Source organism: Balaenoptera ricei, chromosome 19 (assembly GCF_028023285.1).
Source record: "Balaenoptera ricei isolate mBalRic1 chromosome 19, mBalRic1.hap2, whole genome shotgun sequence".
NCBI lineage: Eukaryota > Metazoa > Chordata > Mammalia > Artiodactyla > Balaenopteridae > Balaenoptera > Balaenoptera ricei.
Window position 1 is genome coordinate 47,075,470 of NC_082657.1, and position 72,089 is coordinate 47,147,558.

At 37.4% G+C, this 72,089-nt stretch overlaps 1 pseudogene; it reads right to left on the reverse strand.

The window, feature by feature from the left end:
* Window positions 1–30,371: 30,371 nt before the first annotated feature.
* LOC132352967 (large ribosomal subunit protein eL20-like) lies at window positions 30,372–30,914 on the reverse strand (annotated as a pseudogene).
* Between the last annotated feature and the right edge of the window lie 41,175 nt (window positions 30,915–72,089).

Here is a 72,089-nt window from a genome sequence, read left to right on the forward strand (position 1 = left end):
TCTACAAGAGACCCACTTCAGACCTAGGGAGACCTACAGACTGAAAGTGAGGGGATGGAAAAAGATATTCCATGCAAATGGAAATCAAAACAAAGCTGGAGTAGCAATTCTCATATCAGATAAAATAGACTTTAAAATAAAGACTGTTACAAGAGAGAAAGAAGGACACTACATAATGATCAAGGGATCAATCCAAGAAGAAGATATAACAATTGTAAATATTTATGCACCCAACATAGGAGCACCTCAATACATAAGGCAAATGCTAACAGCCATAAAAGGGAAAATCGGTAGTAACACAGTCATAGTAGGGGACTTTAACACACCACTTTCACCAGTGGACAGATCATCCAAAATGAAAATAAATAAGGAAACACAAGCTTTAAGTGACACATTAGACAAGATGGACTTAACTGATATTTATAGGACATTCCATCCAAAAACAACAGAATACACTTTCTTCTCCAGTGCTCATGGAACATTCTCCAGGATAGATCATATCTTGGGTCACAAATCAAGCCTTGGTAAGTTTAAGAAGATTGAAATCATATCAAGTATCTTTTCTGACCACAACGCTATGAGACTAGATATCAATTACAGGAAAAAAACTGTAAAAAATATAAGCACATGGAAACTAAACAGTACACTACTAAATAACCAAGAGATCACTGAAGAAACCAAAGAGGAAACCAAAAAATACCTAGAAACAAATGACAATGAAAACACGACGACCCAAAACCTATGGGATACAGCAAAAGCAGTTTTGAGAGGGAAGTTTACAGCAATACAATCCTACTTCAAGAAACAAGAAAAATATCAAACAACCTAATCTTACACCTAAAGCAATTAGAGGAAGTAGAATGAAAAAAACCCAAAGTTAGCAGAAGGAAAGGAATCATAAAGATCAGATCAGAAATAAATGAAAATGAAATGAAGGAAACAATAGCAAAGATCAGTGAAACTAAAAGCTGGTTCTTTGAGAAGATAAACAGAATTGATAAACCATTAGCCAGACTCATCAAGAAAAAGAGGGAGAAAACTCAAATCAACAGAATTAGAAATGAAAAAGTAGAAATAACAATAGGCACTGAAGAAATACAAAGAATCATGAGACATTACTAGAAGAAACTATATGCCAATAAAATGGACAACCTGGAAGAAATGGACAAATTCTTAAAAAAGCACAACCTTCCAAGACTGAACCAGGAAGAAATAGAAAATATAAACAGACCAATCACAAGCACTGAAATTGAAACTGTGATTAAAAATCTTCCAACAAACAAAAGCCCAGGAGAAGATGGCTTCAGAGGCGAATTCTATCAAACATTTAGAGAAGAGCTAACACCTATCCTTCACAAACTCTTCCAAAATATAACAGAGGGAAGAACACTCTCAAACTCATTCTACGAGGCCACCATCACCCTGGTATGAAAACCAGACAAAGATGTCACAAAGAAAGAAAACTACAGGCCAATATCACTGATGAACATAGATGCAAAAATCCTCAACAAGATACTAGCAAACAGAATCTGACAACACATTAAAAGGATCATACACCACGATCAAGTGGGGTTTATCCCAGGAATGCAAGGATTCTTCAGTATATGCAAATCAATCAATGTGATACACCATATTAACAAATTGAAGGAAAAAACCCATATGATCATCTCAATAGATGCAGAAAAAGCTTTTGACAAAATTCAACACCCATTTATGATAAAAACTCTCCAGAAAGTGGGCATAGAGGGAACCTACCTCAACATAATAAAGGCCATAGACGACAAACCCACAGCAAACATCATTCTCAATGGTGAAAAACTGAAAGCATTTCCTCTAAGATCAGGAACAAGACAAGGATGCCCACTCTCACCACTATTATTCAACATAGTTTTGGAAGTTTTAGGCACAGCAATCAGAGAAGAAAAAGAAATAAAAGGAATCCAAATCGGAAAAGAAGAAGTAAAACTGTCACTGTTTGCAGATGACATGATACTATACATAGAGAATCCCAAAGATGCTACCAGAAAACTACTAGAGCTAATCAATGAATTTGGTAAAGTAGCAGGATACAAAATTAATGCACAGAAATCTCTTGCATTCCTATACACTAATGATGAAAAATCTGAAAGAGAAATTAAGGAAACACTCCCATTTACCACTGCAACAAAAAGAATAAAATACCTAGGAATAAACCTACCTAGGGAGACAAAAGACCTGTATGCAGAAAACTATAAGACACTGATGAAAGAAATTAAAGACGATACAAACAGATGGAGAAATATACCTTGTTCTTACATTGGAAGAATCAATGTTGTGTAAATGACTATACTACCCAAAGCAATCTACAGATTCAATGCAATCCCTATCAAACTATCAATGGCATTTTCCACAAAACTAGAACAAAAAATTTCACAATTTGTATGGAAACACAAGACACCCTGAATAGCCAAAGCAATCTTTTATTTATTTATTTATTTATTTATTTATTTTTTGAATTTTTGAATTTTATTTATTTTCTTATACAGCAGGTTCGTATTAGTTATCCATTTTATACATATTAGTGTACATATGTCAATCCCAATCTCCCAGTTCATCACACTACCCCCCCCACCACTTTCCCCCTTGGTGTCCATACGTTTGTTCTCTACATCTGTGTCTCAATTTCTGCCCTTCAGAGTGGTTCATCTGTACCATTTTTCTAGGTTCCGCATATATGCGTTAATATACGGTATTTGTTTTACTCTTTTTGACTTACTTCACTCTGTATGACAGTCTCTAGATCCGTCCACGTCTCTACAAATGACCTAATTTCATTCCTTTTTATGGCCGAGTAATATTCCATTGTATATTTGTACCACATCTTCTTTATCCATTCGTCCGTCAGTGGGCATTTAGGTTGATTCCATGACCTGGCTATTGTAAATAGTGCTGCAGTGAACATTGGGGTGCATGTGTCTTTTTGAATTATGGTTTTCTCTGGGTATATGCCCAGTAGTGAGATTGCTGGGTCATATGGTAATTCTATTTTTAGTTTTTTAAGGAATCTCCATACTGTTCTCCATACTGGCTGTATCAGTTTACATTCCCACCAACAGTGCAAGAGGATTCTCTTTTCTCCACACCCTCTCCAGCATTTGTTGTTTGTAGATTTTCTGATGATGCCCATTCTAACTGGTGTGAGGTGATACCTCATTGTAGTTTTGATTTGCATTTCTCTAATAATTAGTGATGTTGAGCAGCTTTTCATGTGCTTCTTGGCCATCTGTATGTCTTCTTTGGAGAAATGTCTGTTTAGGTCTTCTGCCCATTTTTGGATTGGGTTGTTTGTTTTTTTAATATTGAGCTGCATGAGCTGTTTATATATTTTGGAGATTAATCCTTTGTCTGTTGCTTCATTTGCAAATATTTTCTCCCATTCTGAGGGTTGTCTTTTCGTCTTGTTTATGGTTTCCTTTGCTGTGCAAAAGCTTTGAAGTTTCATTAGGTCCCATTTGTTTATTTTTGTTTTTATGTCCATTACTCTAGGAGGTGGATCAAAAAAGATCTTGCTGCGATTAATGTCAAAGAGTGTTCTTCCTATGTTTTCCTCTAAGAGTTTTATAGTGTCCCGTCTCACATTTAGGTCTCTAATCCATTTTGAGTTTATTTTTGTGTGTGGTGTTAGGGAGTGTTCTAATTTCATTCTTTTACATGTAGCTGTCCAGTTTTCCGAGCACCAGTTATTGAAGAGGCTGTCTTTTCTCCATTGTATATCCTTGCCTCCTTTGTCATAGATTAGTTGACCATAGGTGCATGGGTTTATCTCTGGGCTTTCTATCCTGTTCCATTGATCTATGTTTCTGTTTTTGTGCCAGTACCATATTGTCTTGATTACTGTAGCTTTGTAGTATAGTCTGAAGTCAGGGAGTCTGATTCCTCCAGCTCCGTTTTTTTTTCCCTCAAGACTGCTTTGGCTATTCGGGGTCTTTTGTGTCTCCATACAAATTGTGAAATTTTTTGTTCTAGTTTTGTGGAAAATGCCATTGATAGTTTGATAGGGATTGCATTGAATCTGTAGATTGCTTTGGGTAGTATAGTCATTTACACAACATTGATTCTTCCAATGTAAGAACAAGGTATATTTCTCCATCTGTTTGTATCGTCTTTAATTTCTTTCATCAGTGTCTTATAGTTTTCTGCATACAGGTCTTTTGTCTCCCTAGGTAGGTTTATTCCTAGGTATTTTATTCTTTTTGTTGCAGTGGTAAATGGGAGTGTTTCCTTAATTTCTCTTTCAGATTTTTCATCATTAGTGTATAGGAATGCAAGAGATTTCTGTGCATTAATTTTGTATCCTGCTACTTTACCAAATTCATTGATTAGCTCTAGTAGTTTTCTGGTAGCATCTTTAGGATTCTCTATGTATAGTATCATGTCATCTGCAAACAGTGACAGTTTTACTTCTTCTTTTCCGATTTGGATTCCTTTTATTTCTTTTTCTTCTCTGATTGCTGTGCCTAAAACTTCCAAAACTATGTTGAATAATAGTGGTGAGAGTGGGCATCCTTGTCTTGTTCCTGATCTTAGAGGAAATGCTTTCAGTTTTTCACCATTGAGAATGATGTTTGCTGTGGGTTTGTCGTCTATGGCTTTTATTATGTTGAGGTAGGTTCCCTCTATGCCCACTTTCTGGAGAGTTTTTATCATAAATGGGTGTTGAATTTTGTCAAAAGCTTTTTCTGCATCTATTGAGATGATCATATGGGTTTTTTCCTTCAATTTGTTAATATGGTGTATCACATTGATTGATTTGCATATACTGAAGAATCCTCGCATTCCTGGGATAAACCCCACTTGATCGTGGTGTATGGTCCTTTTAATGTGTTGTCAGATTCTGTTTGCTAGTATTTTGTTGAAGATTTTTGCATCTATATTCATCAGTGATACTGGTCTGTAATTTTCTTTTTTTGTAGTATCTTTGTCTGGTTTTCATACCAGGGTGATGGTGGCCTCATAGAATGAGTTTGGGAGTGTTCCTTCCTCTGCAGTGTTTTGGAAGAGTTTGAGAAGGATGGGTGTTAGCTCTTCTCTAAATGTTTGATAGAATTCACCTGTGAAGCCATCTGGTCCTAGACTTTTGTTTGTTGGAAGATTTTTAATCACACTTTCAATTTCATTACTTGTGATTGGTCTGTTCATATTTTCTGTTTCTCCCTGGTTCAGTCTTGGAAGGTTATACCTTTCTAAGAATTTGTCCATTTCTAACAGGTTGTCCATTTTATTGGCATAGAGTTGCTTGTAGTAGTCTCTTAGGATGTTTTGTATTTCTGTGGTGTCTGTTGTAACTTCTCCTTTTTCATTTCTAATTTTATTGATTTGAGTTCTCTCCCTCTTTTTCTTGATGAGTTTGGCTAATGGTTTATCAATTTTGTTTATCTTCTCAAAGAACCAGCCTTTAGTTTTATTGATGTTTGCTATTGTTTTCTTTGTTTCTATTTCATTTATTTCTGCTCTTATCTTTATGATTTCTTTCCTTCTGCTAACTTTGGGTTTTGTTTGTTCTTCTTTCTCTAGTTCCTTTAGGTGTAAGGTTAGATTGTTTATTTGAGATTTTTCTTGTTTCTTGAGGTAGGCTTGTATTGCTATAAACTTCCCTCTTAGAACTGCTTTTGTTGCATCATCATGTTTTCATTGTCTCTAGGTATTTTTTGATTTCCTTTTTGATTTCTTCAGTGATCTCTTGGTTATTTATTAACATATTGTTTAGCCTCCATGTGTTTGTGTTTTTTATGTTTTTTTCCCTGTAATTTATTTCTAATCTCATAGCATTGTGGTCAGAAAAGATGCTTGATATGATTTCAATTTTCGAAAATTTACTGAGGCTTGATTTCTGACCCAAGATGTGATGTATCCTGGAGACTGTTCCATGTGCACTTGAGAAGAAAGTGTCATCTGCTGTTTTTGGATGGAATGTCCTATAAATATCAATTAATCTATCTGGCCTATTGTGTCATTTAAAGCTTGTGTTTCCTTATTAATTTTCTGTTTGGATGATCTGTCCATTGGTGTAAGTGAGGTGTTAAAGTCCCCCACTATTATTGTGTTACTGTCGATTTCCTCTTTAATAGCTGTTAGCTTAAAAACAGCTTAGTTGCCTTATATATTGAGGTGCTCCTATGTTGGGTGCATATATATTTTTAATTGTTATATCTTCTTCTTGGATTGATCCCTTGATCATTATGTAGTGTCCTTCTTTGTCTCTTATAACAGTCTTTATTGTAAAGTCTATTTTATCTGATATGAGTATTGCTATTCCAGCTTTCTTTTCATTTCTATTTGCATGGAATATCTTTTTCCATCCCTTCACTTTCAGTCTGTGTGTCTCCCTAGGTCTGAAGTGGGTCTCTTGTAGACAACATATATATGGGTGTTGTTCTTGTATCCAATCAGCCAGTCTACGTCTTTTGTTTGTAGCATTTAATCCATTCACATTCAAGGTAATTATTGATATGTATGTTCCTATGACCATTTTCTGAATTGTTTTGGGTTTGTTTTTATAGGTCCTTTTCTTCTCTTATGTTTCCCACTTAGAGAAGTTCCTTTAGCATTTGTTGTAGAGCTGGTTTGGTGGTGCTGAATTCTCTTAGCTTTTGCTTGTCTGTAAAGCTTTTGATTTCTCCATAGAATCTGAATGATATCCTTGCCGGGTAGAGTAATCTTGGTTATAGGTCCTTCCCTTTCATCGGTTTAAATATCTCATGCCACTCCCTTCTGGCTTGTAGAGTTTCTGCTGAGAAATCAGCTGTTAACCTTATCGGAGTTCCCTTGTATATTGTTTGTCGTTTTTCCCTTGCTGCTTTCCATAATTTTTCATGGTCTTTAATTTTTGCCAATTTGATTACTATGTGTCTCAGCATGTTTCTCCTTGGGTTTATCCTTTATGCGCCTCTCTGCGCTTCCTGGACTTGGGTGGCTATTTCCTTTCCCATGTTAGAGAAGTTTTCGACTATAATCTCTTCACATATTTTCTCTGGTCCTTTCTCTCTCTCTTCTCCTTCTGTGACCCCTGTAAATCAAATGTTGTTGCATTTAATGTTGTCCCAGAGGTCTCTTAGGCTGTCTTCATTTCTTTTCATTCTTCTTTTCTTTATTCTGTTCCACAGCAGTGAATTCCACCGTTCTTTCTTCCTGGTCATTTATCCATTGTTCTGCCTCAGTTATTCTGCTGTTGATTCCTTCTAGTATAGTTTTCATTTCAGTTATTGTGTTTTTCACCTCTGTTTGTTTTTTCTTTAATTCTTCTAGGTCTTTGTTAATCATTTCTTGCATCTTCTCGATCTTTGCCTCCATTGTTTTTCCGAGGTCCTGAATCATCTTCACTATCATTATTCTGAATTCTTTTTCTGGAAGGTTGCCTATCTCCACTTCATTTAGTTGTTTTTCTGGGGTTTTATCTTGTTCCTTCATCTGGTACATAGCCCTCTGCCTTTCATCTTGTCTGTCTTTCTGTGAATGTGGTTTTTGTTCCACAGACTGCAGGATTGTAGTTCTTCTTGCTTCTGCTGTCTGCCCTCTGGTGGATTAGGCTATCTAAGAGGCCTTTGCAAGTTTCCTGATGGGGAGGGACTGGTGGTGGGTAGAGCTGGGTGTTGCTCTGGTGGGCAGAGCTCAGTAAAACTTTAATCTGCTTGTCTGCTGATGGATGGGGCTGGGTTCCCTCCCTGTTGGTTGTTTGGCCTGAGGCGACCCAACCCTGGAGCGTACTGGGGTCTTTGGTGGGGCTAATGGCGGACTCTGGAAGGGCTCACGCCAAAGAGTGCTTCTCAGAACTTCTGCTGCCAGTGTCCTTGTCCTCACAGTGAGAAACAGCCACCCACGCCTCTGTAGGAGACCCTCCAACACTAGCAGCTAGGTCTGGTTCAGTCTCCTGTGGGTTCACTGCTCCTTACCCCAGGTCCTGATGTGCACACTACTTTGTGTGTGCCCTCCAAGAGTGGAGTCTCTGTTTCCCCCAGTCCTGTTGAAGTCCTGTAATAAAATCCCACTAGCCTTCAAAATCTGATTCTCTAGCAGTTCCTCCTCCCATTGCCAGACTCCCAGGTTGGGAAGCCTGACGTGGGGCTCAGAACCTTCACTCCTGTGGGTTGACCTCTGTGGTGTAAGTGTTCTCCAGTTTGTGAGTCACCCACGCAGCAGTTATGGGATTTGATTTTATTGTGATTGCGCTCCTCCTGCTGTCTCAATGGGGCTTCTCCTTTGTCTTTGGATGTGGGGTATCTTTTTTGGTGAGTTCCAGTGTCTTCCTGTCGATGACTGTTCAGCAGTTAGTTGTGATTCCAGTGCTCTCTCAAGAGGGAGTGAGAGTATGTCCTTCTACTCCGCCATCTTGAACCAATCTCCCCCAAAGCAATCTTGAGGAAGAAAAATAGAGCTGGAGGAATCAGGCTCCCTCACTTAAGACTATACTACAAAGCTACAGTAATCAGGACAGTATGGTACTGGCACAAAAACAGAAATATAGATCAATGGAAAGGGATAGAAAGTCCAGAGATAAAGCCATGCACATATGGTCACCTTATCTTTGATAAAGGAGGCAAGAACATACAATGGAGAAAAGACAGCCTCTTCAATAAGTGGTGCTGGGAAAGCTGGACAGCTACATGTAAAAGTATGAAATTAGAACACTTCCTAACACCATACTCAAAAAAAAACCTCAAAATAGATTAAAGACATAAGGCCAGACACTGTAAAACTCTTAGAGGAAAACATAGGCAGAACTCTCTGTGACATAAATCACAGCAAGATCCTTTTTGACCCACCTCCTAGAGTAATGGAAATAAAAACAAAATAAACAAATGGGACCTAACGAAACTTAAAAACTTTTGCCAAGCATAGGAAACCATAAACAAGGGGAAAAGTAAACCCTAAGAATGAGCGAAAATATTTGCAAACGAAGCTACTGACAAAAGATTTATCTCCAAAGTATACAAACAGCTCATGCAGCTCAATATCAAAAATACAAACAACCCAATTAAAAAATGGGCAGAACACCTAAATTGACATTTCTCCAAAGAAGATATACAGATTGCCAACAAACCTATGAAAGGATGCTCAACATCACTAATCATTAGAGAAATGCAAATCAAAACTACAACATGGGGGGCTTCCCTGGTGGTGCAGTGGTTGAGAGTCTGCCTGCTAATGCAGGGGACACGGGTTCGCGCCCTGGTCTGGGAAGATCCCACATGCCACGGAGCAACTAGGCCCGTGAGCCACAACTACTGAGCCTGCGCGTCTGGAGCCTGTGCTCCGCAGCGAGAGAGGCCGCGCTGGTGAGAGGCCCGCGCACCGTGATGAAGAGTGGCCCCCGCTTGCCGCAACTACAAGAAGCCCTAGCACAGAAACGAAGACCCAACATAGTAATCAATCAATCAATCAATAAATCTTTAAAAAAGAAAACTACAACATGGTATCACCTCACACTTTTCTGATTATGGTCAGAATGGCCATAATCAAAAAATCTACAAACAATAAATGCTGGAGAGGGTGTGGAGAAAAGGGAACCCTCTTGCACTGTTGGTGGGAATGTAAATTAATACAGCCACTATGGAGAACAGTATGGAGGTTCTTTAAAAACTAAAAATTGAACTACCGTATGACCCAGCAATCCCACTACTGAGCATATACCCTGAGAAAACCTTAATTCAAAGAGAGACATGTAGCACAGTGTTCATTGCAACACTATTTACAATAGCCAGGACATGGAATCAACCTAAGTGTCCATCGACAGATGAATGGATAAAGAAGATGTGGCAGATATATACAATGGAATATTACGCAGCCATAAAAAGAAAGGAAATTGAGTTATTTGTAGTGAGGTGGATGGACCTAGAGTCTGTCGTACAGAGTGAAGTAAGTCAGAAAGAGAAAAACAAATACTGTATGCTAACACATATATATGGAATCTTAAAAAAAAAAAATGTTCTGATGAACCTAGGGACAGGACAGGAATAAAGATGCACACGTAGAGAATGGATTTGAGGATGCGGGGAGGGGGAAGGGTAAGCTGGGATGAAGTGAGAGAGTAGCATTTACATATATACTCTACCAAATGTAAAATAGCTAGTGGGAAGCAGCTGCATAGCACAGGGAGATCAGCTTGGTGCTTTGTGACCACTAGAGGGATGGGATAGGGTGGGTGGGAGGGAGACACAAGAGGGAGGGGATATGGGGATATATGTATACATGTAGCTGATTCAGTTTGTTGTACAGCAGAAACTAACACAACATTGTAAAGAAATTATACTCCAATGAAGATGTTAAAAAAAGAAAAGAATAAATAGAAAACCGTAACAATAAGAAAACCATTAAAGAAATTTAATTCATAGAAAAAAATATTCCCACAAAGAAAACTCTAATTCCAGCAAAATCTACAAACATTCAAGGAATAGTAAGTCCAACATATTCTATTCCAGAGCATAGAAAAAAACATTAACATATCTTTGAGACCAAAACTTGACATAGATAATCCAAGAAATAATCATAGACCAGTATTATAATGAAAATACATGCAAAAATCCTGTACAAAATATTAGCAAATCAAAACCTGTGATATATATATAAAGGGCAAAGAATCATGACCAAGTGGTGTTTGTCAGAGGAATAGTAGGTTGGTTTAACTTTAGACTATTAATGTTATTTACTACATTAGTAGATTAGAAGAGAAAAATCAAACGATCACCTCAATAGATGTATACAAACCATTTGAAATTCACTGTACAGTTAGGAAATACTCTTTGCAAAGTGAGACCAGTAGGGAAATTCCTTAAATTGGTCAAGGGTTTCTAAAAAAAAAATAAATAAATAAAAAATAAAGTAACTAGCGTACTTACTGGTGAAACTTTGAAGCCTTGTACATGAGATTAGCAAAAGACAAGGATGTCCCTGTAGCTACTTTTATTCAGTAGTTTATAGAAAGTTTTGATGAGCACCATGAAGAAGAATAAGAAGTAAAAAGTATTAGAACTGGATGGAAGGAAAGAAAACTGTCACTATTTACAGATGATATGATTGCATAGAAAATACAAAGAAATCTGCAGATAATTTATTAGAGTTACTAAGTGAGTTTAGAAAAGTAGTTGAATATTAAAAATTACAAAAATTAATTGCATTTCTACATGGAAGTAACAAACATTCAGAAAATGAATAAACATGATGCTTATAATAGTACAAAGATGTGAAGCACTGAGGAATAAATATAACAAAAAAGACGCAAGAGCTTTATGGAAAAATCATAAAATTTTATTGACGGATATTAAAGAGGACCTAATCAAATGGAGAAAGAAGCCAGGCTTATGGATCAGAGGATTCAATATTGTAAACAGGTCGATTCTCCTCTAATTGATTTAGATTCAATGCAATTCTGTTTCGGATCCACACAAGATTTATTTTTCTTTTGTGAAATTTGATAAGGTAATGCAAGGGACCAAGAATAACCACAGTATTCTTAAAGACAAAGAACAAAGTTCAGGAAATTGGCTTGCAAGATCAAGATGTATAAAGCTATAGTGTTTGAGACACTTTGGCAGTGTTATAGGAACAGAGCTATAGGAGAGCATAAAGGAGCTCAGATAGAGATCCACACATATAATGATGTTTGATACATGACAGATAAGATAAACTTAGATTAAAGGAGGGAAGGATGGAGTCGATGGTCAGTGGTGATGGGACATCTGGCTTTGTACATGGAAAAAATAATGTACCCCATCTCACATTATACACAGAAATCACTATCAGATTTAGCACCTAATGAGTCTTTTTTTTAAAATTATTTATTTATTTATTTATTTATGGCTGTGTTGGGTCTTCGTTTCTGTGTGAGGGCTTTCTCTAGTTGCGGCAAGTGGGGGCCACTCTTCATCGCGATGCGCGGGCCTCTCACTATCGCGGCCTCTCTTGTTGCGGAGCACAGGCTCCAGACGCGCAGGCTCAGCAATTGTGGCTCACGGGCCTAGTCGCTCCGCAGCATGTGGGATCTTCCCAGACCATGGCTCGAACCCGTGTCCCCTGCATTGGCAGGCAGATTCTCAACCACTGCGCCACCAGGGAAGCCCCAATGAGTCTTTAAGATATAGTTTTTTAAACAAGAAAGCTTCTAGAAACTAACATAGGAGATTTTTTCATGACCTGATGTTGGGAGGGATTTTGTATACGTGACAGAAAAACTTTAAGCATAAAGGAAAAGATGGATGAGTTTGTATATTAAAAATGAGAATTTATCAAAAATTGACAACATTAAAATTGAGAATTCTTCAAAAGCTAGCATGAAGGGAGCAAAATAACAGTAAACAAAAAGTTCTGTAAAGATGTAGAAGATATTTGTAACACAGAATCTAACATAGGACTAGTATGCAGGGAATACAGAGAGCCCTCTGTGGCTAGAGCTGAGACTTCATGAGCTCTGTTTCCCAGACTTCTCACCAGGGGGCTTCTGGCTAGTTTCTGCAAATGAAGGCCTGGTGGGAGGCTCAGGAGGATGAGATGAAGTATTTCCTTCCCATTTTTTTGTTCCTGTCACTGTGGCTTCAGCCACAGCATACAGTTGAGTCCAACTTCCAGCTTTTAGCACATCCAGCCATTTCTGCCCTTCAACTATGTGAGGGTGTCCCTGTACTGAGCCCTGTTCTTTAGAGAGCCCCACCCTGAGCTGCTTCTGACTGCATTCTTGCCTATGGAGCAAGGAGTCTGCAGGGCCAAAGGGGTGTCACTACATGGAGTCTGTTGCCTACCTGCTCCTGACATTCCCTGTGTAAAACAGAGTCCCTTCTTCCAAAGGTGGGCCATGCCTCCAGCGGGTACATTTTGGCTTAGGGGTGGCTATTTGTATATAATTGTGTGCATATGCAGGTGACTGGAACTTGGATGTGTGGGCTTGCGAGATCACAAGTATGTCCTTGAGGCCCCTTATAGAACAGGATGGTGCTGGATGAGAGGGGCTGGCTCATGGGCCAGGGCTCTGAGTCTAGAGTATGGCCAGGTGCTGCCACATTCTAGCCAGAAGTTTTGAGATGTTGAGAACTTTAAAATGGTGCTTCTCAAACTGGTGAAAATCCAGTTTTTCTTTCTTAATTTTAAACTTCAAATTTATCACAAACCAATACTTTTGTTAACTACAATAAATATAAATTGTAAGAAAAATCAAATTTAAAAAAGTATAAAACCAACATAACATTACTGTCAAATTGCTATAAAAATTTCTAAACACTCTCAGTTTCTATACTTACTTGGCATGGACCAATAACAAATAATTTGCAAACTTGCATTGCAGGCCATACTTGGAGTGCCATTCACCTAAATTTACTCCTGGCCTTCTAGGACATTACAAAGCTACATCTGTTAAAATGTGATGATAGCACATAATTTAACTGTTTAAATGTAGACATGTATGTGGGCATGCATCTGTACTCTCAACCCCAATCCTGTAAGTAGGAGGGGTGAGCCTGCTTCCAGCATTGACCTTCCTTCACCCCATAGAGGTACTAGTGGGTATGCAGCACGCCTCTCCGTGACAGATGGAATGCCAAATCCTCACTTACCTTTGGGGTGTTTGTGTACTAACTGGGTCCAGGTACGGACGGATCACCCCAGAGGTCCAGAGTCTCATCTCTCTTGTCTCCTCTTCCTTAGGGGCATAAGCTGCTTCCTGATGTTATTAATATCTTGGTTACCTCAGGATTTCCCCCTCCGACCTTTGTTGTTCCTTCAGCCTTCCAACACCTGTGTGGCCATCCCCTGAATTAAATCCCCTCCATTTAAAATATTTTGTGTGGTTTTGGTTTTCCTGACTGGACCTTGACTTATACAACTTAGCAATCAACAACAAAAAGACAAGCTAATAGAAATCTGGGCAAAAGTCTGAAATAGGCACTTCATAATGAAGCAAAGACCAATAAATGTAGGGAGAAATGCTTAATCTCATTAATAATCAGAGAAGTACAAAGCAAGAGCACAATGAGATTACATACACCCTCACTGGGTTGGCAAATATGAACAACCTGACAAGTCTTGAGGTGAGGTCTGGGGTAAAGTGAGCTCTACATATTGGTGGGTCCAGACTGGCACAACCATTTTGGCAGACAGGCACTCCTAGGGGAGTTGAGATTTGCATACTCAATAGTCGTCTAAGTCCCTTCTCAGGTGTCCACCCTTGAGAAGCTCCTGCATTATATGCACTGGGATTCACCTATATAAAGGTGCATCGTAGCATTGCTTATAAGAGCCAAGCAAAAGAACAAAATTGGAAATAACCCAAATGTCCACCACCAACAGATTGGAGAATTGAGTTTTATATGTACGATGGAAATGTGAAAAGAACTCTAGCTCTGTACCATCAATATGAATGGTCTCAGAAGTATAATGTTCATTCATTCATTTAACAAAATTTATTGAGTCCCTACTATGTGCCAGGCACTGTTCTACATGCTGGGGAGACCTGATGGAGCTTACATTCTAGTGGGGAGAGCACACAGAACAAGCAAAAAACATATTAAATAAATGCAATGTCAAAGTGATGAGTGTTGTGGAAAGTAAAAGGAAAGCATGGAAAAGGAATGAGGAATTTCTGGGGGTGAGGTAGAGTGTGTGTATGTTTGCAGTTTAAATAGGGAGGTCAGATGGACTTCCCTCAGAATGTGATATTAGAGAAGACTTGAAGGTGGTAAGGTATGGGCCACAGGGGGTGGGGTTGGAGGAACCCCTCCGGCTGAGGAAACAGCCAATGCATAGGCACAGGTAGGGGCATTCCTGGAGAGGAGGTGGAGGGGAGTGAAATTAGATCAGAGGGTAACTGTGTACTCAGATTGTGGAGAGCCTCATTGGCATTATTGCTTTTACTGAGTTGAGCAACTACTGTAGGGTTCTGAGCAGAGTCAGTGCCCCACCTTGACTTATATTTTAATAGGATTGCTTTGGCCGCCACACTGGAAATAGACTTGGAGAATAGACCATATTGAGCAAAAGAAGCTCATCACTGAAAGAATGCATATGGAGTGTCTTTATTTATTAAAGACTCAAAGTAGCCACACTGAGCTATGTCCTGTTTGGGTATACATGCTCAGGTAGTAAAACTATAAATAAAGTGAAGAGCAAAACAAGAGTTAGGGTACAGGTTACCTGTGGGAGAGAGCTGATGATGTGGTGGGAGAGGGGCTCTAAGTGACCATGTTCTCTTTCTTTATCTGTGTGGGATTTTTAGTGGTAGTCACTTTACTAACACTTTAACTTCTAAGCATATGTTTTAGACATGTATTTCATACACACAAGTAACAATAAAAAGAGAAAACAGAAAAAGAACCTTTCTCTTAGTTATTGGCTAAACTGTTTTACCCTTCAATGATACAATGGGTCGGTGTTTTTCTAGATTAAGACAACAATTTAAGTTGTGCTTGAATACTTTCTGGGAAATAAAAAGAATGTCAATGCATTATTTGGGTGTGAGTTGTCCCTGACATGTAGATATCAACTTTTGGCTATTCAAATAACACAATAAAATGGAGAGTTGGATGTCAGCCAATATGTTTATAGGCTAGACACCTCCAGTTTAGATAAACATGCTCTTCAGTCAGGAGTATTTTTTGAGCTGCTACATGTGCAAGGAAATTTGGGAGTACAAAGGAATATTTAATCTAGTTAGCAAGATGAGATCAATGTAACAATTAATTACCCAAGACATTGTATTATTACTTGCTAAATTGTGTGGTGCCAGATAAAAAGTGCTGACAGTATCATCTGAGAATCCCAAACATAGAGCACATATACAGTCCATGTCTTTATTTTAGAATGAAAAACCTGAGTACAGAATTTTATTGTCAGTTTTTATTATCACATTAACAGAAAAGATTATGCAAAATAATTTGCTATTGTGTGTCTAGATGAATACCAGTTATCTTTGATGTTTAATAATTTTACACACACTTCAGCCAACATGCTCAGTTTTCTTTTCATGATTCTTCATCTGCCTAGAATATTCCCATCTTCCTCTTTACTTATTAGATAGGTGCAAATAGTCCTAGGAAAATGGACCATTCTTGCTGCATTTGTGTTTCATGTATTCTTTAGTGTGAATGAGATTATTAAATATTTTAGCTTAAAACACCCCCTGCTGGGCTGTATACAGTATAAGTAATCAAGAGATAATGAATACTATAACTTCAGGAATTTTAAATTTCTTCTGGTTATTTCAATAAGATCTTGAAAACAAAATAAACTGGTAATTGGGAATTACCTTAATTGAGCAAATTAAAAGAAGTATTTAAAGTCACTTCTGGGGAAGATTTTATGTTTAGTAGTGTTTTTATGTTTGCTATGTTTGAAGATATTTATGAAATATATTAACATAGCTTAATATCTTTATTATGAATTACTATGTTATATATTATGAAGTTAATATATCTGTTCATTCACACACACATATCATCAAGTGTTGATAGTTTTTCTTTCCAGAGCTCCAAAGGAAAATTATTTTGAAGTTTTGTAGCCAAATGGACTCTCACTTTAGGTGTCCACAGCTGATAACCAGTTTTGTTCTTGGATCTTACGTTGAGTGCTTGACATAAATACATGTTGAGAAACAAAACAGTTGTCTTTGTGCTGTGCCTTCATGTATGGTTGGAGTCTAAAATAAATTTTATATTTCAAGTAAACTGTTGAAAAGTCTGACTTTACTATAATGGTGATTCAGTTCTTTTTTATATATGGATTTGCCTTAAAGTATTTTATCCTTGGAAACATTTGCATATACTTTCAGGGGTTTAGTAGTCCCATTTGCTTTTCTTTGCTAAATTCTATCCTTTACCCTTTCCTAAATCTGGTCACTCATCCTCCCAAGCTGTGTTAATATTGAGAATTATGCAGGAGGAAAGGTGGAAATGAGCAAAGTATGGCCTCAGAGGTATGTGTTTATCTTTTGCTTTATTTTATTTGACATTGTTTTGGCCTTAAGCAAAAAGAGGACATTTGCTTTTGTGATTCACTTGCTTATATAAAGGAAAAAGAACCACCTGCCTTTTTTTTTTTTTTTTTAAAGAAAGACATCTTTAATAATTCTGTTTTAGGATTTCTTCAAGGTATGACATATACCCTAGATTAAAGGCATTCGTATAGTCAGCAGGAATCTAACCTCAGTTCATATTAATGCCTGTAAGAGTCGATTCTGTGCCAACACTGTTTCTAGGGATGAAATTAACAGCAAGGTGCAGCAGCTCACAGATGTCAGAATAATAACTCACTATCTGAATGTCAAGAGTTGGTTGGAACCATATCTGCTTGGGGATTTTAAATGTCCCGAAGGGTTTGTAGAAACTTGGGTCAGTCTAAATTTGACTTTGTTCCCTCATCCCCAGGTTGTTTTCATTGGGAAATTTGAGCTACAAGTTCTATTCTGTGTTTAAGTGGGTATTCCTTGCAGTATAGCGAATCGGAAGTAGGTATGTGGGAATATAGTTGAAGAAGACTGCAGCCTGCCCCGAGGTAAAGATGTTTAGATAGACTGAAATAGAGTGAGAATGGAGGGTTCTTTGGCACCCTTCCAAAGGCTCCCCTTCTAGTTTTAAACTCTCTGAGGTATTTGAAAGGAAAGCACTATTAAAATTTACATATTAAATAAACAATTCCCATTCTGTAATGATTCCTGAATTTTTGATTTATATTAATCAGGCCTGGTTATTATTTTTTCCCATCCATAGACTGAGAGTTCCTTAATGATCTCCTTGAGGTCAAGGATAGTGTCAGTCTTACTGTGTGTCCTTAGGGTGCTCAGTAATATTTGCAGAATGGAAGACCAAATGAGAGTGCCCATTTGGCTTAAGGTAACGCTTGCTTTTCCATTTTAATGTAACTGCTACCGAAATAACTATCCCCTTCTTCCTCCATTATTTCCAAAAAAGCATTCATTGAGTGATTGTGTTAGATTTTCACAAATAATACCCATCCTGTTGGCCACATTGTATTAATAATCTCAACTGGGAAGAGTTTCACATTTGAAGAGGTGGGATTCTATGCAAGACATTTGCCTGTTTCTTCTTAAACCCATTCCCTGCCCTTCCCTTGCTCTTCTCTTTATTATTGGGCCAGCACCTGCAGTCTGTTTCTTAGGTTCCCTTGCTAACTGGTTTCCAGTTAGGTTTGGCCAACAGCAAGAGAATGGTGGGCAGGAGGAAGGGAGAAGCCAGGGCATGTCTTCCTGGGCACTTCTTGCTGTCTCCTTCTGTTTCAGGTTGAGTGTCTGCCAGTGGCTGTGCCTCTTCTCTGGTTCCAGTTCCCACCTCATAGTCCCTTCTGCAGTGGCCTCAGTTTCTTCTGGGGGCTCTGGTAAAGCACCTCAGCCCTTTGTCCCTCTTGCTCAGAGGTTGATAGTGGCTCCTTTCTCTCTTTACTTCCCTTGTTTCCTTTCTTCCTTCTTTCCTTTTTTTTTTTCATTCTTCTGATTGAAATATAATTCAGATACCATAGAATTCACCTTTTCAAAGTGTACAATTCTTTGGTTTTTATTTTTATTTACTTATTTGCTATTATTTATTTTATTATTCACAGACTTATGCAAATATCACCAATATCTAATTGTAGAACATTTCTAAAACATTTTCATCGTCCCGGAAAGAACACTTGTACCCATTAGCAGTCACTTCAGTTCTCTTCTCCTCACAGCCCCTGGCAAACACGAATTTACTTTTTGTCTCTGTGGTTTGCCTCTTCTGCATATTTCATGTACATGGAATCATACAACACGTGGCCTTTTGTGACTGGCTTCTTTCAATTAGCATAATGTCTTCAAGGTTCATCCACGTTGCAGTATATATCAGTACATCAATTTTGTGGCTGAATGATATTCCCATTGTATGGATATACCACATTTCACTTATCTATCCATTCATCAGCTGATGAACATTTGGTTTGCATTTTTTGGGCTATTATGAATAATGCTGCTATGAAGTTTCATTTGTAAGTTTTTGTGTGAACTTATGTTTTCAATTCTCAGATTGAAATTCTCAGTTCTCTTAAGCAAAAAGAGATAGACCTAGGAGTAGAATGACTGGATCATAAGGTAAACTATACATTGAACATCTTGAGGAACTAGATAGTAGCTTCTTTCTTGCACATCTCTGCATTATTGTCCTCTTTGGCCATTTGGCTTTTCCAGCCCCTTTATGACTAGTTTCCTATATAAAATATTCTCTATTAAAATAGAGAACTGTGGCATAAACTCTGTTTCCTGGACTGAACCCTGACTGAGATGGTTTCATGAAAGTCAAGGCTATTTCCTCTCCCAAGTTTCTTCTCTTTTGCATAACCGAGAAACCACAGTTATGCCAATAAGAAGAAACCACAAAGTTGTCAGCATTGTCAGGGAACAGGGTGTCTGGTTAGTTAGATTTTGCAACTTTATGTGGTAATTTGCTGCCATCTCTAACCTGGTGACTGTTCTTTTGAACCTATCTTGTTTCCCCAACTGTCACCAACTTTGGGTATAAGTAGTTCATTTGGAGAGAGATTCCAGGACCCTCCAAGAAAGAGAGTAGGGAAGTGAGAGGGGAGGGAAGAAGCCCATAAAAGATGCCTTGATGAGCAGGTGACTGTTGAGGGCAGCTGGGGCTCCGTCCTGCTTGAGGACCTTGGAGAAACTATACAATGCGTGTCTCAGAATTGTCTCACCTGAGGGGTATGGATACTGAGGTATCTCTCCACTGTATTTTATTTGTCATTGCTTGACGGCTGCTCCCCAGGGAATTAATTCCCTGAGCACTTCAGGCGTAGTCCTGTGGCCAGAGAAAGCCTGAAGGTAGGGTCCCAGATGCTTGCAGGAAGAGCTGGTGTAGTGTGTTTAGACATATGCTCATGAATGTTGGCAGGGGTTGGGGGATCTGTAAACTCCTCTAGGGTAGAGACCTTGCATTTGTATCTTTAAATTTTACTTGTGAATAATAAGAATTAGTTGATATTATGCATGTGTGAAGGCAACTGCCCAGGGAAGGAAACTTCCTGAATTATATATTGGAACTGTCATCTTATGTTTATACATTGGAACTCTTCTTTCAGGTATTGGTTGATCTTGAAAGTATGTTTTTAGAAAGAACCACAAATTCTCGATTTGCAACCAGACCGTCAGTTACACTGTCAACACACCTTGAAAGAAGCCTCATAGAAATACAAAGTTAAAATTTCCTTGATGCTTTTAGCTGTAGAGAATAAAATCCATAAGGGAAAATAAAATCTTCCAGCCAAGGTTTTCATAGACACAAAGCAGAAGTCGGTGAGTCATGGACTTCGTGACTTCAGAAGTCCATGAGAAATGACAGTATTAAAAAAAGATTGATTAAAAATCAGGAAGCTTTGAGGAGTTTCTTAAAACAATGGACCAATAGACAGAACCTGTTTAAATCAAGTTTAAAAAGGCAGTGATAAAAATGTAAATTAGTAATTGCCTCTGGATCTCTTAACCAGCTGAATAAATTTAGATGTAATCAATTCTCCTCCCTCAGATTAAAGCTGTGTTTTCATTAGGTTGAAAGCAAAGTGATAGGAAAGTGGAGAGTTTTTAAAATTATTGAGAAATTACATGTAAATGGGTTAAAGCCACTGGCATTTGGGAAGCTTCTTTCCTATTCTTGAATCTAGCCTAGGGCAGGGCTGTGCCACATCTAAACCTTTTTAAAGAGTTTGCAGTTTCCTCTGGTCATCCAAACGGGTCATAGTGATCACTGTTACATAAGTTGATTACAGAAACTTCACTATCCATGCCTTGATCCCTGCAGTCTGGAGCAGGAAATGGCATTTAATCATATCTGGCATGGTTTGTCTCCTTATTTGGGAAGCCACAGCAATTTATACTTTGCATGTAGCGTCCTCCACTTTCTGTTTCATGCCTTCAACTCCTGTCTCCATAATCCCCCTTGTTTTCTTAAGGGCAATGTAAGCTTCAGCAAACCTTATCACCTGTTGGAATCTAAGATTCCCCGGTTGTAGAGTACAGATAATAATAGTAGCTACTTCAGAGTTGTAAGAGTTAAATGAGAAAATACATATTGATAGCTTCACGCAGTGGCTTCACGTAGTAGTACTGAGTAATTGGTAGCAGTTATGATTACACCTAGGCCCCACTCATGTGCCTATTTTCTTCTTGAGTGACCCCCCATTATCTGCTGCTTCAACCTTCCACCCATCCTCTTTTACATCCTTGGGATCTTTTTCCAGAAATTTATTTCTCTTTCTCTCTTGCTTTTAGTCCTCCCCCTTCCCCCACCCTGTTTTTCTGGTTCTTTCCTTTATGCTCTGACCCTAAATTCAAAATAAAACTAACAAACAACCCCGTTCCCACCAAGTCTGCTCCAACTTAAGTTACTGTTCTATTTTTTCCCTTTTTTTCTGCTAAATTTCTTGGAACAGTTGTCTGTACCTGCCACATTCACCTTGCTTCCTAGTTACTCTGCACCCCCTGTGCCCTGGCTTTGACATTTTCTCCCAAATGTGACTCTTCTCAAGGTCACGAATAAGCCCCTGCTGGCTACATCCTGAGGCTTCTTTGAATTCTTTATCCTCCTTCACTTCTTAGCCATATTTCACACTGTGCTCACACCCTCCTTGAAAATGTCTGTGCATACGGCCTCTGTGGCCTTGCTCTCCAGGTCCCCTTCCTTTCTGACCACTCCCCTTCATTTGTCCGGGTCCTCCCCTATTTCTTAAAGGCTGATGTTTGCAAGTTTTCTGTCCCTGGGACTCTTCTTGCTCTTCCTGAGATTGCTGTCTTAGTGCATCCATGTCCAAGGCTTTGGTTGTCATTGTCTCAGGGTAAGGGCTTGTTCTGAGCTCCATCTACTTACTAGTCATTTCTAACAGGCTGGGTACTGCCTCCCAAACTGAACCAATTACCTTCTGACACACACCTCTTCCTTTCTTCCTTCTTGTGCTGAATGGTATCAGCATCCACCCACCTGCTCAAACTGGAAACCTACCTCACTTGGACTCTTCAGCCACTCACACCAGGGTCCATTTCACCATTTTACTTTTTGGCTTTCAGATCCACTCCTTCCTCTTTGCTCCCCCTACCACTTCTCTAGTTTAAGACTTTGTGGCCTCCCAGATGAATTGTTATGATAGCAATTTAGGTCATCTCTAGACCTGAAGACTCCCATTCCCCTTCACATTTCTTAAAGGTGGATTGTATCAGGCCACTTCCCTACTTAAAAACCTTTGATAGATCTTCATTGAATACAGCAGTGTTTCCCTCTTTGTGCCTTGCATGGTAGTTGAAGAGAATTAAGCATTACTGGAATGGACCTGGCTGGGAGGCAGAGTTGCCCAGAGCTGAGTTAGGGGTGGAGGCATGGAGGATAAGAAGAGATTGGGAAGGGAGGAGGAGAGCCTTTTATCAGGTTCATTGGTGGTGGTCCCAACTTAGACACATTTACTTCTTCCATGCTCAGGCCCCCACACTTCTCCTCTGCTCCCCCTACCAACTTCCACTGGCCACTCATCCTGCGATGGGTTTCCCTGCAGCCCAGTTGCATGGATTTCCCAGGCAGAAACACCGTGGCCTTGTGCCTCAGGCTGGTGCTGGAATCTTAAGGACCAGGTGTCCTAGGAAAGGTGAGAAAGGGCTGTAGCCCCAATTCCAGTTCATGTCCCCATGAGGTCACAGGGTACCGGTGCTGGAAGCTGACCTACCTGGGTTGGAGCCATGACTCTTCTTCCCCTACGGGCAGTGTAAGTTTCAGCAAATCTCATTGCTTCTCTGAACTTCAGTCTCCTCAGCTACAGAGTGCTATAATATAGTGTAATATACTATAATAATAATAGCTATTTTGAAGAAGTTGTGATAGTTAAATGAGGAAAAGCATATTGATAGCTTCATGCAGTGGCTGTACATAGCAGTGGTGAGTAAATGGTAGCAGTTATGATTACATCCAGGGCCCTTTAGGCCCATTCATCTGCTCAACAATACTGAAAGTCTTGTCTGAAAGACCTGGCAATGAAACCTCCTAAAGAACTCACGTGAAGAACTTGTCAACAATATTTGGGACATTATGAGAAGTTACTCGAAAGATTTGCTAGAAGATCCTTGAAAGAATTTTCTCAAATTGTGAGGCAGGGGTGAATGTTATGGAGAATCTTTTTTCCATTATTCCGTTATTATCGAATAATGTAAAACATTTTGAAGTAGAACAGGTTCTAGTGCTTTGGTCAGATGGCTTCTGGTGACAAGAGATTGTTGAGCAGAAGTGATGATTATCATTTTGGTTAGGAACGGATTCTCAGTTCTCAATTATATCAGTCAAGGGGGTTAAATTTCTTTGGCTCTCTTCAGTTATGTGAACAGTAAATCAGGATTTTCGGCCTGTGAGGGGAGAATTGTCCTACTGATGTGGAACCTCATCTTTTTAAACCCAGTGAAGATGAGCCAAATTTCTTTTATTATAAGTAGTCACCAACAGTTCCATTCTCATCACTGAGGAACCTATTTACAGGTAGACATTTTTCACATCAATCAGATTTATTATTTGTATATTTGTTGAGATACTTTCATTAAAATTTAGTAAATATTTTATAGATACCTTATAGTTTATGGCAAGAAAGATTTTCATTTATAATAATGATAGGATGCTTCCTTTTAAAATAAATTATACAAGGAAAAAAAGAGAACTGACCTAATGACATTTTTAAATACAATGAAGTAAAATAGAAGAGTGGGTGGCTTACAGATAGTACAAAAACATAAGCCTTACAGCATCCACGCTCCTCAGCATGGCCTCGGTACTGGGTTCAACAGTGTTTCCCAAACTAACTTTCATGTCCATCTGGAACGTCAGAATGTCACCTTATTTGGAAATTGTCTTTGCACATGTGATTAGTTAGGGCGTGATCATATTGAATTAGGGAGACCCTAAATCCAATGACTGGTATCCTTATAAGAAGGCCATTTGTAGACACACGGGAGGAAGGGTCCATGACAATAGAGGCAGAAATTAGAGTGAGGCAGCTACAAGCCAAGGAACCCCAAGTATTGCAGCAACCACCAGAAGCTAGGAGAGAGGCATAAAACAGATTTTCCCTCAGAGCCTTCTGAAGGAATCAACCCTGTTGACAACTTGATTTTTGACTTCTGTCCTCTAGAATTGTGAGAATAGAGTTCTGTTATTTTGAGGCACCTAGTTTGTGGTAACTTGTTAGAGCAACTTATATGAAGCTAATACATCCTCCCTTCCCACATCTGCTTATTATACTCATTCTTCATATTTCCTGAAGATGCATGGTGATTCTCAGGCTTCTGTTCTGGGACTTTTCCTCTGTCTGGAATGTGCCTTATCCTATCCTTTTCCTGCTTCTCTCGCACCATCTGTTTGTAGGCCCTGCTCAAATGTACTGCCTCAGGATCCTTTCGTCCTTGCCCTTCCACTTCGTCTGTGCACAGTCCACCCTTTGTATCCCGTTGTTGTATTTGCTCTTCCCAAGATGTTGTACATAGTTTGTTCTGTGTCTGCATCTCTGTTAACTCATATACTTCTTGGGAGCTGGGGCTGTTTTATCTTTATATTTCTGCTACTTGGGATGTGATGGGCACTTACTTGACTAACATTAAATATTCAATTAATGAGAGTTTCTCTTTTTTTTTTGATGTTGTTTGTTTCTATCTCTTAAAACCCAAGCCTATTTATTTCATTCTTTTTGGAAGATGTGTATAAAAATGAATGCTACTTTGGATATAAAAACAGGCAATTTTGAGATCAAAAGTTAAGTCTTCCTGGCCTTGCTGTTAGTAACTGCTACTTAAAATTCGTTTAATTTAGAACTTAATTTTATTTTATGAAGTTAAATGGTGGAGTAAAAGGAATAAACCAATAAAAAACTGTCTTGAAATTCTGGAGATGACTTCATTGAAGGCTCTTTAGAGTAAGGTCACTGACAGCAAATCAGAGAAATATTGAGGTGAATTCACCGTATTAAAGACCTGAAAAGCTTTTATGCCCAGAATCATTCTTCATGCTGTTTCCTTCCACAAGATGTGGGAAATGGGTTACGTGGAAAATTTGTGGGAAGAGGTAGAAAACTTTTTTTTAATCCATAATCAGTTGAGGGTGATAATAAGCCAGCTGTCATTTAAAGACTGAGAAAGGGTTTTACTCTAAGGAAAGGAATAGAATTACAAAGGGGAAGACCAAGCATTTCAAGGACTCCGTCTATTTTATTATCTTGTGTTTTTAGAACTATCTTCTGGCATCACAGCATTGGCCACTAGTTATGGTAATCAATTTATTATTCACAAAAGGGAGGGAAAACCCTGACTCCAACAGGTTCTTAAACCATAAATCAAATCCCAGTGAGGTGATGCATTTGAAAAGACTGATTGTGGTTGTGTTCTTAAGTATCAGTTCTATGCAGGGAAAGAAAAAATTACCAAAGTGGCTTTGGTGGTAAATTTAGGTTTCCTAAAAGTGAGATATAGTTGCAAGATGGCTTTCTATGGGCTCTGTCAGAAAAAGTTTTTTTTTTTACGAAGCGTTCTTTTAGCTGTAGATCAGAAAGGATCCACCGCTCTGCTAGAGGTATTCTGGCTGTTTTCACTGGCTCGGTTCTTATTTGCAGTGCCTACCCAGTGAGTCTAGGCTTGTCCTGCAAAGAGAATGTTTCAGGAATTGCAGTTCTCCGTTTCACTTTTGAGGATGATGCTCATTTCCAGTGTTGTCCAGAACTCCTAGTGCACACACCCCAATAAAAATCTGTTAAGGGAGGAACGACAATTTGACGAGCTGCTTCTGACAGTCTGAGGCCCCAGAGAAATACAGTTGATGGTTGGTGGGTTTAGACTCTTTTATTTATCCATTGCCCAAAACTTAAAAAAAAATTTTTTTTATATGATTCTGTGGGTTGAGTGAGTGGGCTTAGCTGGGTGGTTTTTCTTCCTCAGATGATGTCAACTAGGGTTAGTCAGTTCTTTGCATTCAGTTGGCACCTTGGCTGGGCTAGAAGTTCCAAGGAAACTTTGCTCGAATGCCTTATGCTTTGCTGCTTCTCCACATGTCCTTTTCATGTGGCTAGCTAGGGTCTTCTTACAGCACGGTAGTCTCAGGTTAGTCAGACTTCTTATCAGCAGTCACCCAGAGCTTAGAGTCTAGGACTGGATCTAGCACAGTGTCACTTCTACCCAAGTTACAAGACCAACCCAAATTCAGAAGGGAAGTAGACTCCACTTCTCAATGGGAAGAGTGACTTGCTTTTATAGGAAGGGAAAGAAGTGATAGCAGCCATTTTTGAAGACTAACACAGCCTCATTACTTGCTTAAATGAGCACTATTTAATTTTATAATTTAGTTTTTCTCATACAGATTCAGCTCCCTTTATGTCAGCAATCTTACATTCATTTGCCAATCAGTCAGCATTTTCTGGCCCTTTAGGAAAGATGGTTCTAATTATTATTTTTTTATTATTAAAAAAATTTTTTTAATTGGAGTATAGTTGATAGTTCTCTTAGTTTCAGGTGCACAGCAAAGTGAATCAGTTATACATGTACATATATATAAACTCTTTTTTAGATTCTTTTCCCATATAGGTCATTATGAAGTACTGTGTAGAGTTCCCTGTGCTATACAGTAGGTCCGTATTAGTTATCTGTTTTATGTATAGTAGTGTGTATATGTCAATTCCAATCTTCCAATTTATCCCTCTCCCCTTCCCCCATGGTAACCATAGATTGTTTTCTACATCAGTGACTCTATTTCTGTTTTGTAGATAAGTTCATTTGCACCATTTTTTTTTAGATTCCACACATAAGTGATATCATATGGTATTTGTCTTTCTCTGTCTGACTTACTTCACTCAGTATGACAGTCTCTAGGTCCATCCATGTTGCTGTAAATGGAATTATTTTGTTCTTTTTTTATGGCTGAGTAATATTCCATTGTATGTATGTACCACATCTTCTTTCTCCATTCCTCTGTCGATGGACATTTAGGTTGCTTCCATGTCTTGGCTATTGTAAATAGTGCTGCTATGAACATTGGGGTGCATGTATCTTTTTGAAGTATGATTTTCTCCAGGTATATGCCCAGGAGTGGGGTTGCTGGATCATATGGTAGCTCTATTTTTAGTTTTTTAAGGAACCTCCATACTGTTCTCCGTAGTGGCTGTACCAATTTACAAAATGGTACAAAAATGATCTTCAAATTTTTTTATTGGGTTTTTTTTGATATTGAGCCACATGAGCTGTTCGTATATTTTGGAGATTAGTCACTTGTTGGTCGCATTGTTTGCAAATATTTTCTCCCATTCTGTGGGTTGTCTTTTCATTTTGTTTATGGTTTCCTTTGCTATGCAAAAGCTTTTAAGTTTAATTAGGTCCCATTTGTTTGTTTTTGTTCTTATTTTCATTACTTTAGGAGGTGGATCAAAAAAGGTTGCTGCGATTCATGTCAGAGAGTGTTCTGCCTATGGTTTCCTCTAAGAGTTTTATAGTATCTGGTCTTACATTTAGGTCTTTAATCCATTTTGAGTTTATTTTTGTGTATGGTGTTAGGGAGTGTTCTAATTTCATTATTTTACATGTAGCTGTCCAGTTTTCCCAGCACCACTTATTGAAGACGCTGTCTTTTCTCCATTGTATATCCTTGCCTCCTTTGTCATAGATTAGTTGACTATAGGTGCATGGGTTTATCTCTGGACTTTCTATTCTGTTCCATTAATCTATATCTCTGTTTTTGTGCCAGTACCATACTGTTTTGATTACTGTAGCTTTGTAGTATAGTCTGAAGTTGGGGAGCCTGATTGCTGCAGCTCCATTTTTCTTAAGATTGCTTTGGCTATTCAGGGTCTTTTGTGTTTCCATACAAATTGTAAAATTTTTTGTTCTAATTATGTGAAAAATGTCATTGGTAATTTGATAGGGATTGCATTGAATCTGTAGATTGCTTTGGGTAGTATAGTCATTTTGATAATAATGATTCTTCCAATCTAAGAACATAGTGTATCTCTCTATCTGTTTGTGTCATCTTTGATTTCTTTCATCACTATCTGATAGTTTTCTGAGGACAGGTCTTTTGCCTCCTCAGGTAGATTTATTCCTAGGTGTTTTATTCATTTTGATGTGATGGTAAATGGGATTGTTTTCCTTAATTTCTCTAATCTTTCGTCATTAGTGTATAGGAATGCAAGAGATTTCTGTGTATTTTGTATCCTGCAACTTTACCAAATTCATTGATTAGCTCTAGTAGTTTCCTGGTAGCATCTTTAGGATTTTCTATGTATAGTATCATGTCATCTGCAAACAGTGACCGTTTTACTTCTTTTCCAATTTGGATTCCTTTTATTTCTTTTTCTTCTCTGATTGCCATGGCTAGGACTTCCAAAACTATGTTGAATAAAAGTGGTGAGATTGGTCCTGATTTTTCTTAATAATTGGTATTGTTTAGTTAGGCCTTACTAAGTGCTCAGCTGTGACTTCAATTCTTTATGTATATGAGCAAGTCCTTATTAACAACCCTGTGAGGAAGATATTATTCAATTTTATTGATTAAAAAAAACTGAGATGTTGAGCAAGCAAGAGGCTTGACCAAGTTCTCACAATTTATAAACTTGTAGAGCCAGGTTTGAAAACTAAAGGGTTCCAACTTCAAAGTTGGTGCTTTTGCAGTGAAACATGATAGTTTTTTTAGGTCCATTTTGAAACTTCTATTTGAAACTGCTGTCAAAGCCAGCTGCACCAAACTTGTTGATTTCCCTGAATTCTGCTCACAGAATTTCCCTGAAATAGATATTTCTGTTCTCTGCATGCAGAGCAGGGCAAAGGTCCATGAAATGTTTCCGTTAATGGAAACTTCCCACCTTTCTGATTTATGCCTTCTTTAAAAGCAAAAACATTTTCTGGGACTTCTGCAGTTCTTCACACCACCCCTAGAATCCTTCCCATGTTCACGTACTACCCACCTGAGCAGTATGGAAGACATTTCCACATCCCCAGGTCTTAACTATTTTCTTGTCCAACATTAGCATATCTTAATTATATTTTCATTGCTGAAGTCTTAGACTGTGGCTGTCCAGAATACAGAGAATTTTTCAGTAGGTTAAACAAATATAAGATTGGCTTTTACTGTTTTGAGTGTTAGATTCTTGTCATGTTCTCTTGTGAACTTTATAGTCTTTTAAATTCTCTACTACATTCCTTTAGGCCATTAGTACTTTCTGAGCCTTTCTGTATTTCACTTTGATGTTAATATTTTATGTTTCTGATCATGTATTTACTGTTCACCATCATTAAAAATAGTTAAATTGCTCCGTCGCAGGCTTTGGATTTTTATTATAATTCTTTAATTCCATGAAACCTGTTTCTGTGATAAAAATGACAAATATATCTAGAAACTGGTCAGATTTGGATGTTTAAATATTGTAATTCTCTTACAATATTTTGGTTATTTTTCAGAGAGTACCATGATGTAGAACTAGAAAAGACCATAAAAAGGCCATTAGAAGTTTGACTTCCAACTTTTATAGCATGAGTAAAAGAGTTGGGCAGTAATGACGACAGCATGTTCTTGTTTCACTGCCTGGGTGAAGATTTTAATTCAAGGTTGAAATTGGTACTGTATCTTAGACCTAAAATATTGGATGATGAAATCTACTTTGTCTGATATTAATATAGCCACTCCTAATTTCTTTAAATTTATGTTAGTACAGAATATCTTTTTCATTCTTTTTACTTGACTTTAAACTATTGTCATACATTTCATTTTTATGTATGTTGAAATCCCTACAATACCTTGTTATTATTTTTGCTTTAAACAGTTGCTTATCTTTTAAAGAGATAAATTAAAATTTTTTTAAAAAAGTCTTTATATTTACATTTCTAGATTCTATTTCCAGTGTTCTTCCTTCTTTTGTATACCTCCAGGTTTTCATCTGGTATCATTTTCATTCTGTTTGAGGCACTTACTTTACTATTTCTTGTAGTGCAGGTCTACTGGTGATTATTTCTTTCAGTTTTTTATGTTTGGATAAGGTCTTTGTTTCACTTCATTTTTCTATGTATTTTCACTGTCTCCCCCTTGCCTCCCCCTCCCCGCCCCCCACTACCCTAGTCAGTACTTTAAAGATGTTGCACTGTTTTCTAGCTTACATTGCTTCTGATGAGAAACCTGCTGTTTCTCATCCTTTGTACATAATGTGTCTCTTTTTCTGCCCCCCCCCCGACTACTTTTCACATTTTCCTCTTTATCACCGATTTTAAGCAATTTGCTTATGATGTGTTTTAGTTTTCTTCATTTTTCATAATTATGGTTGGGGTTCACTCAGCTTCTTGGGATTTCCCCCCCAAGGAGTTTATTTTGGCAGACCTAGGGATGGGGAGGGCCCTGTATCTAAAAGAAGGTGTTGGACCTCTTGATGGTGAAGCATGACTGAAGCTGGTAATGTAGGACCCAGTGGAGCAGCAGAAACTTGATCTTGGAGTTGCGGAACTGCTTGACTATTGGCAGGTGGCACCTGCTGGCTGTGATCTCCTCCACCATCATGATCTGGATTGAGTGGGCCCAGGTGCTGTGCTGGGCACCTGTGTCATGATAGCACTGAGTGACAGTGCCTGTGATGGTCAGGTCCCGGTACACCTGGTACATGTGGGCGCCGCTGTCAGAGTTGTGATGCAACCAGATGCTGAAGTTCTTCACCTGCAGGAGGATTTCTTGAACACCTGCCCACAGTAGATAATTTCCCCTGAAGACTTCATCTTTTTCAGCTGAGACACAAAGTATCAGCACAACATGATTGGGTACAAAGATTTTTATGTGGTAGTGGGGTGGTGAGTGGCATTTGGGGATGGGAGGGAGGGCCCCCCCCACAAGCCCCACCTTATGCTCTTGTAGTGTGCATGAGGTCTTCGTGACACTCTCCAGGCTGGCCACCATGCACAAAAGGGATTATAGTTTTTTCAAATTTGGAAAAATTTTAGCCATTATTTTTTCAAATATTTTTTGCTCCCCATCCTTTAAGGGATGACAGTTATATTTGATCATTTGAGGTTGTCTCATGGTTCACTGCTGCTTTGTTCATGTTTTCCTTGTGGGTTTTTTTTTTTTTTTCTTGGTCCTCTCTGTTTCATTTTGGATGGTTTCTATTGCTATGTCTTGTAGTTTATTAATCTTTGCTTCTACTTTGTCTAATCTCCTGTTAATACCATACACCATATTTGCATCTCATGCATTATAGTTTTCATCTCTAGAAGTTCAATATGTGTCTCTTTTAACACCTCCCAGGTCTCCATTTAACAGGTTCAGTCTTTCCCCTGATTATTGTCAGTTTTTGACTTTTATAGTTTGAAGCTATTTTGTGTTAGGAGCATACAAGTTAATACTTTGTGCATGCATATGCACATGTGTATGTCCAAGTATGTATGTTTGTGTGTATACATACACATGCATGTATATCTATATACACACATATGTATATATATATATATAAATAAAATCTTGTTGTGGAATTTTCCTTTTATTCCTTTTAAAGCTTTTTGCTTTAATTTGTACTTTGATACTAAAATTACTAAAAATCACTAAAATTAGTGTTTTCTTCTGGTTAGTATTAGCTTGGCCAATCTTTTCCTGTATTCTTATTTTCAATCTTTCAAGGTCTGTTTTTTAGGTATATCTCTTGTAAGCACTATAGAAATGAAATTAATTTTGTTTATTCTTGTAATCAGTCTTTGAATTAGGAGTATTCATCTGTTTATAGAGTTTTACTCTCAGTCATCACAAGGAATCAGTCAGAGTTATAAAAATAGCTAAAGTGGGAGAAGCATAGATGTTAAGAACTCTTACAATAGTCTTGGTCATAGGTCCCAATTTTAATGGTTTCTGACTTTCTTTCTTGAATAGAGGCTGGAATTCAAGCGACTCCCATCAAATTATCTTTCTTCTTGGCATATAGACCTGAAGATGCTAGTGGAGAAAAATTATCTTACTTTCCTAAGGTTTTCACGCTTTCCCAGCCTCCTGTCTCATATGAGAATGGATCTTTTAAAGCGTTTATGAACAGTATTATTTTGGATTTTGAAAGTTAATTTTAAACAATGTTAGTTTGTAAAAAAACTATTTCTTAGTGTATAGATTTTCTAATTGTCTCCATTTTCTTTAGTTTATGAAGTTGCTTCTTTTGGTCATTCCTTTTTAGTTGGTCATACACTAAGTTTACTTGATCAGTGTTGGGGTGAAATTTTTTTATTCTAATAGACTATATACTGTTCAGGGTCATTTATAATGAATACAAGGTAACATGCCTATTACATAAAAATAAAATAATTGTTTTTGTGAAATGAATTGGAAGATGTGACATAATTAGACAGTGGGCATTTGTATTCTATTATCGCTTTAGAGCTGCAAAAAAATGGAGGTAGTTTATTTCATCTTGGTAATGCTCCTTCTTTCTGGTCCAACAATTTATCAGAAATGTTAATCCAGCAAGCTGTAAGTGGGGCGGGGGAGGAGGAGAGAGGGGATTTAAAATTAGCCTGGAAATATTGCACAACTCATTAAAAATGTAATCATGCATAAAATGAGATCAATGAAAATTTATCTAAAAGTGCAAGGAGAAGGCATTTTCTAGTATGATACTGGATTTAATAGACTGGATTTTAATTTAGTCAGTTTGCTACAAAAAAATCCCTCCAGGCTAAATAAAACAGTTTTCCCTCCCAGTTATTGTACAGACAGCTAATTTTCAGACCCTTTCCTTCTGATATTCAGTCTTATCTCTTGCTGGGTACGGGTTTCACTATATTGCAGAATTTGTTTTCTTTACATTTTCCATTACTGCTTTCATTTGCATGATAAATGATTAGAAGTAGAAACAGGAAAAGAAACTACGCAGAACATTTCTTTATTAATTTTGTTTAAATTAGAGTAACTTTTTTATTCATCCTGCTCCCTACCCATTTAACAACCAGTATATCTGAATTATTTTAATATTTTATTGTAGAACTAGAGAAATGGGTTGCAGTATTTTTCTTGCACTTTCTTCATGTAACATTTTATTTTGTTCTTATGTTTGTAGTTTACATTTTGTTTCCTGTCTTGTGCAGTTAATGATATTGATGAATTTTTCTCTTAAAAGATACCCTGTGTCTAAAAAAAAAAAAAAAAGATACCCTGTGTTTAAGGCTGAATTTAAGGCACAGGTGTTTAAAATACGTTGACACTGATGAAACTGAGTGCTTTGAAGATTTATTTTGCAGACAGTATCATCACAATTCTTAAGCAATAAATAGGGTTTGTAAAATTGGGCTTCATTTATGTCTTCTGCCCCTTCTATCTTAGCTGCTTTTCTAGTCTGATAATTTAGAATGTGAAATGATGTAATTAACTAAACCCATTAATGAAAACTTTCTGATGTTTTCCTTTCCCCCAAAGTTGTAAATGAAAAGAAGCTAGCCTTATTAATAAGAACTTGTCTGGGCAAAACTTGCCTGAGCAAAAATTAGTATGTAAGCTGAATGAATGGTTCCAGCAAAATTTGTCTGTAACAGAAGAATTTTATGATTATTTTATGATAATTCACATAGCTAACTTTTCTTTTTCTATTACACAGATTTTATGTAAATACTTTCCTGTTCAAAAAAATTCAAACATCACTGTTTGTTTATTCTTCCTATCCTTCTCTCTTACGTAAAACTAACACAGTCCTCAGCTATTCTTCCTGACATTTTTCTCTGTAAAATAGACCTGTACCTGTAGAAATACATTAGTTTTAATTTTTGTTAAATTATTCTAACATGAATTGTGTTACAATATTTTAATTTTTCTGCATTAAAAAAATTTTACTTAACATTATATCTTGGAAAATTTTCCATTTCAATACGTATAACTATATTCTGTTGAAGTATTGAATAGTATTCTATAACGTGGAGCTAGGAAGATCTGGAAAGAACCTAAGTATCCATCTTTAAGGGAGTGTTAACTGCGACAAACAACGATGCAATAAAAACCTTTGTGCATACCTCTGTGCACAGTGGAAATGTTTTCGGGGGGAAGATGCCAAGAAGTAGGAGAGCAGGGTCATTGAACGCCCCTAAATTTTCCTCTGAGTGCTGTTTACCTAAATCCTACGCGTTTAACAATTGTCTCATTGTCATTCATTTCTAAGTAGTTTTTGAGTTCTATATTGATTTTTCTCTTAAACGTGAGTTATTGTCTAGGGGAAAGTTTCTATGTCTATATAGATTTTTTGGGCTATCTTCTTGATGATGAATCTAAGTTTATTTCATTGTGATCAATCAATATAGCTTTGTATGATTTCTGCTTTACAGGAGTCAATGAGATTTTTCTTCATGACCTAACATGTGGTCAATTTTCTTTTGCGAGTGTCCCTGACTGAGGAGAATGTGCTTTGTTGTGTTCAATCTTCTACTTTATACCTATTAGAGCAAACTTATTAATTATATTATTCAAATACTCAGTGTTCTTACTTTTTGTTCATCTATTTTATATGCTGGTTCCTGAAAGCTGTGTTGTTAGATGTGCCCAAAAGTTCATGTGCTACATTTTCTTGGCAAATACCTCTTTTTGTCCTTTTAGTGCATTTGTCTAAAATGGTTTCCTTTTTTCTAATACTGAGAATTGCTTAGTGTATCTTATACTTTTATCTTCACTCTTTCTGTATTGTCTTATTTTAAATATAGCTTTTAAATATAGCCTGTGGGTTTTCTACTGGAATATTTAAGTTTCTTTTCTTAATAGACAGCGATCCTTCACCCAGATTATAATTACCAATGTTTTGGACTTATTTATGTTTTCTATTTGTTTTTCTACGATACAGTGCCTTATTTGTTTCTCCTTCTTTCTGCCTATCTTTGGTTGATCAGATTATTTTATTCCATTTTTTCCCTCCACTTGTGGTTTGTAAGTTATATGTTCTTTTTTTCTAGTCATTACACTTAAAATTTTAACATAGATATTGATTGTATATCTTTCTGCCATTGTATGGGCTGTCCCTACCCTGTCTCTAAATAACATGAAAACCTTGATGTATTTTTGCTTTTGTCACTTTCCACTTTCTCCAACACTTCTCAAGTCTTGAGTTCCAAACTGTTAACATTTTTTGTTTGTTTGAAATCAACATTTATTTAAATTTAATTAGTTTTGCTGGTTCTTTTGCTCACCCTTGCTTTTTATATCCAGTCTCTCTCTGATATTTTTTTTTTCTGGAGTACATGTTTGAGAAATTCTTGTTAGGGTGAGTTTGTGTATGGTAAATAGAATCCTTGCATGTTTGAAAGTATCCTTATTTTGAAAAATAATTATACCTTCTGTAGACTTTTAGGTTCCAATCGTGGCCAGCATCTGGCATATAGTAGGCACTCTGTGTATTTTTTATGTGGAGAGCCTGCATAGAACTAGATTAGAGGAAGATGGGGTTCTTAACCCAAATGGTCCTGGGTACCCAGCTACATTGATTCTTGATTAGTCTTCTCTGGAACAGTCTGTCTAAGGACAGATGGAGTGGAACCCCTAGAGTTGCTCTCAAGTCAAGGGATCTTTTGTGGCACACATATAGGCAGTGCTCATAATGGAAGGAGAACTTTTCTGGAATCTTTTAGGATTTCTTTCTTATCTTTGACATTCCAAAAATTTCTCACAATTATGTGTGTGTGTGTATTGATTATCACCCCCACCCATTCCTCTCTGTTCTTCTTTTACTCCAATTAGCAAATTTAGAATTTTTAAAATTTAAAATTTAATTTTTTTTTAAATGTTATTGCAGTATAGTTGATTTATAATATCATGTTAGTTTCAGGTGTACAGCACAGTGATTTAGAATTTCTGAATCTATCCTTCAAGTCTCATTTTTCCTTCCTGAACTTATATAACTTTTGTGCTGTTTTGAGACAACTCTTCGGTTATATTTTCCAGTTGACTATTTTAATTTACAGCTTTGTCCACTTTTCTTTTTAGATCATGTATTGAGCTTTTAATTTCAATGATTTTTAAAAAGACTTTATTTTTTAAAAGAGCAGTTTTAGGTTCACAGCAAAATTGAGAGACGGGTATAGAGATTCCTCATATATTCCCTACTGCCCCCCCACCCCCACCCTGCCACTGCCCCAGCCCTCTGCCCCCGGCCCCATGCATAACCTCTCCATTATCAACATCACTCACCAGAATGGTACCTTTGTTACAACTGATGAACCTACATTGACATATCATAATCACTCAAAGTTCATAGTTTACCTTAGGGTTCATTCTTGGTGTTGTACATTCTGTGGGACTGGGCAAATGTAAAATGACATGTGTCCATCATTATAGTATCATACTATATTTTCACTGCCCTAAAAATCCTCTGTGTTCCACCTACCCATCCCCTCATTTTTTACCTCTGGCAACCACTAATCTTTTTGTTATCACCATAGTTTTGTCTTTTCTAGAATGTCAGTCATATAATTGGAATCATATATTTCCTTTTCAGATTGGCTTCTTTCATTTAGTACCATGAATTTAAGATATCCCCCCGTCTTTTTGTGGCTTGATAGCTCATTTCTTTTTAGCACTGAATATTTCTTTGTCTGATATACCACAGTTTATCTGTTAACCTACTGAAGGTCATCTTGCTTGCTTCCTAGTTTTGGCAGTTATGAATAAAGCTGCTCTAAACATCTGTGAGCAGGTTTTTCTGTGGACTTGTTTTCAGCTCCTTTGGGTAAATAACAAGGAGTGCAATTGCTGGATTATATGGTGACAATATGCTTAGTTTTGTAAGAAACTGCCAAATTATCTTACAAAGTGGCTGTACCATTTTGCATTCCCATCAGCAATGAATGAGAATTCTTGTTACTCCACATCCTTGTTAACATTTGGTGTTGTCAGTGTTCTGGATTTTGGCCATACTAAGAGGCATGTAGTGGTATCTTGTTTTAATTTGCATTTCCCTGATGATGTACAATGTGGAATATCTTTTCATATGCTTATTTTCCATCTGTATTTTTTCTTTGGTGAGGTGTCTGTTAAGGTCTTTGGTCTATTTTTAAATTGGGTTGTTTTCTTCTTGTTAACTTTTAAGAGTTTTTGTATTTTGAATAACAGTTCTTTATCAGTGTCTCTTTTCCAAGTATTTTCTCCCAGTCGATGGCTTGTTTTCTCATTTTATTGATATTGTCTTTGGCAGAGCAGAAGTTTTTAATTTTAATGAAGTCCAGCTTATTAATTAGTTTTTTCATGGATCTTATCTTTGTTTTATCTGAAAAGTCATTGCCATACTTAAAGTCATCTAGGTTTTCTCCTACTTTATCTTCTAGTAGTTTTATAATTTTGCATTTTACTTTTAGGTCTATGATCCATTTTGAGTTAGTTTCTGTGGAGGGTATAAGGTCTGTGTCTAATTCATTTTTTTGCATGTGGATGTCCACTTGTTCCAGCACCATTCATTGAAGAGATTATCTTTGCTCCTCCATTGTATTGCCTTTGCTCTTTGGTCAAAGATCAGTTGACTATATTTGTGTGGATTTTGGGCAGCTCTATATTCTATTCTCTTGATCTGTTTGTCTCAGTGACAATTGTTTTTGTTTACTATATCTCTAATTTGTTTTTTCTCATAGATGCCTACTCTTTTTTTATGGATGCAATGTTTTATCATTTATATATGTTATATATATTTATTGTTGACATTTATTTATAACTACATATATATTTATAATAGCTTTATTGAGATACAATTCACATACCAAAAAATCCACCCTTTTAAAATGTACAATTTAGTAATTTTCAGTATATTTACCAAGCTGTGCAACCATGTTCACTATCTAATTGCAGGACCTTTTCATTACTTAAAAGGTAACCCTGTACCCATTGTCAGTGCTTCCTCATTTTACCCTCCTCACAGCTTCTCACAATCTCTACTCTACTTTCTGTCTCTATAGATTTGACTACTGGGGACCATAAGTGGGATCATAGAATATGTGGCCTTTGTGGCTGGCTTCTTTCACTTGGCATAATGTTATCAAGGCTCATCCGTGTTGTAGGATGTATCAGAACTTCATTCCTTTTTATTGATGAATAGTATTCTATTGTACGGATATACCGCATTTTGTTTATCCATTAATCAGTTGATGGACATGGGGTGATTATGAATAATGTTGCTATGAACATTTGTGTATAAGTTTTTGTGTTAACATATGTTTTCAATTCTCTTGGGTATACCTCGGAGTGGAATTGCAGGATCACATGATACCTTTATGTTTAACGTTTTGAGAAACTGCCAAACTGTTTTACAGAGTACCCACACAACTTTACTATCCCACCAGCAATTAATTTAAGAGGGTTTCAGTTTCTCCATGTGTTAATTCTTCCTCTATTGTATACTTTTCTTTTGTGGTGTTGGTTTTCCTAAAATGTTTAGTGATTCTTGGTTGAATGTTCTTCTTTATATTGGAGATTCCCTGGTGGTTGTTTTATACAACTAAGTTTTGAGTGGTTTATTATTCAGCAACAGATAACCACAGCATTTACATGCTCTTAAATCACAATTAACCAGAATGCTCAGAAAATGGAAATGGATCTTCCTAATCAACAAAACAAAAACAACCACTACAAAACCAAAACCCCCAAAAACCCCCGAAATAACCACCACCACCACCAACCCCCAAGCCACCACCAAACCCACTTTGCTTAAATTCTTGTGGTTAAAATTCTTTAAAAAAACTTTTACAAAAATACATGAACTTATGTTCTTGCTTTAGAAAGTGCATAATGTAATATAATACTGGCTTCTTGGGGATTTCGAACATCAAATATTACTTTTAGATCTATGTGTATAGGTGGTGCAGGCTTTTGCGATTTTTTTTTTTTAAGTTGCCTTGCTGAATGGGCTGTGTGATCTCCCAGCTGTTCCTTGAGCATTTTGAGTCCCTCCCATGTCTGAGCATCCTTCATGCTGATCTCTTTGCCTACAATAGTCCTGGCCACTTTTCATGTCTTGATTCTAGGGGCCCTCCTTTGATATAGAACAAGAGTCAGTGCTAAGAGTTCAGGGGACAGGTCTAGGCTTCAACGAAAGGGGCTATGGAGAACCATTCATGGAGTCTGGGACTCAAACAGGCATTCTGGAGACAAGGCAGTGCTCAGTGTGGAACATGGCTGTGCAAAGGCAGAAGGCCAATTGAATCACCTAGACAAACATGGCTGAAGATTGTAGACTGTGGATATACCTGGGACTGAGAATGACACACCAGCCCAGGGGGCTCAAGATTAGGAAAACAAAGTGAATTACAAACATGAGGTACTGTAGAGCTGGACCTAAGAGATGAATCCTGAATGGGCTATAGCTGACTCACTGGATTTGTCTTCTATAGCATAAGAAGGAAGTGATACCCTACTGGGCCTGCCGGGATGACAATGCCCAATCAAAGCTACCAGAAAATAGAAAGGTATGGTAACTTTGTTATTCCTCCAACAGTATTCACAGACTGCTTTTTAGTAATGATATTGAAATCCTCCAATAATTTGAGAATTCACTTTCCAGGATCAGTGGTACTTCAAGTTTTCATTGCCCTTAGAAATGTGTTCTTTAGCTAATTTATATATAATAGCTTTCACTGTACTTTAAATAATAGATTATGTGCCTAGACTGTGAGAATGTAATAAATGTTTCCTAGGTGTTTCAAAGTTTAATCAAATAGTCACTAAATAATTATAATAGGTGGTAGTCAAAGAGTAATGTGGTTTCTAAATTACATGGGTCCCATTGGTTTTAATAAATGTCGAAGTACTAATTAAATTTTTACTAAGTGATGCATAAGGGTGTATTGTAAAATATTTCATAAAACTAAGATGATTGGCAAACTGTTAAAAACTAGGCTTTGGTGAACCATCTGGGCCCATTGAATTTGACACACTATTTCAAACTTGAGCTGTTCCTACAAATCACCTTTAATGCCCCTCCTTGGTAATAGCCCTCCCTTCAAAATCTTACTGTGCATCTTAATAACCTAATTTATATCCATTTTGAACCATCTTTTTCTAGTAAGCATTACTTCCAATCTTCCCATATAGCAGAAATCTCAGGATTTCATCATTTCAATCTTGTCACACAGCTTTTCCATTTCACATTCTGTAAGGTGGTTCCAAGATGGGTCCTGGAAAATTGGTGTGCAAGTAAACAATTTCCTGCTCTGGAGACCTAAATTTCTATTCTACTCTGAACCACAGGATAGACACAATAGCTCACATTCGTTTCATGGAAGCTTGATCGTATATCTTTATGCTAACTACATTTCACTCTATGAGGTTTTCTGCATATTTCCATATGTTATTTTTTTCCCCCTAGAGTAAGCACTTCCTTTTAGGTCAGGAAACCCCAATCTTAGGGCAAGTTAATGTCACGAGACTTCTAATATAAAGCTACAAAAATCGTATTTCTTCACCTTTGGTATTTCTGTGTGGTCACTGCAGGAATATGTGATAGCAGTACTTTTTTTTTCCCACTTGTATATCATTTATACACCTTAACAATTGTTGAACAAATGGATTCCTCTTTTTTGGGGATAATTTTTCTCCCCCTTAACGTTTTATCCTGGTGGTTGTCTTTTAATGTCTCATTAGAAATATTCTACAACACATGCTTGCATATGGCTCAACTCTCAGAATCTGAGTGCCTCAGGTCTCAAATATAGGAAAAATAGGAATCACATCTTTCAATATTGCTTATGACCATCAGCATTTGACCTAAGAGTTGGCAAAGTGCTTTCGAATTTTTTGAGAACAGGCTTTTCATAATAAATGTGTGGTGTCATTATTGTCATCCCTTGATCTATTTAATGTTACTGTGAACATCAGTGCAGATTATGTCCACTGCTTTCCCCATCTGTTCTTTACATTATCTCCTTGAACATTCCTCTGAATGGGCTACACGGGATTTGCCTTCATGGCACTGTGTACTGACTTTCATTTCTCTATCAGTCCATCTTTCTCCAGATGGATTGTGATCTCACCGCTTGTTAAGATCTCCAGATACAGGTTGCTTTTACAGTTAGATTTACTACTAATTACTAAAGTGTAACATTCTTGTTCCCTAGGAGAATGGAAAAACAAATTTTGCCAAATCATGCAATTATTTAAAGACAAAGCATACATGGTCTAATGGGGGAAGGCTTTTTTTGTTCATACATGGGACAGTGTATTTATATGTATACATAATTTGGATACTTATTAGAAAATTGTATTTAATCTCTTAGGCATTTTTCTACATTATATCTATTTTCCAGTGGAGTCCCATATATGATGTATCACAAAGATGACATGCTGGTGACTTACTAAAGATGAAAATGAAGGATGGGGACAGGGGTAGAAGAACCTGTTTTTTAAAAAACATATTGCTGAAGTTTTCTTCTGCTGCAGAGATAGGAGTATAGATACTCCTATGTAGTTGCTTCTAGAGTAATTCTATAAACACATTTCCTTTTAGTTGAAAAAGATTCACACTGGCTCTCTAAGAGTTTAATTGTGTGTCTGTTCTACAGACACACTCAGTAGATTTTCATGGAATTTTTGTGATTGAAGAATGTTATATTAACACTGTAGTATAAAATGGGATATTAGACTTTTTTTGCTTGCAAGCAACAGAAAACACAACTTAAACTCCCTTAAGCAAAAAAAAGGAGTATATTGGTTCAACTACCTGAAAAGTACAATAGGCTTCAGACACAGTTGGATCCAGGAGTTCAAATTGGGTCATCAAGACTTCAAAAACTCTCTCTGCCTCTTTACTCTGCTTTCCTGTGTTGGTCTATTCTTAGCACCTGTGTTGGCAGGATGGTGCCCAAAGGCTCCAGGCTGACCTGTCTTTCCCATTGAATCTTTTCTTTTTTGTTAGAAGTCTCTAAGGCAGAGAACTTTACTTCCCTGAAATAGTTTGTGCTTCTTAGAAATAAATTTTGTGTTTGTTGCTACTTGACTTTGAGTAGAAGACGGTTAGCCCAGTATGGAGAGAGTAAGTACAGACATTTACAAATTGAGTTGCTGAGAGCTGTACTTAAAGTTCGTCTGTGAATGCAGTTTCCTCATAATGGTGTCTCAACACACAAACATTGTTGAGGTTGACTCTCTTGTGGATATGAAGGTAGATAATGATTTGGTGATAAGGAAATAAAAGAGAACACCATCAGTTAGTACTGACCCCTGTTATTGTCCTCTCCCCACCAGCAGGGGCAGATTGGTTTGCTTTCCTTGGTGTTCAGAGGGTGTAGGCAAGAATCTGACTTCTTGATGGAAGGAAGCATTTCTTTCTTTTTTTTTTTAATTAAAAAAAAAAAACTATAGTTGATTTATATTATTGTATTAGTTTCTATTTTTAGTTTTTTAAGGAACCTCCATACTGTTCTCCATAGTGGCTGCACCAATTTACATTCCCACCAACAGTGTAGGAAGGTTCCCTTTTCTCCACACCCTCTCCAGCATTTGTTATTTGTAGACTTTTGATGATGGCCATTCTGACCCTTGTGAGGTGATACCTCATTGTACTTTTGATTTGCATTTCTCTAATAATTAGAGATGTTGAGCATTTTTTCATGTGCCTCTTGGCCATCTGTATGTCTTCTTTGGTGAAATGTCTATTTAGGTCTTCTGCCCATTTTTTAATTGGGTTGTTTGTTTTTTTGATATTGAGCTGTATGAGCTGTTTGTATAGTTTGGAAATTAATTCCTTGTTGGTTGCATTGTTTGCAATTCGTGCCAATGTAATAGAATCATGGAATCACAGAATGTTACAGGTGAGAGGGATTTTGAGATCATCTGGTCATATAAGAAAAGAATGAAGAAAATGTTGTTTAGAGGTGATGTGACTTGTGCAGGGGAGTTTTTGGTCAGTATCAGTGGTAGATGGTAAAATGGGGAAATTATGATGTTTGGAGGCAGACAGACCAATGTATAGTTTCTATTCCTTCACTAAGTGTGCAGGTTTGAGCCAGTTACTTTAAGTGCTTCTGATATTAAATTGTTTAGTGATAATGTAGGTAAAGAACTTACTAGAGTGCTTGGCACTTAATGTGTGCTCAGTAACCGCTAATAGGCTTGCTCATGCAGGGAACATATGCCTTCCTTTAGCTTATCCCTATCTTTTTTTTTTTTTTTTTTAATATTTATTTATTTATTTGGCTGTGGTGTGCAGGCTTTTTAGTTGTGGCGTGCAGGCTCTTAGTTGCAGCATATGGGATCTAGTTTCCTGACCAGGGATCGAACCCAGGCCCCCAGCACTGGGAGTGCGGAGTCTTAACCGCTGGACTACCAGAAAAGTCCCTATTTCATCCCTATCTTACAGTGCCCTTGTGAGCCTTCACTTTATTAAACCTAGCACAATGTCATCTATGAGTGCCAATAATCCACTCATTTTTTGTTGTTGGTGGTGTTACTGTTGATTTGATTTCTTTGAAACTAATCCTTCTCCATGAAGAAAAAGGGCAGGTCTGAGTTCATATTTACTTGGTAAAATTAGGTGCTTTGGGTATTAAACAAACCTGTCTCCATGAACATTTCACATTACAACATGGAAGTCAATACAAATAAAAGTATGGATGAATATTGCCACATGTAACATAAGGAGATTCTAGACCTTGATCAGGCCCTTGCCTACCTTTCTACCACCCGTCTACTACTTCTGTCGCCCTTATTACCAGGTTCTTGTTAAGCTGGCCTTCAGGACATTCCTCCAAAAGGTCAGATTGCTTCCTGCTCTATAGCCTTGGCAATGGCTCTTAGCTCCACCTGGAATGTTCTTTCCCTATTGTGTTTGGCTCCTTCTTGTCATTCAGATTTTTTGAGTCCTTTGCTGATCAGCCAATCTGAAATGCCCCTGTCCTCTATCACATCAACTGGTTACATTTTCATTATAGCACTTGTTATTTATTTGTTTGTTCATTTATTGTGTATTGTCTGTTTTCTCCCATTGGACTAGTTAACATAGTTAACTCTGTTATGAAGATAACTACATATTTACTTTGCAGTTATCACATAGTTACTATGTAGCTATTTCTCATTCCCCATTACATAATGTCTAAAGCAGTGCCCAGGGCTTCCCTGGTGGCGCAGTGGTTGAGAATCTGCCTGCTAATGCAGGGGACACGGGTTCGAGCCCTGGTCTGGGAAGATCCCACATGCCGCGGAGCAACTAGGCCCGTGAGCCACAACTGCTGAGCTTGCGCGTCTGGAGCCTGTGCCCCGCAACGGGAGGGGCCGCAACAGTGAAAGGCCCGCGCACCGCGATGAAGAGTGGCCCCCACTTGCCGCAACTAGAGAAAGCCCTCGCACGAACCAAAGACCCAACACAGTCAAAAAAATAAAATAAAATAAATAAATAAATAAAGTAACTATTAAAAAAAAAAAAAATTGGAGTCATCAAAATATTCTTAAAAAAAAAAAAAAAAAAAAGCAGTGCCCAGTACACAGGCAGTCCCTCCATAAATATTTGTTGGATGAAGGAGGAAGTGAATTTGAACAACCCGTATAGGAAGCGCTGTGCCTTGTGGAAAGAGGTCCAGGCCAGTATTCTAAGCTACTTTTACTCCGGACTATGTGATCTTGGGACAGAATTCCACCTTTTGGATCTTGATTGCTTTTCTGATAAAATAAGTTTAACTAGATCACATAAGGTTTCTTTATTCTCTTCCAAACTGTGATTCTATGTCTGTTTTCTTCCATGCTGGACAATTGATAGGGTTCAGGACATGATACCCCCAAATATGGTACCTTGGCATTTTGAATATTTTAAGCTGAAGAAATTTGAGAAGCAGCAGGTACAGGAAATCTTTCTGACCTTCCCCTTCTTTGCTGAAGCAAGTCATAAGACCCTCATGTGAGAGGTACCCGTCCTGTACCAGAGGGAATGAGCATCCTTATCTCTGAAGATGGAGGAATGCTGAGAGGAGTACAAATGAACAGGCCCTGTTAAGTTTTCCCCAGTTATTACCTTTAGCCTGTACCCTTTTGACCTGTCACATTCCCCCCTGACTTTCCACTTTTCATCACACCTACTATCAAAACACTCAGCCTTAAGCTCTTCTTCAGGTCTTCATTTCCTTATGAAGGCTCCAGTGTAACTCAAAACTTATATTAAATAAATTTTTATGTCTTTATCCTAATTTTTTTCATTAGTTTAGTTTTCAGGTCCAGCCAGGGATCTTAAGAGAGTCGAGGAAGAGTTTTTCTTTCCCTATACAATCTCATAAGAATTTACCTTATAGGTAGGTAAAGGTGCTCTTTTAGATGGTGTTTGTGTATCAAAGCACAAACTAAATACCAGGCAGTAGCTGATGGTTCTGGAGAATCAGACGATAGGTGAAAAATAGGCATTACCTAAGAAAAAAAGGATAGTTTTATATGGGGTGAAGTATTGCACTACTGGTGGAAGATAGACTCATAAATTCTAAAGAATCTTTCTGATAATTGGAAAAAAGCTTATAACAATCAAAACATAAATACCCATCCAAATGATTCCTTTCTATGTAATTTTAGGAAAAGTTATAGAAAATTAATGTTTAGGCCTTTTCTTCTGTGATTTCCTTTATGAACAAATGCTAACAATTGGCAGAATTCTTTTCCTTTCCCCACACTATTTGCCTTTCAGAATAGAGAGTGGTATTTCAATACTCTGTATTAGTTTCCTATTGATGCTTTACTAAATTACCCCAAATTTGGGAGTTTAAAATAACACAAATTTAGTATCTTACAGTTCTGGAAGTCAGAAGTCTGAAATGGGTCTCATTGGTCTGAGATCAAGGTGTCAATGGGCTGCATTTCTTCTGCAAACTCTGGTGGAGAATTTGTTTTCTTACCTTTTCCATCTTCTAAATGCAGCCCACATTCCTTGGTTCATGGCCCCTGCCTCCATCTTCAAAGCTAGCAATGGCCAGTTAAGTCTTTTTCATATCATATCACAATGGGACTCACTCTTCTGCCTCCATCTTCTACCTTTACAAACCCTTGTGATTAAAAACGCTGGATTATAATCCAGGATAATTTCTCTGTTTTAAGATCTGTTGATTAACAGCCTTAATTCCATCTGCAGTCTTAATTCCCCTTTGCCAGGTAATATATTCACAAGTTCTGAGAAATAGGACATGGACATCTTTGTGGGGGGGGCATTATTCTGCCTACCACATACTACTTAAGAGAAAAAGAACAATCCCCAAGAAAAACAAGTTCCAAGGCATCTGCTAAAATGAAAGCAATGTATGTATTAATATGTGAAGATAGCTCCATTCTTTTTTCAATTGTTTAAGAAAAAAGGTGACAACATCTACCTTTTGGTTTATTGAAGAACAGTTACGATGTAGGGCCAGCAATGTCCCCAATAGTAGGCTAAAAATACCAACTACCTAGGGGTTTGTAACCCAGATTTCAGAAAACCATCTGGATCCTGGAACTCTTAATCCACTGGCACCATCTTTTATGCGTTGAGTTGGTAGAAAGTGTATGGTTCCATTTACATAGATATGTTGCCCGCAGAAAATGTTCATTGATGTAGTTTGGTTGAAACCCCTTTGCCCTGCAACTCTGGCTTCAAATGATTTAGGAAAGAATCTACAAATGTGACCAACCACACAATAGAAACCTATATTACTCCCCGGTGGAACAACGAATGTAAATTTCTGCTTTGCTTACCTGGAAGCCAAATATACAGAGGAAAGGAAAGTTAACTTCTGGCCCTGATTCATCACTTTTATTGAAGTTAAATTCTTTTGTTTTAATGCACACTTGATTGAGCAAGCATTTATTGAGGCAGTTATGGTTTGTAGGAGAAAGAGACAGTTGAAGAAAGAACAAATGAATCTAATGTAAATCAAATACTTAGTCCTTTTATAGGAACTACAAAGACTTAAATGTGTGTTCTTAATGGTAATTTTTACAAAACTCCAATAGGAGAATTTGACAGTGATTGTTTCGGTGGGGAGATGGGTTTTTCCTTTCACATGCTAATCACCTACTCCTGGTGATATTTCTCTCCTTGACTGCAGTCGCAGAATTGAATAATTTATGGAATGAATTTTGTTGTAAATTTATTGTGTCACAAGCAGGTTGTAATTTCACTAACAGTTCACTTAAGTTATTAAGTTAAAAAAAATGTGTTTGATAGGATAGTGCATTTGGAGGCCTTTTTTTTTTCCCTCTCAGCAAGTTCACATCTTATATATTTTCAAAACAGAGTACTTGCCTAATTTTTATTCAGAATCTGATATGCGAGAAGGAAGCACACATTAACATAAGTGGAATCGCATTTGCACCCTATTGTTGAATTTTGGAAGTCGTAAACAAATTATTGAAGATTTTATAGAGACAGAAATAGCATTAAACCCACAGTGCTGTGGCGCTGCTGCCATTGTTCCCTGCATAACTGTCCCCAGCTTGCTGATGACGAATGAGGAGATGGTGCAAAGGTGAAGATGTTCCTGGGAGGGGGAAAAAGCCACATTAATCCCTTTGTATTTTGCTTCAACTCTGAGGTTAAAATAATGGCGCACTATCACTCCCCCAGATCTTATCCAATCCTAATGGACTACAAAGAGAATAGGAAAAAAAATCTTTAAAAATCTCTCTCAGGGGTATCTGATTGGCCTCCATCTACATTTGCTACATTCTCAGGGCCTCTCTTTTAATGCCCATTCCACTGTGATAAGAGGCAACATTTGGCCATTGCAGAAACCTCTGCTTATTTATGCCTCTGATGCTTCAGCATTCAGCAAACATGTATTTAAGGTCGCCAGTTATTTCCATTGAAATTTTTCTGTTGACCCTGCCAGTGTGAATGAATTTCAAACAAGTCATTTCTTTCTCTGTATAGATGATTTCCCTAGGTTCCTGGTGGGGGTTACTTTTAATTCCTTTAGGAGTTCCCTCTATTCTTGTTAGCACCCAGAGGATTTGCTTTCTGTTTATCCCCCTGTCTCCGATGTGTGGCCCCCTCTCCCCGCATCCTACCCTGGGTATTGTAACCCTTGCATGGAGGATGCTGGATAATAGCCACTGTTCTTGAACAGGAATACTTTTTAGGCCTTTAGAATAGACATTTTCACCATCTGTTACATAGAATCTAGAAATGTGATGAGAAAACAGGTTGTAATTAGCTAAAAAATGGGTAAGACTCTGTGTGTCTTAATGCATTTAGAATTGATGAAATAGCCCTTTAAATTTCCATGAAAAGAAGTGAAGCTCGTACTTCAAAAAAATTAATAGGGTTTATTTTTTGGAGCAGTTTGGGTTTATAAAAAATTGAGGGAAAAGTACAGAGTTCCCATATGCTCCTGTCTCCTTTCCCCTGTTAACATCTTGCATTAGTGTTGTTAAAAAACAAAATTTGACTAAGTAAATTATAGTCTTTCCTGGCTTTATTAAACGATTAATGAATCAGGCAGCATCCCATCTAGCACATAGAAAGGAGCTCTGAGGAGCTGTACAAAATTAAAGACTTTTATAGGCAGAAGGGAGTGGGACAGGAATTTGTACAAGTTTTGCTCGCAGTCCGAAAGTAGAGCATTCTTATGAAACCTTTCATAAGCCGAAATGGTGTAAAGTGAAGAAGCAATTACCTTAAGACGTATCTTGCTAACAGATGCACAAAATAAATCTAGATAAAGCATAGACGCTCGCAGACACATTTCAAAGTTATGGCTTCTTGAGGCTGAGATGCTGAGTGTAGTTCCTGGGGAAAGAGCTTGGTGGTGCCACTTTTGCTGCTCTGTTTGCCTGCTGCCTCTATAAAGGCTTGCAAAACAAATGCTGAACGCTGTTTTCATTTTTGCCTTTTTTTTGTAAAAGCGAAAATCCTGTTCAGATTTCTTTTGGTTAGCTAGAACAGGTACTAATGTAGATCTTTCGTAAAAGCAAAGTGGCATAAATCAAACTTTCAAAAAGTGCGGGATACCAGTACTAGCAAAAAGTGGATTGGTTATGGCAAGGTCACTTTCCTTTAGGGGGTGGCAGGCGTCTACTAGGCAGATTACCTAACTAGTGCTGACCAGGTGATTCCTGACTGACTGGTTTAAGATTCCATTTTTGGGAGAGGCCAAAACTGTAATTATGTCTTGGTTTGGTGTGGTGGGGCTTAGCATAAGTGATTTCATTTTGGGTCTGTTGCCTTGTTTTTAACAGTGTGGTACTTTTATTACAGTTGATGAGCCAATGTTGATATATCATTATTAACTGAAGTCCATTGTTTACATTAGGGTTCACTCTTGGTGTTGTATATTTTATGGATTTTGACAAACGTATAATATATTATCCACCATTACAGTACCGTATTGAACAGTTTCACTGTCCTGTGTTCCATCTGTCACTATCCTACCCATCTTTACCTGCTCCCTTCAACCGCTGGTGGCAATCTCTGTTCTTTTCACTGTCTCCATGTTTTGCCTTTTCCAGAATGTCATATAGTTGGAATCATACAGTAAGTAGCCTTTTCAGATCGGCTTCTTTCACTTAGCAATATGCATTTAAGAGTCATCCATGTCTTTTCATGGCTTGATAGCTCATTTTTAAAAAATAAATTTATTTTATTTTATTTATTTTTGGCTGCGTTGGGTCTTCGTTGCTGTGCGTGGGCTTTCTCTAGTTGCGGTGAGTGGGGCCTACTCTTCGTTGCAGTGTGTGGGCCTCTCATTGTGGTGGCCTCTGTTGCGGCGCACGGGCTTCAGCAGTTGTAGCTTGGGGGCTGTAGAATGCAGGCTCAGTAGTTGTGGCTCACGGGCTTAGTTGCTCTGCGGTATGTGGGATCTTCCCAGACCAGGGCTCAAACCCGTGTCCCCTGCCTTGGCAGGCAGATTCTCAACCACTGCGCCACCAGGGAAGCCCAGCTCATTTCTTTTTAATCGCTGAATAATCAGCTTGTACTTTTTATTGGGTAACATTGAGTAGGAATTCAGATTTTCTCATATGGAAGAAAAGATAAGGAGACTCACCTCTTGCTCTCCTGAGTTCATCCTGGCATCTTGTATTTTCTTTCTACCACTGATAACCTTATAGTTAAGTCATCATTGTAATATATGGCCACAAAATAATGAGACGGATTAAACAGTACACGTAGGAAAACAGACTCATTCATTTGATCATATTTCATATATTCCTGTTAGCATTTTCCCTTGGTTTATTATACATACAATGTCTAGTCTCTTGCTAAGAAAACGAGACTTGTTCTTAATGCTGAAGGTATATACTTGATCTGAAACCAGCTCAGGTAAATTATAATTCTGTGTGTCTATAGCTGTCTAATATTGGGCACATATTCAAACCACATACTGGGTATTAGGTACCAGTCTGTATACCAGGAAAAGATTGGTGAACAAGATGGAGCTTACAACATTCTACTGTAAACAACAGAGAGGCAGTAAACAAATAGTTAACATAATTTAGGTCCTAAAAAGTGCTATGATGAAAAACAGGGTAATGTGGTAGAGTGAGAGCATGTGTGTCTGTGTGTGTCTCTGTATGTGTGTGATGCATTCGTGCAGTGTGTGCATGTACACATCTTTGCATGTGGTGCACATGTGTAGTGTGTGCATGTGTGTATGTACACTGTGCACACGTGCATGTGTGTGTTAGGAGGCAGGCTGCAGCTGCTTTTGCTAGGGTGTTTAGGGAACACCTCTGAGGAGGTGGCATTTAATTTGATAAACAGCAGGCATCCATGTGAAGATCTGGGGAAGGGCATTTAGGCAAAAGGAACAGCAAGAACAATAGCCCTGAGCTGGAGCTGGATGTGTCCCAGGAACTACAAGAAGGCTGATGTGACTGGAACACAGCACCCGATGGGGAAATGGAGATGTAGGAAAGGCAGGTAGGGGCCAGATCTTATCTGGCTTTGCAGACTGTGATAAGTTTTTGTTTTAAATGTATTGGGGGGCTTCCCTGGTGGCGCAGTGGTTGAGAATCTGCCTGCCAATGCAGGGGACACGGGTTCGAGCCCTGGGCTGGGAAGATCCCACATGCCGCGGAGCAACTAGGCCCGTGCACCGCAACTACTGAGCCTGCGCGTCTGGAGCCTGTGCTCCGCAACAAGAGAGGCCGCGATAATGAGAGGCCCGCGCACCGCGATGAAGAGTGACCCCCACTTGCCACAACTAGAGAAAGCCCTCGCACAGAAACGAAGACCCAACACAGCCATAAATAAAAAATAAATAAATAAAAATTAAAAAAAAAAAATGTATTGGGAACAATTAAACTTACCTAAAGAGAGGGCTGGCCCTTGCCCTTGGCTCCTGGCAGCTCCTTGTGATTTTCTGCTTACTTAGAGTGTCTTTGTTTACCCGAGAATCTTGAGCCACACCACATAGTCTAACAGTGTGATTTATGGTGGTGATTTTGGGCCATGCAAGAGCAGCTCAACCTCCAGATAAACTGGAGACTAAAGATCAGCCATGTAGGCCATCAGTTGTGTCTAGGTGACTGATCCCCAATGAAATCTCTGGATATCAAGTGTTGGGTGAGCTTCTCTGGCTGGCAATACGCCATGAGTACTGTCACACATCATTGCTGGGAGAAGTTAGTACTTTACATGACTCCCCTGGAAAGGACAACTGGATGCTTTGTGCATGGAACCTTCCTGGAGTTCCCACACTCCACTTCACCTGCCTGATTTCAATTTATATCCTTTCACTGTAATAAACCATCACCATGAGTATAACTGCTTTCAGTGAGTTCTATGAGTCCTTCTAGAGAATTATCAAACCTGAAGGTAGTCATGGTGACTCCCAAACTTGCAATTGGTGTCATAATGTGGGTGATCTTGGAGACCCCTAAACTTTGTAGTTAGTGTCAGAAGTGAGAGTGATGTGGAGACTCCCTAAGTCCACAGAAGCCATTGGAGTGGGTTGGATTTCTACTTTAGGAAGATGACTTTGACTGCTGTGTTAGGAGGCTACTGCAATAGTCTAGATAAGAGATGATGGAGGCTTGACCTGGATGACAGCAGTGGAGGTGGTGAGAAGTTAGATAAGGCACACATTTTGTCAGTAAAAATGACAATACTTATTGATGAATGAACTATCATATTGTTTGTCACAGACAAGTGTCTATGACTAGCAGATAAATCCCACCATTAAATAACAACATTTTAAGTTGCATGATGGAAAGACTTTCTGAGAAATCTAGAAAACCCTTCTAGAATTTTTCAAGCCCTTTGAGCTCACTGTCTCCTTAGGACTATACCTTAAAACATGTTTAATACCATACTAATAGTGTTCAAAACCTTCCAGTATTAATTCTCTTTGTGTGTAATTCAAAGATGTGCAGTTTAGAAAAAATTGGCAACTACGTGGGTTTTATATACCGAGTGTGCATTTGGAAGTAGGTACTTTCTTTAAGATTGTTATGCTATTGTGTCATGCCTTGTGTCTCAGGGCATTCAAGAATTTCATGAAACTTTCTTTTATTCTTTTGTATTGAGCAAAAATGAGTACTAACATTGAAGAAATGTGCTCATTGTCTAGCACTGGGTCTGGCACATGAAAGGTACTAGATAAGTATTGGCAGGATGGAAGAATGAATATAAGGCATTTGAGTCTTGACATCACCCTAATAACAAGCACATGGAGAACTCAAAAGTCTTGCAGTGTTTAGGTTTTGGAGCAAACAGGTGTCCTGACTGCTACAATCTATCCCCTGGGTAAGACTCTAAAATTTGGCTCAATTGAGAAGGATATCATATGAATAACACCCACTCTACTATTAGTCCAAATCCATTGCCTTTTTTGGATGAAAACATTATTTTGCTTACTTACTATACTTTCATTGAATTCCTGCTGGATACCAAACACTAGGCTGGCCCTGGGGATTATAAAAACAAAGAAGACATGATCCTTACCCTCAATAATATCATGTTCTTAGTGAGCAAACTTCTTAGGGGATAAGGAGAGGAGGAGAATGGAATTCATTTTCTGTAGGACAACACGTTTCCTTGGGTGTTGAGGCCCAGGTGGCATGCCTAGAGGACAAAATCGAAAGCAGGAGGCAAATATCCTGGATTATCTTATCTCTTTTCCATGACTCACTTCTATCAATACATTGGGTAGATAAGCAGGATCAAACACTCAAGGGAACAGGCTGTCAGTTCTTTTGTAGTAGAAGACAAATTTCATACTACTCCTTTTGAGCAGGTAAAAAATTTCCCTGACCATTCTCTGTGAATCTTTGGTTTTTTGCTCCATCTTGCTCTGGGCCCTGGGAAGTCGATGCTTCAGAACTCCATTGTCCAGGCCCCCTTGCTCAAATTCTGTAGGGGCTTTAACAAGGGAAAAAAACCCAAAAAACAAAAAACCACACACACACACACAATGAAACAGCTCTCACATAGTTTTTAATCTGTAGGGAGATAAAGCAAATTCTTGAAGAAACATATGGTGAAGAGAATAATGCAAGTTAAATACGAAGTGCTCTAAGGGGAGAGGAAGTTCCAGGGAGGCTCAAATCATGTCTACTGGGTGCAGGGGTGCTGGGACATGAAGGGGAGGATTAAGAAGGATGACAGGCTGTAATCAGCTTATATTGCGTCTCTGCAGTCTATCGTTATGTTTTCAGGAATTTTGCCTGTGGGTTAATGTCACTTTATTAGGTTGAAATCACCCACTGTGAGAGTAGTTACACCACAGAAATTGGCAAACTCTACAACTCAGGGCTCCCTCCACCCAGAGGTGATTATTAAACACTCATTAGCACTCCACTGTATGTGGAGAAACCGTGGCTCTGAGAGGGACCTGTGATGTGAAAGGGAAAACTCTCTAGGTAGTGAACCTAGCTCAAGTCTAGGCAGGGAGGTAAGAAAGGACACATTGTGTGTGTGTGTGTGTGTGTGCGCGTGCGTGTGTGTGTACAGCAATGTAAAGATCAGCATGACTGAGGGGTAGGAGAAACATAGGGGAGTGTTAAAAATGAGACTGAGAAGTAGATTAGGGTCTTGAATATCACAATATTCAGCTAAAGGACTTTTTACTTCACTTGATAGATAGTAGAGAGCCTTGGAAGGTTTTGGTGCATAAGAGTAAGACAGAGATGATGCTGTACAGGTTGTTTGATTGTCATCCAAGATTAAGGTTACACAGTCCTCTGAAACTTACCTCAGGTCCTTCATGTACAATGTTTCCAAATCTTATAGCTGCCACTTTCACAATTTCTATTCCTTCCATCCCCTCATTTCCATTGTCAGTGGGAAGCTGGGAAGCAGACCTTGGGGTACAGAAATGAGCTTTCTGTCTTTAGAAGGCCTTTTCCACATCAAGATTACATTTTTGGCATTTGTAGGGGTGTACAATCTGAGGTAAGAGGTCTAATTTAATTCCCCGCCCATGGTTAGCTAGTGGTTTCAATTTATTGACTAGTTCATCCTTTCCTCACTGATTTTAAAGGTCAGGATACATACAGATGATAAAGGTTAAGATCAAAACTGGTATCATCAGGCTGTCTGATGCTTTTCCCAATTAGTTCTAATTATACTAACATCTCTAACTTGATCTAAAACTCTTTTCTTTAACTGCAGAGTTTTCTAACATGTCATTTCAATGGGCTTGCTTTAATTTGGCTTCTCCCAGAAGCTGAATCTGAGGCACAGTAGGGCATTAGGGAAGTGAAAAAAGGAAGGGAAGGTAGCCAATAAACATTTCTTTGTGATGCAAGTTACCATTGTGGGTAATTAGTTTTGGTCTTAGTTTGCATAATAAAAATTGTAGTTACTAACACTTATGTAGTGCTTATTATGTACTAGGCACTGTTCTAAATCCTTTACAAATCTTAACTCATTTATTCTTCATAACAACTTCCTAATTTCTCCATTTTGCGGATGAGGAAGCTGAGGCAGGGAGAGATGAAGTCTGTGATCAGGGCCACATAGCTGATAAGTGGCAGATCCTGGAATTTGCAGGACTTTAATAGACTACAGGACTGATTATCCAGGGAAAAATATTCTTTATAGTGAAGTGGGTAAAAAGCTAGGGCTTCTGAAATGACATCAGTGGTGAAAATTGGTGCAAAGTATTGCTTTTGTCCCTAAGTAGTTAAATATTTGTGAAAACCCAGGCCTGACCCTTAGATATGCCATTCTAATTTGAAACAGAGTAGGCAATAATTTCCCAAAGAAAGCTGTTTAAAAAAACACTGATTAGAGAGTCCATTTGAATGATACTGAAATGCATTTGTTAAACTGCTGTGTGTAAAATAAGGAATGAAGGAAACACAAAAACAAAAATCTTTTGTTTTTGCTGGCATTGGTTTATATATCAAACCACTTCCCCCATCACTGTATCAAAAATCAAAATGGAGAAAACATTTTTATCTTTCATTTTTTATTAAAAATACTGTTAGGACTCTAATGTTGTCAGAATATGTTTAATTTTTAATTTGCATTTCATTTATCTATCCCATTGATGTAATTGGTGCTCACTCACCCCAGGATACAGGTTAATAACCTCCTAACCTAAGAAAAAAAGAATGATAAAAAGAACACCCCATGGTTTAGGTTACCATTTAAGTCACTGTCTCTTTTTCAAAAATAACCTATTCTATTTCTTGCCCTTTCTGCCCATACCATTTTGCGCTTTCCAAAGCTCTGTTGGCCATTAAAAAAATTAATTACTTCAAGGCATTATTTTCAAAAGAATTATAAATAAATTACTTTAAAACCTTGGTTTACACCATAATGGTAAGAAGATATTTATATTTCATGTATCTGTATTAAAATTAGTGCATTGTTGTTTGTGATTTGCAATATACACTTAGGTATTTTTCTTATTCGTATCTTAAGAGCAGTGTTAGTTAATGTGCGTCTGAAGCACATAAGCCAATTTATCTTGTAGAAAGTTATATAAAGACAATAACAGAGTTTTAAGAAATGTGCAAAAGTTGTAGGTCAAAAAGTTTGCCAAACCAATGTAGCTCCCCTCATTATGTGTTATAAATAAAAATTTTAGTGTAAAAGCTGACATTTCTGTGTCAGCAGCACTTAGCACAGTGCTTTGCACATTGTAGCATCAAATAAAAGCTTTTTGAATGAATGGATGGATATGTGAGAGTTAATTTTATGTGTCAACTTCGCTAGGCTGTGGTACACAGATATTTGGTCAAACGTTATTCTAGATGTTTCTGTGAAGGTATTTTTTAGATGAGATTAACATTTAAATCAGTAGACTTTGAGTAAAGCAGATTACCCTCCATAATATGGGTGGGCCTCATCCAATCAGTTGAAAGCTTTAATAGAAAAAGACTGAGTTCCCTTGAGAAGAAGAAATTCTGCCTCTAGACTTGACATGAAATAGGAACTTCTTGGGTCTCTTATCTGTTACCCTGCCTTGCAGATTTGGGATTTGTCAGCCTGTATAATCAAATGAGCCAATTCCTTAAAATCTATCTATCTATCTATCTACAAACACACACACACACAAACATACACATGTCCTGTTGGTTCCTTCTCTCTGGAGAACCCTGAGTAATACTGGATGAAAGCCATTAGATAAATACATTAAGATATGTGCAATCATATTAGAGTTGTGAAGGTAAAAAATGTATGCTCCCAAAATCTTGTGTTGAGATGAACATCAACTTGGTTACTACCACTGACGTTTTTGAAATGAATTTGCCTTGTGGTGAATTTTTTTTCCATTTCTTTATCAAAGTCTTCTCATACTCTTTTCTCCTTCTTCCTTTTCCTCTCCAGAGACCCTTTGGGTTTACACTGACTTGTCTTTTTAAAGGTGTTGGTGTTCACCCTCCTATGAGAATTTGATTTGAGTCTAAGGACATAGGAATTTCTTTCAGCATTGGGTACATTCTTTCCCTGGGTTTTTCACTGAGTAGGATTGGATACTTTGGGGAAATCATTTAGCCTCAGTCCTGTTAAAAGATGATCTCTAAAATGTGTTAAAGCTTTAAAAGTTGACAATGCCACTAATTTATTCAAGTATCTTTAAAGAGGAATTACTAGGTCTTTGTGGAATGCAGCTTAACACTTAATTTTATTTGTGAAAACTATCATGGCAACAGTAATTCTTTTAGCATTTGTTACTTTGTGTTCTAGCTGTCTATGTGGGATTATTAATTAGACAAATAGAGAAAGTGAAATGAATCTTGTGTCCATTTTACAGGCATCCATGATTGTAGAATAAGGGAATGTAGATGGCACAATAACAGAACTGTGCCAACTAGAGGACAGAAACACAGAAAGCAGCCTTGTGGGAATTGTAGAACAACATTCAGGAGAGATACTTCACGGGTATTTCTGCCCATGTGCCACTCGCCCAAACCCACTGTAAGGCAAGGATGTAGATACAAGTAAGGGTGAAGATTTAGGGCCAGTCATTGTGTATACTCTACATCGAATGTTATGTAACTTTATTTTTAAAATTTAAAAAACTTTACAATATATTGGGCAAATCCAGAGGAATCTTTGTTCAGGGGATTTCCTTTTAGTCCAGCAAAGCTTGATCTGTATAGATTAGTGTTCCATTGGATGGATAATTAATAAGGATATTAATTAAAGGGTTGATGAAAAGGTCCTTTTCCATATAAGCTACTGTGGTTTCCCGTGCCTAATTTGATTAAATGTTTCATGGAGGTGAAACCTGCCCATTGGGAGTTATACATGTTAACTTAATTCTTTGAGCTAGTTGTTTCTCCTGATGTGACATCTTTACAGTGTTCTCTCAGTTGAGGGATTATTGATCAGTTTGCCAGCATTATAGATTTTCATTCAGCAACAGTGCGTCCGAAACAAATGCAGAGTGGTCTTTTACAGAAACGCCTGTTCCATAAAAATTTTAAGAACTGGAGCAATGACTATCTGTTTTGATTATTTTAAGTGCTGTCATTTTTGGCAGTCTGGTACAGGAGATGACCTCTTTGAGCCCTTTTCAGTAGTGTGATTTTAAGATTTGTTGCTGGAAAAACTTACCAAATCTCTTGCAGAAATAGATCAACAAGGGACTCATAAGTGTTCGTTGTTTTACGTTTGAGAGTCTTTTGCTGCTCTGAGGATAAAGACTGGCTCATTGCTGGGGATTAAAGGGTTTCAAGGCAGGCCAAATGATAACCAGCTGGCTTAAAGTAAAGTTTATATTCTAAGGCTTTGTTTTATGCCCCCCAAAGATTTTATGTTTACAAAAGTATTCAGAATGAATTTGCCATTAGGGCATGTTGGTATCCTCTTAAGTCTTATCACATCTGGAAACCCAGGAGAGGAAGTTTAGGAAGACAAAAGGAAGGAGGTATAACATAGGAAATGTGAATGAGAATCGAAGAAATTTTACAGGACTGAAAACAATTGTGGACCTAATAATGTGTTTGGAAACACTGGAGGCTAGTGAAAATTCCACTTTTTCAGTAACCTAAACAAAAATCAGAGATAGTTTGACTCTCCTATACTCTTTTTTTTTTTGCATTAGTAACTTTTTAATAAAGAAAAATGTTGTGCTTCAGAGGGGGAAACATAACCTGAACAAGATGGTTTGTGCACAGTTCTTCAGACATGATGATCTGGGATATTTAGCTGAGGATCAACATTGTAACAGTTGAGAGAGCAGCTGTAACTCTTGATTTCTAGGCAAAGACAAGGATTGCTGTTGTTTCTTTTTGGGAGGGATGTATCCACTGAGATATAGGGTCAGTCCCATTTTCATGAGGAAGTTTCACTTCGATATTTACTTTTTGCCCCATCAGGATTCTGAACAGAGTGCCAGGGCAAACCTTGCTTCTTTGTGAATGTTCTGCTGCAACCTCTTGAGCATACGTGAAATAGACAGTGTGGCTTTGAGGAGGGGGCAGAATCAGGATTTGTGAGACTTATATGACTTTAGAGCCCTCTTTTAAGAAAACATAACATGGTGGATACAAAACTAAGTATGAAAATAAATATTTAGATTGAAAAAAGAAGACAAAATTACAAAGCTTAAAAAGTGGACAAATAGAACAAAACTCACATGATCCAGGAAAATAATATATCATTTTTATTAATTAACTGCCCAACACAGCTCTGTGATACTTTTTTCCTTATAGTTTTTGACTGCATAGTCTTGACAGTGATTATTTTTATTTTTATTTTTCCCCCAACTTTACTAAGATATAATTGATACATAATATTGTAAAGTTTAGGGTGTTCAACATGATTTAATACATGTATTTGATAGTGATTTTTAAATTTTGCTTTCTATTGAGAGGACAGAAAGATAACTCAGTCTTTTTTTTTTTTTAGCATGGTTGATTGACAATTTTTTAAAAAAATTGTTGATCTTAGAAAAGTTTATTTTAGTGTTCTTACTCTTTATTGGTAATGCCATGTAATATTTTAAGAATGTTTATAATTCAAATTTAGGAAAATTGTCCCCAGTTTTCTTTTCTGTATGGGTTATGAGATTTGAAGGCATTTCTTGGACAGCAAACAGTCTTGGTCTTTGAATTGACAACACTCGTTGTGGATGTCCTTGTGCATTGTAAGGTTTGTTATTTCATCAATATCAGAGCTTCCTATGGAATCAGGAAGACATTTAATCTTTCCCCAAAGTGTTCATTTGAGTTCATCCTCTTCATTAATTTAGTGATCAAACATTCCAAGAATGTATTCATTATGACTAGGCAACATTTATTTCTTCCTGTAATGAATTACTGCTTTTGGTATGATTTAAACATTTTTGATACAGTTCTTTTCTTGATGTCAGAGTAATTTCTATTGATTTCAACTCTCATCTTTACCTCTTTTGTTAAATATTCCATTATATTTATCTGTATTTTCAGCTCTTTAATAAATAAATTTAAAGAAGCCCAAAGAAGATATCCTTAACATACATCTAAATCAGGGGTCTGTAATTTCTTCCTATTTATTAAAATCTTATAAGACATCTTTCTAAATTATGGTTAAAATGGTATTTTCAAGCTTTCCTATTAAAGAGAAGAAAGATACGTATGATGTGTTTCAAATTGTACACACTGTATCATTTCTGACAGGAGAGAGCTTCTATTTTGACTGTGCATTGATGAGAATTGAATCCTCTGTTTGCAATTTTTTACATCTAATGATTTGAAGAATTTTTTACAGACTAGCTTCTGGCTTCATACCTTTCAAACCTTGTCATGTCATGATACAACTCCTGACCCTGCTCCTTCATGTAGCTGGGTGAGTGGGCACAGTGGGAAGTAAGGAGTATTCCTGGAAGCCATTCCTCCAGGAAGATGAGCAAATATACATGGAAGGGACAGCAAAACACATCACTATAGCCCATAAACCCCAAATCAGTGTGTTCCTAACTCCTTTACTAAACATCAAAAATGCCTACAGTCACTCTAATGCCATCTGACGCAAGGGGAGTGTGACAGGGAAGTCGGAGTGGAAAGAGACAGTGTCTTAACTAATTATGGTTAAAAAATATCTTGGCTTTGAAAATTTTATAAAAACATATTGCTAAGGCCTGTCCGGAGCTTTGAAAGGGGCCTGTACAAGTGAGAGGCCCTAAAGCTGAAACTTTATTAGCTTCACAGTAAAGATGCCTTAGCTGTAAAGATAAAACACAATTTTATACGTTCTACTGAGGTATTCTCTTGGTCATTGATATGTCTTTCTGGGTCATACATTTTTCATATGTTACCTATGTTAATTTTTGCATTTAAATATTTTCTAGAATACGTATCTCTTTCTGTTTTTTGGGGTTTTTTTTCCTTTTTCGGTTCCCTTTATCCATATGTTTATCTTGAAAGAGACATCTCTCTGAGCCTCATGTACTTAACGTGATTTTAACTTGAGTGTGAAGCTAAGTATTTTCCATGTCCTTCATAGTTAAACTTGAAAATGGTTCATTTAGTTGAGTTTCAGAGGCTCCCTTGAAGCTACCTTAAGCATCATAGACATTGTTTTTTGCTGATTTTCATGTGAAGTTTAAAGATACTTCTTCAAGTGTAATTCTGTGTTGAATTTTTGATTACATCTGTTAACAAGTTAGATGTACAAATGGCTAGCCCCCATTGTGTATGAGGATATGACAACTGGGTTGATGGTCCTTCATCAAAGATTCGCCACATAATTATAAACAAATGGTCTGCCTCTGTGAACTATGTGATTGTGACTATAAAGGCGTGTTGTAAAGAATCTTCTAGGGGTGATATGAGGGTATCAGGAGAGGTTATAAAAGTACCAGTGATGGAGATTTATGACACTACTAGCGAGTGAAAGCCACAAAGTTCAGAGAGCCCTTGGCTGCCTATTCCTTGGCCTTTTGGTCTATACTTTTGTGATATGACTCCACAAGTTTTCACACTAAGCTAGATGGTGGCTGGGTGTTACTTTCTTCACTAAAGAAAATGATATTTTTCTCAGTGTAGTGAAGTTTCTCTTTATAGAGAAGTTTTTCATGTCTACTTGTCCAGGGAAATAATAGCCAAAGAGTTTTAAACAGATAATCCATGGGACTTCCCTGGTGGTCCAGTGGCTAGGGCTCCACGCTCCCAATGCAGGGGGCCTGGGTTCGATCCTTGTTCAGGGAGCTAGATCCCACATGCTGCAACTAAAAGATTCCGCATGCTGCAACTGAAGATCTCGCATGCTCAACTAAGACCTGGTGCAGCCAAATAAATAAATAAATATTTTAAAAAACCCAGATAATCCATAACTAAGGAAAGCAATATCTGATTATTACAAATTTCTTTTTGTGGTTACCTTCTTAATTAAAAAACAAATTCTCTTATTTTCTAGGAAATTCATTGTAGTTCAGACATGAGAAGCCAAGTGAACAGTCTATTTTCTCACTGTATTACTCTAATCTCTTTCTTTAGGTCAAGGTTAAGCAGGTCTAGAAAAACAGACATCAGTGTTTGTAATGCAATGAAGTGTAATGAGTGTGGCGACTTTTTCTAATTTACCTCAGCTGGATATGCAAATGAAACGATTAAACTTATACCCGTAACTCTATGGGGGAACTGATGGGTAACGAAAGTGCAGAGTATTTACTGTAGCTAATGGGAGAGTTGTTAGATGATAGGAATGTAATATGTTCTATTTGCAAATGTACTAAAGAGTTAGTTAGCAGTATAAATGAGGATTTGGTTATTTAGGAATAAATATTACCGTGCTAAATCGTGGTTATTTAGCACGATTTAAATTTTAAAAAATCAATCATTTTATTTTATGGAGTTTCAATTTACTAACTACAGCTTGTTATGTGTATTTAGAGATCTACTTTTTTAAATTTTTAAAATTTATTTATTTATTTTTGGCTGTGTTGGGTCTTCGTTTCTGTGCGCGGGTTTTCTCTAATTGCGGCGAGCGGGGTCCACTCTTCATCGCGGTGCACGGGCCTCTCACTGTCGCGGCCTCTCTTGTTGCAGAGCACAAGCTCTAGACGCGCAGGCTCAGTATTTGTGGCTCACGGGCCTAGTTGCTTCACGGCATGTGGGATTCTCCCCGACCAGGGCTCGAACCCGTGTCCGCTGCATTGGCAGGCAGATTCTCAACCACTGCGCCACCAGGTAAGCCCGAGATCTACTTTTATAAATGGGAAATTAGTAGTCTCAACATGACATAACACATCTATGCAGTGTATCATTCTTTATTTTTATGTAATAGTTTTCTGCAAGAAACTCAAATTCTTCACAATGATCAACTGGTTCACACCATAACATATTTGTTAGGAAGGCAAGGTTTGGGGTTATAATAATAACTTTATAGATATAAAAATTACAGATGCAGTCATTTGTTCAAATTTTATCATTAAAGACACTGAGTGAAACTTAGGTATTTGGTCTGAGTCAATATGTAGACAAAACAGTGATTTTCTTCCTACAACCAGTTATAAAGTTTTCTATTTTATAACCTTATATAATTTTTATAACAAATTTTTATAACAAATCTCCAGCCTTCAGGGGTTACTGTTCCCCTTTATACCCAAATAACCTGCCCTCAAATATTCTATAGTTAGAGGTATAAATGAGTAAACAATTGCAAAACAGTGTGAAAAAGGTAACTCTATCATGTTAAGGAAGCAGAGAGAAGTCCCTCTTTGGACTCAGCCTGAAAGAGGATTGCATGAACCATTCACAAAAACGTGGTTAGAAGAGGCATTAGGGTTGATTTTTGTCCACCTTCCTCATAATGATGCATAGATTGCTTTACTCTGTAACATCCTCCTTGGCCAGGGGTCATCTGACTTAAGCACTTGGAATGTCAGGAAGCTAGCAGGTGTATGAAACTGCTGATATGCAAGCATTTTTGACAAATACAATGGCAGCATCATATGGTTTATTGTTACATAGGAATATTATAAAAACGGTTCAGGAGAAGAGTTTTAAACTCTGGTACACTATTCTATTTCACATTTCCTCTGTTTTTTTGTTTTTGTTTTTTTTTACTCTTGGTGAGTATTAGATAAAAAAAGCAATTGAACACATTACTTCAAAATTATACCTTTTAAAAATCATCTCTATTTCCAAAATAGGATTGTTTTTTGCCCCAATTTGCTTCAGTTTTGTTTACACTCTATTGATCTATATACTCTAGTGAAGATAAAATGAGGTAGTGGGATAGGATTCCACCACCAAAATCTTCTCTGAATTTCACTGAATAAGAACCATGTTCTCTCAATAAAGCTGGGCGGGGGGCGGGGGGGTGGGGTGGGGGGGAAGAATTGTGTTCCTCCCTATGTCTCTTTATTTCTCAAAGCAACTTTTCAAACACTGTAAGACAGCACCATAGTATAAAGAAAGCTTCATGGATATGATATGGAAAATAAGTCATCTTTAACATAAAGTAGGATTTGCTTAAATCTTTTTTGAAAATGTTTTATGCTCATCTGAGTAATAATTCAGTCAGGAATTGTCAATGTATGCTAAAACTATTGGGACAAAGTTTGATGAGGAACAGGATATTTACATGGTCTCAAACTCTCTTCCTACAAATTATAAAGGGAGAAAGAATAACTTTAGAGTGAAGAAACCTGACAGACACCACCTTAACCAAGTCATCAAAGTTAATATTACCAACAATGGGACAAAGTGATAGTGTGTGCTTCCTGATATGTGATACACTTAGGACACCATATCAGTTCAATGGTATTCCTGCCAAAAATGTATCCCATATAAACTAAATCTAATCTTGAGGAGGAAGCATCATCAAACTCAAGCTGAGGGACATGTTGCAAACTAATTTCTCTGTTGTCTTAAAAAATGTCTGTATCAAGAAAGACGAATCTCCAGATTAAAGGAGACTAGAGAGGCATGGCAACCAAATATAATGTGTGAGGCCAGATTGCATCTCATATTGAATGCTACACAGGATAGTAGTGAGACAATCTGAGAAATATGAATATGGACTACTTAGTAGGTAATGATATTAATATTAAATTTCTGACTTTGTATTTCCTCAGAACAAAGATGTTATCACTCTAAAGTATTTAAGTGCTGAAGGGGCATGATGTCTACAACTTATTCTTTTTTTTTTTTTTTTTTTTACAACTTATTCTTAAATGGTTAAGAAAAAAAATTTTATGGACGTTCTTTATACTATTCTTGCAAACAAAATTTTTTAAAATTAAAATTAATTAAATTTAATCAATTAATTAAATTAAAATTAATTAAATTTTAATTAAAATTTTAATTAAAAATTTTAAATTTTAAACTAAAAAAATTTTCAGAATAAAACGTTTTAAGGTGTTCTCCATAAGAAAAATCTACAGATTTGCTGGAGTTTCCCACTTTGATTTCATATAGGCTCATATATAAGCATATTAATTGTTTTAAACAATTAGTATATTAGCTGCTCTAAGAAAGCATGGTAACACATAAAGAAATGGTCCCATATATTACCAAGGCCAGGGCACTTTTTTATACTGTTTTATTGATTCTAAGATCATATTTTAACCTTTCAGAAATCAAGATCAATCTTAAAATTGATGGTGTGTACCATAGTTTGTAGCTTTCTTTTTTTCTTTCCTGGTGTTACATAAAATAATGACTTGAGGAATGTCAAATCTAATAAAATACGGTAGTTGGTGGTCCAGTAGATCCTGGGTTAATTTAAAAGAAGACAGTAAGTTGGCAGGTTTTATTTTGTTTGTGAAATCCTTGAGAGATCCTATCCCCTGTGTAGTACCTCAGGCTTCTCAAAGAATGATATATGTATTATACATATCATTCTAGGACCGAGAGTGATACATATATAACAAAGTCCTTAACTAAGCACAACATCTCAGTTTTCTGATTTCCGTTCCTCCAACACAGCATCCTATTTATCCTCCATAACATGAGGGGAACATGGAAGTGAGGGTGGGGAAAGAACATTATCAGAAGAGACAAGAACAATCACTTTGCCATGCAACCTTCATTTTGAAATTGCGAAGGTTTGTACATTTTCCCAGTGAACTCCTGGCTTCTTGTGACTTACTAAACATAACCCCTAAAGAGTCTAGCTTTACTAAAATTTTTGGTGCTTGGGTCCTTCCTGCAAGTCCAGGTTCAATAGATCAGAGACTGTACACATTATCTAGGGCAATGGTTCTCAACATGTGGTCCCCAGACTGGCAACATCACCATCACTTGGGAACTTGTTAGATAAGCAAGTTCATAGGACCTCACTGTCCCCTCCCCGCAGACCTACCGAATCAGGAACTCTGGGGCTGGAACCCAGTCGTCTGTGTTTTCACAGATCCTCCTGGGGATTCTGATGCATGCTAGACAAAGTTTGAGAACCAGTGATCTGGGAAAATGAGAAACACAAAGGGAAACAGGTTGTCATGGGTGATTGTTTTTAATAGAGAAGGAAATATGAATATGAGAAAGATCATAAGACTGCTTATTTCTAGGCAGTGATGACCCTAGGCCCCCTCTATGCTTAATTGGTGGCCCAGGACATACACTTACTCTAGGAGGAGGAATAATCTGCACTTGTTTGCTTGAGTTCATAGCACATCACAGGTGCTTCACTGAGGTGAGAACAGTGGCAGGTGTCTCAGGAAACACTCGCCATTGTGTGTGATCCCAGCGTGTGCTGGTCATCAGTATTTTGAAGTAGCTCTTTTAAGTTTTTTTTACCATTTTCATTGTAACTATCACATTTTTTTTGGTGGTTTGTTTGTTCTTTTATTTATTTTCTTTTATAAAAAACTTTTATTAGCGTATAGCTGATTTACAATGCTGTGTTAGTTTCTGCAGTACAGCAAAGTGTATCAATTATATATATACATATATATCCACTCTTTTTTAGATTCTTTTCCCATGTAGGTCATTACAGAGTATTGAGAAGAGTTCCCTGTGCTATACAGCAGGTCCTTATTAATTATCTATTTTATATATAGTAGTGTGTATTTGTCGATCCCAGTCTCCCAATTTATCCCCTGCCCACGATTTATTTATTTTCTATGGTGTAGAGATGTTGTGCATTATATAAGCTTAGTAGGTTTGATCTATTAGTGATTTGGGGTTTTTTTTTTTTCAAAAAGGAGAAAATTTTATGCTATGCAAATGAGTTGGTTACAAGAACTCTCATGAGAGTTTAGTCCCTCAGTTGTTTCTGTTGCTACGGATTTTAGTTCTGGGTTTCAATGGATTGGTTTTCTCTTCATTATGGATCCTGTTTCCCTGCTTCTTTGCATGCCTGATAATTTTTTACATGCAGACATTGGGAATTTTACTTTGTTGAGTACTGGATATTTTTCTATTTATATATTATTGAGGTTTTGGGCAGTTTGTTAATTGTGTTTTGGGACACAGTTTCTTGGAAATTGTTCAGTCCTTTTGGCTCTTTTAAGATTTGTTAGGAAGGACCAGTGTTGTATATAATCTAGGCCTAACCATCCTCCACTACCAAGGCAAGACCCTCTGAGTTCTCTGTCCAAAGCCCTTTGAATTATGAGGTCTCCCAGTTTGGCTGATGGGAACAGGCATTATTCTTGACCCTGTGTGAGCTCCAAGTTTTGTTCCCTCTAATCCTTCAGGTGTTTTTCTCCCCAGCCATGGTTTTTTGGGTAGCTTCTGTTCACTGTGTGCCAGTCAGTTCTCTCCTGAAAACCTTGATGAGGAGCCTGGAGATCTCTGGAATTCTCTCACTAGGCAGCTTTCTCCTCTCTAGCACCCTGTTCTGAGTACTCGAGCTGCCAGGCCTCTCCAGATTCTCAGTTGCATCTCTTTAACTTAACGGATCACTGGGCTGTTCCTGGGTTCTGTGCTTCATGCTGTGTGACCTGGAATCTCTCTCCAGGCCCCGTAGGGCTCACCGTGTTTGTTTCCCATTTCTCATTGACTTTTGTCCTCTCATGTCCAGTGTGTTGAACACCGTTGTTTCACACGTTGCATCTCATTTATAATTATTTCAGGTGGGAGGGTAAATCCTGTCCCTGTTACTCTATCTTGGTTAAACTCTTAATGATTTTATATATGGTCATAACAGTTAAAACAGTTCATAATTTTAAAAAGATGTTGTCTCCATTTAAAAAATATCCAAAAATGCTTGTTCAAGCTTAGGGGATATAAGACAGTTAAAACACTATAAATTATTGAGCAGTCAAACAAACGTGTGTGTGTGTGTGTACACATATGTAAAATGCACTGCTTTGGTTAAGTGTTACAAGTGCTAGTACTCTGGATTGTATATTCATTGTAGCAGAATCTTCTGTGGAGACACATCTCCCCTCATGTTTCCCTCTTTAGCTTCTCATTTACTGATGCTTTCTTTAGGTTATATTTGGACATACAGTTGTGTCATGTTCCTAAAACCGAAGTCAAAGCAGAATGAGAACCACAAACCTTTCATAATTCTCTTTACTTTTGGTTGTCGTGCCATTTTTTTGATCAATCTCAAATAGCAAAATTTTCCAAGTTTGTATAAAGAGACCACACGTCAAACTATTAGTAAGACAATCTGTGAATCTAAGTGGAGGTCATGAAATGGGCTGGAAAAGTCAGATTAGGGCTTTGGGAAACACCTGAGACAAGTAAAAAGTGAGAAAAAGAAGAGGGTACAAACACATTTTAAGTTTAGATGGGCTGAACTCTTAAATAGGAAGAATATACAGGTAATTCTACTTACAAGTGGGTTTTCCTCTTCATCTTTGTTTTAATCAGGAATTACATTACTTATAAGTAAAAACAGACATGTTTCAAAACATACTATTAAGTTAGTAAAATGGTTTGTTTTTTAGTGAAAACTGCCTGGTGAATTGATGGGGTGTTTCATGTGTTTCTGCTATTTAGTTATTCACATCTGAAGTACAACCAACCACTGAACTTAATATTGTGGTAAATAGTCACTAAAATTTGCCTGGAGGCAGTTTCTTAAATACAGACATAGTGGTTGGAGAGAGTTAATTTACTTCTTTAAAGACTTGATTTGAATACTAATTCAGGATGTAAATGTCACAGTTTGCCAGCTTCAAGAGTTACAGCGATTATTCCGCAAGAACAATATTTGAATAATCATAACATTTTTTTTTCATTTTGGAACAGATGATCATTGAGCCAGCCATAAGTACCACCAGCTATACTCCTAGTCTCAAATATAATCTGAATTCATTGTTTTGATTATAATAAATAGGCATTTTATAATTATGTTAATTACTAAATAATATGGTTTTCCAGTTTTGATCTCTGTTTGACTACATGAATTTGTAGAGTTATATGCTAACTAAATGATGACTCAGTTTCTTAAAATAATTCACAAAAATGGCACTTGAAAATAGGAATTTTAAACTATATCCAACTTAAGACAAATATTGACTATTTTGTAGGTGTTCTCTATGCTAATGAAAGTTTGATTATCTGAATTGTCTTATAAAAGATATTAAAGTAAATCACTCCTGTGACTGACTTTGAAAGCTCATTTTACTAGATTAAAATTGTTTACCCAAGATAGGTGTATATCTAAAATGTTTCTCAGTGTTGTTCTTCGGATCAGCTATATCAGTGTCACCTGGGATACCTGTTAGAAATGCAAATTCTCCAGCCCCACCTTAGACCTACCAAATCAGAAACTCTGGGGATGGGGCCTAATCACATGGATCTTAACAAGCCCAAGGTGATTCTGATACTTGCTAAAGTTGGAGCACCTGTGATCTGAAAGAACACTTCTCTACTGCAAACACTGGCGCCAGAAAAGCTGCTTTTCACAAGAATTTCCCCCAACGTTCTTTCGCATCTCTGAAACTCCTGTCATAAATCTGGTTTTGAACTGTTAGTTGAGGCTAATTAGGAGTTTAGAGTGAATAAGTGCAGCCTCCTCAAAACATTTTTTCAATTTAATGCCCAAATGATCATTTCATTGCCTAAGATGAAAGTAACTAATTTGTCTTATGATTTCCAAACTGTAACTAACTCAAGCTAACCAGGAGAGTTTCATCTAATTGGATCAATTCTTGATGGATAAACTCACCAGAACTAATCTGAATGTGGAGATGTTCTTTTTCATTTGTCTTTCTCCACCCACAAAGAGGGGAAAAGGACTAACTGCTGATAGTTACTGCTTTCATCTGTACCATTTCCAGCGTGCATTTACTTTCATGAAACGCATTTAGATTTGCTTCACCATCTTTGAATAATTGTTTCAACCTAGAAGACTGGGGGTGAGCTCTTACCTCTAGGAGAACCCAAGTTGATGGGCTATTTTTAAGCCAGGAGGGGGAAAAAAACTGTTACCCTCTGCCAGGAAAAAAGAAAGAGCTTGGAAAGGTGAGTTTGAGACAGAACATTGTCTGCCAGAGGAAAAGAAAGAGCTTTGAAAGGTGAGTTTGAGAATTTTTCCACCTTTTAGGACAGAAGTTTCTTAAATTAAATGCCATATAATCTTTTTTTTTTTTTTTTGCCATATAATCTTAAAGGGCTGATAATATTATGAAAATACATGGATGTGTGCATTAAAACATTGCTTGTGATGAGAAATTTCTCCTGTAAGTTGCAATGAAGGATATTTACTCTCTTTGAAACTTGCAGTGAGTATTGGGTTATTAATACTATGAAATTTAATCTGAGATTTAGGCAGTTGTCAATTTCTGTAATTTATTCTTATTCGGATGGCCTCATGAGATTCGTGCTCTGATAAGCACTGAAAGTTAGTGGTGGCTAAATCTTAGCTTGAATTTCAGACATATCTACGATTCTTTCTTGTACTCAGAGGTAGCTGGTATGTGCAGGTAGCTTCTGAAAAATGGCTTAATTTTGGTAGTCCTCTGCCTTCTAGATGAAACATTTCAAAGTAGCCACTAAAAAGCAACGAGGTGGAAAAAGCAAATCTCTGGGAGATACAAAGGGAAAATGTGTAGGTAATTTTTTTCCTGATACTTCATGTGTGATTATGACTGGATATATTGCTATTAGGTTTTTATTTTTGCGATAAACTGCTAATATAGTCATCAGTTAAGGCTTCCAGTAGGTTTCCCAACATATAGTGAATGCAATTTTTAAGGGTCTGGATAGATTTAGGATTATAAATTTGTAAGTATGTTGCTGTCCATTCCCCAGTTCCACCTCTGAAAAGCAGCTGCTTCCAACTCCCTTAGCTATTTTGTTGGGGAATTTTCTTCTAAACTATATACATTGCTACTATTTTCCCTTCTCCCCTTTAGACATTATCCTTGACTTCCCGTAGGAAGATAAGGAATTTTTAGCCTTTTTACACTGCTCACCTCCCCATCCCATACCCATACACTACCAAATAGAGTTATGCCATCATTTTTGGTTAAATTTTAATGTTTCTATTATTTTGACTGTGTAAATAATATTCCTAGCTGAGACATGTAGTATTATACAATTTGATTTCCTTTCTGGGGTCACATTTTGATCACCCTGTTTTCTTTCTTTGTTTTAAAAAATAGCTTTATTGAGATATAGTTCACACACCATATACCTCACCCATTTAAAGTGTATAATTCAATGATTTTTAATATTGATGTATTTACAGATATGTGACCATAGTCAATTTGAGAACATTTTTATCACCTCAAAAAGAAACACTGTACTCTTTAGCTATCAACCCCCATCTTCCCACTCCCTGTTTCCTGCCACCCCCAGTCATAAGTGTCTGCAATGTTCTGTCTCTTTAATTTGCCTATTCTGGACATTGCATATGGAGTCATACAATATGTGGGCTTTTATGACTGTCTTCTTTCACTTACCATGTTTTCAAGGCTTATCCATGTTGTAGCTTGTATCTATATTTCATTCTTTTTTTATGGCTGAGTAATATTCCATTGTAGAAATATCTCATATTTCATTTATCCATTAATCAGTTGATGGACATTTGGATTGTTTCTACATTTTGGCTATTATGAATAATGTTGCTGTGAATATTTTTGTACATGTTTTTGTGTGGACATATGTTTTCAATTCTCTTGGGTGTATTTCAGTTCTCTTTTTTTAAACTTTTGAGGAATTGCCAGACTCTTTTCTACAGTGGATGCATCATTTTATATTCCCACCAGCAGTGTAAGAAAATTCTGATTTCTCCACATCTTCATCAACACTTGTTACTATCTGCTTTTTGATCTTAGCATCCTATTGAATATGAAGTGGTACCTCATTGGGTCACCCTGTTTTTCAGATCCTGAATCTCCCTTCATCTTGGTTTACTTTCTTGTTTTGTTGGAGCATAACCTCCAGTAGCTTTCTGAGCAACAGTGAACAGGAGGTGAATTATTTTAGGTCTTGCATATCTTAAAATGTTTTATTCAAGTGGTATGGAGTGGCCTGGGGCCTTTTTAATTCATAATTTTGTATTCTTTTTCTAAAAGAGAGCCTTATAAATTCTGTAAGGTTCAAGTTACAGAAAACCTGGACCTACACTTGGGAAAGATACCATATAAATCCTTCATCTGTCCTATGATCACATGTGTACCTCTGAGTCTAAGGAGAATGGAAGACTTCCCAAGCTAGGTTCCAAGTCCCCTCCACTGCTGATCGTAGGTACCCAAATATAATTGGGGTGAAGGTAATTGGAAACCCACACAATCCATCATCTAAGCAAAACTGAATTCAGATGAACATTATACAGCCTTGTAATCAAATGAATAATCATGTAAAAATAAGTTAAAATATTTACAGCTATCTTTTGAAACCAACGTTCCTAGAAAGACTTTCTCTTTGCACAACTTTCCTTATCAGGTTCCACATTTGCAGTAGCTTTATTTA